Source organism: Delphinus delphis, chromosome 17 (genome assembly GCF_949987515.2).
Source record: "Delphinus delphis chromosome 17, mDelDel1.2, whole genome shotgun sequence".
Lineage (NCBI taxonomy): Eukaryota > Metazoa > Chordata > Mammalia > Artiodactyla > Delphinidae > Delphinus > Delphinus delphis.
In genome coordinates, this window is record NC_082699.1 from 6,170,809 (window position 1) to 6,240,718 (window position 69,910).

The 69,910-nt window shown below is 41.7% G+C and overlaps 1 protein-coding gene across 5 annotated transcripts; it reads left to right on the forward strand.

Annotated features, from left to right (window-relative positions):
• The first annotated feature begins 14,729 nt into the window (after positions 1-14,729).
• Positions 14,730-57,574, forward strand: UBXN2B (UBX domain protein 2B). 5 transcript variants are annotated; one of them, XR_009522581.1, is made up of 9 exons: positions 14,730-14,854; positions 20,310-20,413; positions 25,621-25,771; positions 28,829-28,912; positions 30,520-30,629; positions 33,820-33,957; positions 39,711-39,872; positions 40,821-41,943; positions 57,274-57,574. XR_009522581.1 is itself a non-coding variant. In XM_060035405.1 (9 exons), the coding sequence occupies exons 1-8, from the start codon at positions 14,768-14,770 to the stop codon at positions 40,981-40,983; spliced, it is 999 nt and encodes a 332-aa protein (XP_059891388.1). In that variant the 5' UTR covers positions 14,730-14,767; the 3' UTR covers positions 40,984-41,018; positions 57,274-57,566. The 5 variants fall into 5 exon arrangements, 4 of the variants coding, with proteins under 4 accessions (XP_059891388.1, XP_059891387.1, XP_059891389.1 ...); XM_060035405.1 differs by having other exon boundaries at positions 40,821-41,018; positions 57,274-57,566; XM_060035404.1 differs by lacking the exon at positions 57,274-57,574 and having other exon boundaries at positions 40,821-45,757.
• The last annotated feature ends 12,336 nt before the right edge of the window (positions 57,575-69,910 follow it).

The following is a 69,910-nucleotide window of genomic DNA, read 5'->3' on the forward strand; positions in this document are numbered from 1 at the left end:
GTAAATTGATACGGCCAGTATGGAGAACAGTATGGAGGTTCCTTAAAAAACTAAACATAGAATTACCATATGATCCAGCAATCCCACTACTGGGCATATACCCAGAGAAAACCATAATTCAAAAAGAGACATGCACCCCCATGTTCACTGCAGCACTATTTACAATAGCCAGGACATGGAAGTAACCTAAATGCCCATCGACAGACCAATGGATAAAGAAGATGTGGTACAGGGCTTCCCTGGTGGCGCAGTGGTTGAGAGTCCGCCTGCTGATGCTGGTTCGTGCCCCAGTCCGGGAAGATCCCACATGCTGCGGAGCGGCTGGGCCCATGAGCTATGGCCACTGAGCCTGCGTGTCTGGAGCCTGTGCTCCGCAGCAGGAGAGGCCACAACAGTGAGAGGCCCGCGTACCACAAAAAAAAAAATAAGAAGAAGAAGACGTGGTACATATATACAATGGAATATTACTCAGCCATAAAAAGGAACGCAGTTGGGTCACTTGTAGAGACGTGGATGCATCTAGAGACTGTCATACAGAGTGAAGTAAGTCAGAAAGAGAAAAACAAATATCGTATATTAACGCATATACGTGGAACATAGAAAATGGTACAGATGAACCGGTTTGCAGGGCAGAAATTGAGACACAGATGTAGAGAACAAACGTATGGACACCAAGGGGGTGGTAGTGGGATAAGTTGGGAGATTGGGATTGACATGTATACACTGACGTGTATAAAATGGATGACTAATAAGAACCTGCTGTATAAAAAATAAACTTAAAAAAAAGATAACTAAATTTTCTGTTTAAAGAAAAAGGGCCAGTTTTTGCATTATATGTGTTCTATCATTCCACTTGTGTAAACGTGTAGACTTTTATAAATGTTTACAATACAAAATATATTAACGTATGGTTTTACATAAATATAATTTTATAAATATATATGCTAAATGTATGTTATATATGTATACACATGAACAAATATATGCATTTGCTTATGCATAGAAAGTTCTCAAGCCGATGTGTTACATCTTTTTCAAGTTATGACTCACATAGCAAAAAAGTTGTCCTATGCTCTGAGACAAACTAAAGAGGATTTAGAAGCATCTATGTGGAAGTTGGTAAAAAAAAAAATCATGATGTCTTCTTTATAGTACAAAATTATTATAAAATCTATACAGTATTTGGAATGACATTAAATGCTAAATTTAAGCTTCCAAAAGTATTTTCAAATATTTAATGTACTTCTAAGTTTTTTCCTGCTAATACAATTTTTTAATACAGGACTTAATACTTGAAATGTCTATATGCAATCCCTGATCAAGACCTTTAAAAATGGTTGAAGCTAATTCTTGATGACCACCATTGATAAAAAACATATTTGCACTAATATACCAAATTTGTATTGCTTTACAACTATGCACAGATTTTAACATAAATGAAAGTCTGTTTTCAATTTTAATGTCTTTTTCTTTTCTTTCATTGATAAGTGTAATGATAAAATTTCTTTGGTGACATGAATGGATTTCCAACTTAAACATTTCCATAACAAGTATTTCACAATCTAAATAACCTCAAATTTGCAAAAAAGTGTGGGCCTGTTAGAGCAATCATCCTCGAAGTGGTTTAGATGCCTCTGAGAGGGCATGTCAGCCCCAGGTAGGCAGAATTATATATGTGGTGTACTGGGTTGAATAATGTCCCCCCAAAATTCATGTCTACCCTGAACCTCAGAATGTGACTTTATTTGGAATAAGGTCTTTGCAAATGTGAGGTTCAAGATAAGATCATCCTGGATTAGGTGGTCCCACAATCCAGTAAGAGTATCCTTAGAAGAGACAGAAAAGGAGAGGACACAGGGACACAGAGAAGAAGGTGATGTGAGTACAAAGGCAGGGACTGGAGTAATGCACCTACAAGGCAAGGGACAGAGAGGACGGAGGGCCACTGCCGGAGGCTGGGAGAGAGGCGGGGAGTGGATTCTCCCTCAGGGCCGCCAGAAGGAACAACCCTGGGGACACCTTGATTTCTGGGCTCCAGAACCATGAGAATACATTTCTGTGATCGTAAGCCACTCAATGTGCAGTAATTTGTCATGGCAGCCCTGCGGCACTGTTGTACACGGCTGCCCACTGAGTGCCCCCCACTGGGATGGGACGGCGCCTGGCCAGGCTGCTCCCCAGCTCTCTGTGCTCCGGGGAAGATGGGATGCTGAGAAAAGCAGCCTGGATGACTTAGAGCTGGACTCCCCCTCCAGGAGCTGGGGCTGTGGAGAAGGAAGCTCCCTTCCCTCGAGGTGAACCAAGATTGCAGTTTCAAGATGGAAAGCCCATGGGACTCAGCACCGCCCAGGCCTTAGCCGATTGATCTACGCCCCCAGCAGCAGTTCAGAAAGTGCCCTGTCACAGCACTGTAAATCAGCTCTACTCCAATTTTTTAAATAAATAAATAAGAAAAAAAGGGGAAAAAAGAAAGGAAGAAAACACCCTGCGAGTGAACCCTTGGAGGACCACCGAGGAAAACAAGGTCCTCCCTTCATACTCCTGTTACAGTGCAGTAAAACATCTTACACTCAAGAATGAAGAAAGCAATCAGACCTTTTCAGAGACACCAGCATCTTCAAGAGAGAAAGGTGTGTGAATTTCAAGAAAATGTTAAACACACAGTGAACGTGAAGAAAGGATATATTTGAAAAATACCTTCAAGAGTATCAGTGCATGGCAATCTCAGTCACTTGAAACTGGTCAGACCGTGGGCTCCAAAATGATTTTGTGTGAGAATCTTCCCAAACAAGGAGTAATTAATGAAGAAGAAGAGCAGCTGGTACCTCAGGTGTTGCAGTCAGGTATTCTGAGGAAACAAGAGACTCAGCCTTACTCACTTGATAGACCCCTGTGGGTTAGATGATAAATGCTACATTATAACTGAAAGGAAGATGAAGTTATAGGTGTTTAATTCATAATTGTTTCTCCAGAAGATCTTTGAGAATGACAGTTTAATTAAAAGGTACTTACACATTTTAAAGGGAAGATATAAACCCAGGGCTTAGAGAAGGGTATCAATTTAGGGCACTCTGTAATATAAGTATAAACTAAGTTCTAAAATGAAATTTTGGTATCTGGGGTAAATTTGCCCTCTCCCCAAATTGACAGTTAAAGAAATGCGGGGGAAATTATGTGTTTAAAAAATAATTTGCACAATTCTGGAAGTCAGTTTTAATACACTGCTTTGTTCTTGTGGTAAAATGTTTTATGTTAAATGTTAAAAAATAGTCCAGGGGCTTCCCTGGTGGCGCAGTGGTTGAGAGTCCGCCTGTCGATGCAGGGGACACGGGTTCGTGTCCCGGTCCGGGAGGACCCCACATGCCGCGGAGCGGCTGGGTCCGCGAGCCATGTCCGCTGAGCCTGCGCGTACGGAGCCTGTGCTCCGCAACGGGAGAGGCCACAACAGTGAGAGGCCCGCGTACCAAAAAAATAAAAAATAAATTTAAAAAAATAAGAAAAAAAAAAAATAGTCCAATCTGGTGAATGTCTAAACCTAAACTGGTCCACAAGTGTCTGCCTTGCTTCTAAGTTTACGACCCTTGTTTCCATTCCTTCACCGCATTTTTCCATCTGGATGGTCTAGCAGGTAATTAAACTCCTCTGCCCAAAACTGTAGTAGTAGTAGTAGCAGTAATAATGATATACATGGAGACAAAATTGGGGCCACAGCATGAGCCAATAGCCTTCGCCTGCCCACGCACCGCTGCTCTGCGCATCCTGCATCAGGCCCTTTGGAAACAACTGCTGCAAATTTCACATCAGCAATTCTCTCTCTTTCTTTTACTAAACTCAACTTTATGTTCTACATAAAAAATAACCACAGTAATGTACTTAACCTTCTCTTAATGTATACCTTATGTAACACCTGTATCCCTGAGAATTCCACCTTCTTTTGTCCGACAAAGATTGAGAGGAAGCTGGAGCCGGAATCTCAAGTTACAGCTCAAGTCTGTGGGCTGGTGCGCCCTCTGATGGACATTTTTCACGTTACACGTGCTTTTTTGTTTTGGGGTGTTTTTTGCGCTGTTGTGTTTTTTAAGGAAGGAGCACTTCATTTGCAGGCCAAGAAACATCTCGTAAAGCCAAGAACAATCAGGAAGTCATCTCAAATGATCCCTGAATGATCCAAAACACACGAATCTTATTTAGCTGACTGGGTTCACCAGAGTTCTTGTCAGGGACCTTGTTTAACAGAGGTACAGAGGTGGCTTGATAATAACTTGGAATGGCAGATAAACTGCAAGGGACTGATCAGCAAGAATTGTTTTTTAAAATGTTTGTTCTGATTGATAAAGGATGGGGAGTTTGCATTTGGGAATTGGAGAGGGAGAAATTGCACCCTCACCCTGGGGACAGGGGAGCACGGTAGAACAGAGGCCACAGAAAATACATGCGAAATAAGGAGAGTTCGCTTTGAGAGATCTAAGATGCTGAGCCCCGACCCGGACCCTCCGAATCTTCAGCAAAGAAGATTGGTCGGCCTCTTGCGGAAAACGGTAAAGAAGCTGAATTCTGTGTCCTGGGTGATTTGGGGGGCTGAGGGGGGCAGGAGCCCGCGAGGCACAGACCCAGAGTCTGAAGGCACAGCTGAATGTAGAAACCCAGTGTTCCAGGAGAAGCACCGCGGTCCTTCACTGGAGGGCTGCATAAATTCATAAAACTCAAACATCTCTGAGTCAACACTATAGCAGTGGTTGAAAAGTGACAAAAGCAGAGCTATAGGTCAGTGTTTCCCAGCAAGGTAAGCACAGCAAGTAGTGACATGTGCGTAGCTGGCTGACAGAGGTGCAGGGCCTCTGGCCACCCCAGAGCTTGTGCTGTTGCCCAAGAGTTCAGAGGTGTCAGTACCTCAAACCTGTGTGGCCTCCCGAGGGCCCACGGAGGAGGTTCTGCTGTAGGTAGGCTGCATGTGGGCTGACGCAGTGCCCAAGACTGGTCAACAGGAGCGACGACCACCCCTAGACAAGGCCAAGGTCTCAGGCCTGCACCTCGTCCTCCTGGATGTGTCGTCAGGTCGTACTGGAATCTAGTCCTTTGCTGAGCGCTCCCCGGCTAGCCTCCGCAGAGCTGCTAACTTCCGTGCATTTACTCCACTGCGCTATTTTTAGGCACAGGTGAACAGCACTTCACTGCTGCAATTTCGGTGGCTGTTACTCTCTGGTTTTATCCTTGCTCTACCTGGTGATGTTTCCCTGTCTAAATACTTCACTAACAAAGGCAGTAACGTATCACAGAGCTGAGAACCGGGAAGGAAGCATGAAGGGGGAGATGCCTGTGAAGAGCAGAGCCTGTGCATGAGTGATGCTCTGTTCACATAATTCTGAAGCCACTATCTGAGAACAGGTCTAAGTTCTCTCACTGCGATGACAGAGGGAAGACCTCGGTGGCTTTAGACATAAAAAGAACAGCTTTCGGGGAATCGTGTAGTGATTATTACACCACTGCATTTTCTTAGTCACACTTACTAGTCCACTGTACTGTATCTCTGTTACAATTTCAGAATGAGATGAAAGGGACTGTTTACTCCCAGGACCAGTACTTTAGAACAGTGCAGGAAAGCCTTGGGTGCTCCCCTGCTCTTAACTTGTGAATCACACTGAAATAGTCATTCGTGTGATCACAGCTCCAGCTCTCCTGCATCCCCCAAGTCCTGGACAGTCAGGCAGGGCCTCCGGATTCGCTCTGGCCAAGGACACATGAATGGGAGCATCACGTGCCAGGTCCAGTCAAAAGCTTTAAGACCTGAGCATGATTTTCCAAATGTCCTTCCCCCTGTGTGACAGCAGAGACTGTCCCAGAGGGTGGCGGTGGCATCAGTCTGGGTCTCTGAGCGAAGCTATCATGAGACAGAGACTGTCCCCATTGACTCATTGTCACCCCGTGGTCTGTAAGCATCACTGAGACGTGTGGACACTTTGTCACCCGAGCAGTGCCTTTCCTGACTGATGCGTACACATATGCTAATTGTACATATAGAAGAACCCCCGTATCGATGGGTATTTTATCTTACATATAGTCATAAGAACTTAGATTATCTAATACTCAAGATTATAATAAAATAAAAGGTTGTTACTTCTATAGGTAGATCTAATATTTGTCTGTAAAAGGAACAGCTGGGGGAAAAAAGAAACAGCTGGTAGATAAAGAGAATACAGCTGACCGTTGAACAACACAGCTTGAACTGCCCAGGACTGAACTTGGACGTGCATTTTTTTCAGCAAATATGTACTACAGTACTACACAATCTACGGTTGGTGCTCAGATTCAGAACCACAGATACAGAGAGCTGACTGTAAACTTCTGGCAGGTTTTCGACTATGCGGAGGGTCGGCGCCCCTAGCCCCCATGTTGTTCAAGCATCCATTATACATATAAACATAAAAAGCAGAGGAGAAGCAATGATATGATCGGGAGTTATTATCAGCAGGCCACCAGCCCCATCTACCACAGTCGTCTCCAAGGTGATCAGTGATGTCATCACGCTGCTCCTGGACCATCTGAACCCAAAATCTCCCATCAGCAAAACCCGTAGAGGTGACTTTACTTCTGGATTCTCTTAGGTCAACCACAAACATTTAGATTCCGGAACATATAAATGTCCAGTCATGCTTTTTGGAGATACTTTTTAGAAGATGCTCAACTCTGGGAACAGAAAAGAGAAGCAAATCGAACGACAGAAAAATAGAGGCCTTTACAATGAACCGAAGGAAACACAATGGACATACACTTAGAGCTTCGATGTGCACCTTCCTGACATTCTTGAGGAGAGCGGAGGGTGAGGTTAAGTCAAAGAGGCTGGCAGCATCTGCTTTGCATAAAGTCATTGTGGCGTTTAGAAAAAATCTTTTTATGTTTCTACAGAGTTGAAGGCTTCCTGAATACATTTAGTTGAAAAGATTGGATTCTGGACTAAGAGTAAGTCCAGGAAGTGAATTCACAACTCTGTAGATGGTGAGAGATCCAGAGAGACAAGTCCGGAGGATCTCATGGTACCTGTCTACAGAGGAAGGGAAACTGAGGTCCAGGACTGGGAAGACAGCTCTGTGATCCGTAATTTGAAAACTTTCCATAAAGAAAAGTCTAACCCCAAATGCCTTAACTAATAAGTTCTACTCAAATTTAGAGAAGAAAAAACCACCAACGTAAGAGAAACTCCTCCATGGAATTAAAAAAAAGTGGGAATACTTCTCCATACACTCAGTGAGGTCAGAATAAATTTGATCCCCAAACTTAACAAGGACGTTACAAGAAAGAAAAATTATAGGCTAATATCATTCATGAACATAAATGCAAACTTCCAAACAATATTAGCAAACTGAGGTTCCATTTCCAGCAGTGACAGAATAGGTTGTATCAGACTGATCTCCTCCTAATAATAGTTAGAATTTCTGGACACAAGCATGACCAAAGACAGGCAGATGTCACAGGCGATCTCAGCCTTAAAAGAGGGGAAGCAGGCTGGGTTGATCTAAATTTACTGACTTCTCACCTAACGGCTCCACTAACTGTGCTGCACACAGGAAATGGAGCTCAAGTAGAAAGGGACAGGTTCATCCGGCCAAGGATTCAGAGGTCAGAGTTCGGGGCTGGGAATTAAGAGGAGGAATCCTAGCAACGAGGCAGCCAAAGGAAGGCGTCCCCAAATCTGTGCAAAACTCCTCTCAAATCCTTGACTAGCTCCTTAACTGTGCAGACCTAAGCTGAGAGTCCAAGCAACAGAGCAGAAAGCAGCAGAAGGTAGAGCCTAAACGACCTGGGCAGAGATTTCAGCATCTTTCTCTTCTTGAGAGGCAGCGTTTGGAGTTCAAGTCATGCCAAATGAGAGGGAACTGGTAAATACTTCGGGTTTTCCATTGAGTACCAGAAGAGTCACCATACAATAAAGGGCCACATTTAAAACTAATGGCTATGTCTTAGGACTTACTGCCTACAACAAAAAAACAACACTTTTCAGAGAAAGATGAAAGAATTCAGAGCTCCTATAATGTAGCCTTTACAATACTCAATATACAAATAAAAAATATTAGCTATGCAAAGAAGCAAGAAAATGTGACCCGCAATCTCTAAAAAGTTAAAAAGCAGTTATTATAAACAGGCCCTGCAATGACCAGATGTTAGAATCAGCAGTCAGGGATTCTTAAATAAATAAAAGAAATATGCTAAAGAATCTATAGGAAAAGAGGGATCTGATGGGTGAAGAGGTGAGGAATTTCAGAGAGAAAGGGAAATTCTACAAGTAAACCGACGGAGAGTTCCGGTCCAAGACGGCAACATAGGAGATTCCTGAATTCACCTCCTCCCATGGACACCTCTAATCTGCAGCTCCACACAGAACAATTCCCTCTGAAAGAAATGCAAAAACTAGCTGGACAACTCCTCCACATCAGGCAAATGAGAAAAAAATCCACATCAAAACGGGTAGGAAAGGTTGAAACTTTCATCAGAAACCCCACCTCCGGTGCAGTGACATACAGTCAGGAGGGAACTCACAACTCCCAGCTTCTCCCTGGGGAGCAAGGGGTTTCGACCCAACATCTAGTGCCCTAGCTTTTAAAACGTCCACCTAAGGGATGGGCCCCCAAAACACCTAGCTCTAAAAGCCAACAGGGCTTATGGTACAAAGGTAACGCAAAGAAAGAAAGAGTTGTTAATGGGTTTGTGAGGACACCTCATGGCTGCCCCCCAGTGCTAAGTGCGGAAGCAGCAGACAGAAATGCCCACCTCCTCGTTTTTACCTAAAAGAGGTCTCTTTGCATTCCTTAAAATCTGCAGCCTGAGGGTCAGGCCCCTAATTTAGCACATGCCTAGGGGCCACCTGCTGCCCCCCATGGAGACTGGGGAGTCTGGTAGGGGCATCTCCACCAACTCCCTAGGTCTGCCTCCAAGTCACAGTTTTCTCCCTGGAAGGAGCCTGTACGCACATCTGACGCCTGGCTTTTGCAGATGCAACCCAGGAGATGCACCCCTTGATTGTCTGGCTCTGGGGACCAGTGGGGCTTGCATTTGTAGGACCTATCAGACCGTAGCAAACAAAGGAACAGCTCCTAACTGGCTGTCACCACAGGGCTCAGTGCAGAGGGAGCATACAGAAATGCCCATCTCCCAGTCTTTTCCCGGAAAGAGGTCTACTTGCAGACTTTCAATTATAAGATAAGGTCTGAGGAGCTAATGTAAAATATGATGACTGTAGTTGACTGTGTTGCATAATTGAAATTTGAGACTTGAAGTTCTACTCTAAGAGAGTAGAAGTTAACTGTTCTCACCAGAATAAAAGGAAATATGTGAGGTGATGGGTATGTTAAGTAACCAGATGGGGGGAATCCTTTCACAAGATTTACATGTATCAAATCATCACACTGTACACTTTAAATCTATTACAATTTTATTTCAATTAAAAGAAAAAGAATTTGTACCATGTCAGTCCAATGAGGGTGAAGAAGAGATATTTTGGAGGAGAAATCAAAAGATTTGGTAAACAATAAACTGTGAGGTTAAAGGAAAAAGAGGAATTAAAAATGACTCTGGGGACTTCCCTGGCGGCACAGCGGTTAAGAATCCACCTGCCAATGCAGGGGACACGGGTTCGAGCGCTGGTCCGGGAAGATCCCACAAGCCACGGAGCAACTAAGCCCGTGCGCCACAACTACTGAGCCTGCGCTCTAGAGCCCGTGAGTCACAACTACTGAGCCCACGTGCCGCAACTACTGAAGCCTGTACTTCTAGAGCCCGTGCTCCACAGCAAGAGAAGCCACCGCACAGAGAAGCCCGCGCACCGCAATGAAGAGTAGCCCCCGCTCGCTGCAACTAGAGAAAGCCCGCACGCGGCAACAAAGACCCAACGCAGCCAAAAATAAATAAATCAATAAATAAAAAAGACTGATTTGTAGCTTACGGTAAACGGTAAGAAACTTTAGAATGAATAAGTTCCATGATTCTCAAACCCCCTCAATCACTTTGAGAATATAAAATAGTAAGAAATGGAGGGGAAGTGAGGTACTTGTGATCATTTCTTTGGAGAAGAATGGGAAGAGGTACTATAGCTTCCATCACAAGCTAAAAAGAGAGGGACTGCCTGTCATGAATGTCACCAATGTCGGTTGATACCTTCATTCAAGTTAAGATGTGAGTGAAACAACACAATATACATAGTAACTCAATGACATGACACGAGCAGCTACTTCCTTCCTGTATCAGTCAGTCATTTTCAAATACTGAAAGAATGCCCCTTTTTTACCCCTTTTGCTATTCCCAGTATAGCAGCTACAGACACAGAACACTTTTAAGTCTTAACTGCCTTGTAAACATTTTCTCCACCACATTCTTAAATTCAGAGTAGACAACGAACAAAATAATAAATCAAGGTCTTAAGTGTGGCATTTGCCAATTTCTGAGTTGTGAATACTCCCACCATGGTGAATTCCAAGCTACCAACATGTTGTCACTGAATGTGGAGTTGGGAAGAGGTGTACCATAGCGTGCCATTACATGGTATTTCCACCATGTAGATACAATAGCTGTATAGATAATAATAAAATATATTTAGAATAGGTAATAGATAATAAAATGTATGGCATAGATAATTATAAAATGTATTTAAATAATTTGGAATTGATTTTTAGTATTTATTACATTGGTTTTTAATATGACTTCATTGTAAGTTTATGTAACTTAATTTTTTTCTTTACTTTTTTATTGAAGTATAGTGGATTTACAATATTGGGTTAGTTTCAGGTGTACAGCAAAGTGATTCGGTCATACATATACATATGTAGATAGCTATATCCTTTTTTTTTAAATTCTTTTCCATTGTAGGTTATTACAAGACAGTGAATATAGTTCCCTATGCTATACAGTAAATTCCTGTTGTTTATCTATGTATATGGTAGTGTGTATCTGTTAATCGCATACTCCTAATTTATCCTTCCCCCCTTCCCCTCCACTTTTAATAATGGCTGTGTTTAACATCTACCTGTAAAATTCCTGAAAATGTAACCACAGGCTCTCCCGAGCCAGGATGAGCCACGTCCTGCACACCTCTGACTTTAAGTACATCGAAAACACAGCTTTACTGTCCTAGCTGTCATTCTCAAACTGCTAAAATGTGGATTTTCCTCTCTATGAAATTCATAGTAAACTTGGTACAGCAGTCTCTGCTCTTAATCCAGTGGACACATTCCAGTCCTAATTTTTTTTTTTTTTTGCCATACGCGAGGCTTGTGGGATCTTAGTTCCCCGACCAGGGATTGAACCCAGGCCCACGGCAGTGAAAACGCTGAGTCCTAACCACTAGCCCACCAGAAAATCCTAATCTTGATTATCCATAGGAAACGACAGCATTGGTCTCCTGCTTGAAACCGCCATGTCGCTGGTTTGTCCAGTCTCTTGCCTTCACCCTCCCTCTCTGACTATTCCCTTAGGTCTAGTCTGAATGTTCTCCTTTCCCCACTGAGCCCTTCAGTGCTGGTTTTTCTAAGTATTCTTGGTGCTCACATCTTATCACATCTCACACTGTCCCAGGAAGCCTCATCTACCCTGCTATCGCTCATGGGCAGTCATCACCAAACCTATATCTCCAAACCAAGATTCTCTTACTTCCTAATATCTAGACCCACATTTGCAATTGCTCTGTGATGTATTTTCCCTCTAGTGTCCCACATAAATTTTGAATTCAAAATGTCATAACACTCTCTTCCCTTGTGATTTGATGACAATGTTTAGTGTTGTGTTTGGAGTCCTTTCTCTTTGTGTGTGTGTGCGTTTATCTATTGCAGAGTGTTGGTTCCCATGAGGTTTACATACAGCAACCTATAAATATACAGGATCATTTTAAGTTGATGATCCCCTAAATGATCTCTTTTATATTTTGTATCTATACCATTCGATGGATGTTCACTAAACCTACCTGGGTAAACATTTCATGATGTATGTAAGTCAAATCATTATGCTGTACCCCTTAAACTTACATAGTGCTGTATGTCAGTTACAGCTCAATAAAACTGGAAGGAAATAAAGCAAAACGAAACCACAAAATGTCCACAGCAAACTCGTTTCTGTCTTTTCAGGTCTGCTTCTCCCTTTCAACTCAATAATTTATAGGAGGCACCATTTGCCAAACCACCTAACGAAAACCCTCAACGTCATCCTGTATTCCTCCTCCTTTCACATATTCCCCATGTAAGACTTCAGCGCCAATTGGCTCTGGTCCTAATATCTCTACCAATTACTGCTTCTCTCTTTACCCACTGTCACTGGTAAAACTTTATTCCTGGGAATTCCCTGGCGGTCCACTGGTTAGGGCCTCGTACTTTCACTGCCACAGGCCTAGGTTCAATCCCTGGCTGGGGAACTAAGATTCCGCAAGCTGCACAGCGAAGGCGGAAAAAAAAAAAAACCAAAAAAACCTTAATCCTAATCACCCCACATAACCTTCTAATTTTGTAACTCTGATTCATCTTACACACTGATGCCTCTGTTATCTTTCTAAATCACAAATCACTTAATGCCTCCCGATTGCCTTAGACCAGCGGTTCTCCACCTTGGCTGCACAACAGAATTACCTGGGGAGGTTTTTTTCAACTAATTGTATAAATGTGTGATTTACATATAATAAAGTACACCCATTTTAAGTATATAGCTCAATGTGTTTTTAACACATACATGCACACACACAAAGTGTGTAATTATCACATCAATAACAATATAAAACATTTTCATCACTTCAAAAAGTTCCCACATATCCTTTTTCAAATTCCCCAAGCTTATCCTTCCCACAAAGAGTTGACCCTAGGCAACCCCTGTCAGGAAAGATAAGTTTGGCCTGCTCTAGAATCTCGTATAAACTGAATCGGACAATATTTACTCTTTGACATCTGGCTTCTTTTACCCAAGATAATGTCTTTGAGATTCAGCCATGGTGTGTGAATCAGTAATTTCTTCCTTTTTACTGTTGAGTAGTATTCTGTGGTATGAATTTCTCGAAATGTTATCCATTCATTTGTTGATGGACATTTGGATTGTTTCCAGTTTGGGGCTATCATGAATAAAGCTTCTATGAACATTTGGGTACAAATATTTTTGTAAACATATGTTTTCATTCCTCTTGGGTCAGTATTTAGGAGTGTTATTGCTGGATCTTATGATAACTGAATATTTAACTTTAGAAGAAACTGTCTATTTTCCAAAGTAGCTATACCATTCTCCATTCCCACCAGCATTGTAGGAGAGTTCCAGGCAGAAAGCCAGGACAAACATAGCTCATTTTGCTTGTTTCCCTTCTCTGGCATAGCACAGATCTGTACTGCCTGTAGTTCAATGTCTGAAAATAATCGTTTCATATATTTTGTCTAGTTTTTTCATTGTTGGGAGTGGAAGGGCAAATCCAGTACCAGGTACACTGTCATAGCCAGAAGCAAAGTCCACTTGGGGAGCGGCTTATAAAAACATGATGCTTGAGTGCAGCCCCATACTAATTAAATCTGAGTTCCTGCAGTGAAAGGATGGCAGGGGAGTTCTAATGGGCATCAGCCTTAAGAATCGCTGGCCCGGAGCGTAATATTCAATCTCTTCACTAAGGCAAGACCGTTCAGCATCTGCCCTAAGCATACATCTCCAGTCTAGATCCAAACCCACACTCTCCAACCCCCAACCATCTTTTGTCATTTCTCCTAAGGTTCAGCCATGCAGTACTTTATCAGGATAAACATGGTATTTCAAACCCATGCCTCTCCCGGTGGTCTCTTTTGGTCCAAAGTTTACCAGGGGTACTTATCCTTCAAGATTCGACCAAATGCCTTTGGCTTTATGGGTTATAAAGAAAAGCCCGGGATTTCTAGGGCAGAACGTTGTACTCAAAAGAATATCTGGACAACCAACAAATGCGAGGCTTAGGATCTGGTACCACCATTTACAACAGGGTGAGTTTAGTCGTTATTTGTCATCTGCTTTCCTCAGGTATAACACGGTAATAACAATACTCACCTGGCAGAGGAACAGACGAGATTACACATACAATCGAACGCACCTAGCATGGTGCACATACCAGGTGCCAACAGAATACTCCCCTTCACACCCCACATGCCACTCATAACGTTTCCTGCAAAGCTCTACTGCAAATGGCACTTCATTATCTGTTTATACCTCTCCCTCTCCCAACAGATTGTGAGTTTTATAACGACCAGGACTACTTCTTTTTACCTTTGCATCCGGGGGTATAAAAGTGCTTGGGATAAGACAGGAGTTTGAATAAATCTCAGATGAATTTAGAAGTCTCTAGTTCTGATCGCAAAGAAAGTTTACAGGGTTCTTCCTCCTCAACGTCAATTCACGCTTTGGGGGCGACGTACCACCCAGTCCTTGGCAAGGAAATGAGAGAATGTGACCGAGACTGGAAAAGGACGGTGGCACTTTTCATCAGATGAAACATCCAGGGGACGTTTTCACTGTGGGGTTAAAAGAACACGAAAGTCCGTGCTGCCCTCCAGGGCAGCGCCCAGCAGCCTCCGGGTTTACGCAAAGGCTTCTTGGCGGGGAAATTCTGAGCCAACTTCCTTTAAGGAAAGAAGCGGGACCGCACAGGTGGGCGGGCGCCGGAAGAAGCGCGCACGGGGGCCGGGGGAGGCGGGGACGCGCAGGGACCGCCCCGCCCCGCGGTTGCCAGGCAACTGGCCCCGGAAGTCGCGGGAGACGCTTCGGCGGCGGCGGCGGCGGTGCCGGGAGCGAGTGAAAGATGGCGGAGGGCGGCGGCGGCGGCGAGGCGGGCGAGGAGGGGCCGAGGGCGGTGGGGCCGCGGCCCCCGAGCGCGCGGGACTTGCAGGTGCGGCGAACGGCGGGGTGGGGGCGCGGCGTCGGGGACGGCGCGGCCGGGGCGTGTGGAACCGCCCTGGCCGCGGCCGAGCTTCCCCAGACCGGCTCGGGGACCGAACTGTGATTCCGGCGCCGCGGGTCCGCCCCAGGCGGCGCGCCGGGCAGCGGCGTCGGTGAAAACAAGTGTCCGAGCCCGGCTGTCAGTGGTGCCCCTGCCTCGTTTCCCCTCCACCCCACTTGCAGTTTAAGAAGCAGCTGCTCATGGCGTTTGGGGGGTTAGGGGTCAGTTGAGTGCTTCACCGGTTGATGCTCCGGTCAGACTCACTGCAGAAGAAAGCTCTGCTGTGGCCGTGGGGAAATCGAGTCACAGCGTGGGCTGGTTTGATCTTGTTTGTCTTGGATGCTGTTTGTGGCTCGATTACTTACGTGTAAAAGGGTTCCTTTTTATCAGATAGCTTTTCCCTTTTAAAGGGGTGAACTAAAAAGTATTTCATCCTACGGCTGCGCAGCCTAGTTGTAACAGATTACAGTCTAGAAAACATTGCACATAAGAAACAGAGAAATAAAACTGCGTAATGTTACAGGACATTGACATTAGTTAGCTAAACACCAGCGCACCAAATCTTGCTCCGCCAGATGCATCACTCTACTCATTTTAGAGGTTTTTTTTTTTAACTGTCTCTTTGTAAGATCATTGATAAAATTCAAAAAGTAAACATCTGTAGGGGGCTATAATTAAAAATAAATAACATTCAATCCACAAGCCTTGGTAGAAAAGTTCTATTACTTCATTGTTACACCTTCATTCTATTTCTTTGAACAAACATATCATGACCACCTGCCATGTAACATACTGCTAAGCTCGGGAATGCAGAGATAAATAGGACCTCAAATCCACAGTTGGTGCTGGGACACTGTTGAAGGGCATAGAAGTATAAAAGACATTTCTACCTATTTTTTGCAGAAATAAGATACACATATATTTAACAGAACATTTTGAGATGGAGTATGAATTAGTGCCAAAATAAGTAGGGCATAAAATGACAAATTTGGAGAATGGAGAGATTGGTGTCAGGTTAGGAGATGAACTCAATGTAGAGTTCCAGTGTTCATAGTCAGTTCAGATGCAGTAAACAGAATCAAGGGGCAGGAAGGTCTCATCCACCTCGTATTTTCTGCTGAAGACCGGTATCACTAAGAGGCAGCACGGACTGTCAGGGAAAAAGTGGAGTTTCTGGTCAGAACAACTTCGGTTTGCATCTCGACCCTGACACTTAATAGTTATGTGAATATCGGAAAAATGTCTTAACCTCTCTGATCCTCAGTGTCTTTATCTGTAAACTAGAGGTGATGGTGGTGTCAAGGATGAAATAAAGAAATGTCTATAAAGTGTCTGTTCAATCCCATGTTATCCTGGATCAGACTTGCTTAGTAAATATTTGGTTCTTTTTCCCTTAAAGGAGAAAAATACTATAACTTTCACTGGTTAGTCCATGCTAATGCTATTAAACTTAAAACTATGTGACTTAATATCCTTTCTCTAATTTAAATCTATTTTGTCTTTTTATGTGAAAAATGAGAACAGCTTGGTTAATGATCACCTGATACTTGACAAATTTATACTTCATCCACTGGATTAAGATATGATAAATTGTTGGAGACATTGTGGTAGATGTCACCAATTGTGAAAATTCCTTCCTTTCCACCATCAATTAGAAAATAGGGTTTTTTGGGGTTTTTTTAATTCCATCCCCTGTCTACTTCCCGGTAGGTAGTTTCAAGCAGATAACTGATTTTTTATGAATGTGGTTTGGAATATCAAATACACTAAGTATTCATAGTGTTTCCCTTAGAATTTAATAAGAATGTGAAGAATTTGCAAAGAAACCTGAAAACAACCAGGTGATGGCATGTGAAGAAATAGAGTATCAAAGATTTAAAAGAATTGGATAATGTTGTCTCCCCAGCTGGTTTCTTGGATATTGATTATTTGGGGATTATTTTATTGTTTAATCTAGCCATGTTTATTTGAAGACTTACCCACTTGGTTCAGTTTTCAGTAGATCCTCCTTAACTTTCCTGACAACTCGCTCTGAGAGTCTTTCACAGTATAATTGGAAATAGCAAAAGTACCACTAAGTACCTGTTTCTTAGCTGCCATGCGGCGTAGGGTTTGTCGGTGTCTACATTAGGAGCGATTTCCTCATTCACCTCAAGAGGAAAGACGATCATCATCTCCCAAAAAGCCTCCCAGCACCGTGAGCCTCTGACTCACAAATTCAGAAATGTCCCATGGATCTCAAACTGAGAGTAGATCTTAGGTCCTTTCCTCCTCCAAAATTGGGAACATTCAGTGGGAAAGTTTGGTATAGGATTGTTAGTGACAGTACTCACCCCCAAAACCTCAGTGTCCATTAGTGTTTGTGAACATTTTCAGAGCCCTTTGTCTCTTCTCATGCCCCTCAGTCCATCCACACAACGGGGTTAACAGTTAAGGTATTTGATCGTATGCTTCTGCCCCAGGTTTCCTCCAGAATGATATCAAAAGAAAAAGATTTCTGTTTTCATTTCTTTGTTTCCATATAGGTTGGAGTTGAGGAGAATTGGGGCTAATAACTTCGGTACTTCCTAGGGTTCGGAGTGGGCTTTGGATGGGGCAAAGAGGGGAGTTCTATCAGTAAGAAAAGTGTACAGATGTCTGGCACTGTGTTGCACTTGTCACAAGTACCCTCGTCCTGTTGATGTCAGCATCCCATATCGTTGGTTCTCAATTTTAACATACATCAGAGTCACCTGGAAGGCTTGTTTAAGCACGGACAGCAGACCCCACCCCTGATTTTCTAAATCACTTGGTCTAGGTTGGGGTTTGAGCATCTGCAGTTTTCAAGGGTCCCCAGGTGATGCTGATGTTGCTTTTCTAGATTGAAACATCTGTGTTATACCTTCTGGCAGTTGTCCCTCTAAGACTGGGAATTCCAGTACGTTTAATCTTTTGCTATATATTTGATGTTCTCACCCACAATTTCAGGTTCTTTTCTCACATTCTTCACATTTCAAATTCTAGAGAAAAGATTATCAGGGCTTACATACTTTATTCTCTCTGTGTAATTGAAATATCTTCATAATCTAGTTGTTTAGCTCATGGAAGTCTGTCCTGATAATTCACAGTGCACACATTTTTATCTCTTTATTTGACTGAGATTTTGTTGTTGTTTTCTACTGGTTTTAACCAGTGCATCAGTTAATTTCCTCTTCTGATGTGGTGTCATTTGCTATGTCAAATAATATAGATTAACTTTATTTAAAATATTTGCTTATGAACTTATGCCATATGATGCTTCAGGTACATCATGGATCCTGGCATTAATTCCCTCTAAATATCATTCATTTTCCTCTAAGTTAATGATGTACTGGTGATAACTTGGCCCTTTCAGCTAGGTGGACTCCCTGCTGTAATGTAATTTTCTCCATATTCCTATTTTGTTAATATATATTCCGCATTCCATGGAGTCAAAAGGCATTGTTTGCATTATTCATCTATTTTATAGAAGAAGATTATTTGATTTACAGGGTTTATTCAAATCATCTTAAAGCAAAAAACAAGGTCCAAAAGTATAGCAAATATAATCTCAGTTTTTAAATCTATAACATTATCTGTGTCTCTTTATGATTCATGTTGAGTTGTAGTCTACATAATTCAACAAGAATTTGTTGGGTGCCTGTCATGTGCTATGTTAAAAACAATTTGGGAAACCTAAATTATAGTAGGGGGGATGAAATAGTAAGAAAAGTACACAAGTGATGACAATGTAATGTTCAATGTAAATGTGCTATGAGGATTTGGAAAAGAAATACCACTTTAGTTAAGAAAATTAGAAAAGGCTTCTTGAAGGATGGCTGAAATGGCCCTTTGACATACAGATAACATTTTCATTGATGGGAATAGGAATAGCATAAAAGTAATTCATAGAGCAATATTATCAGCTCATGAGGAAATCCATAAAGGAATACGGTTTTGAAGAAATTTCAGGGAGGTAAAAATTTCTGAAAACTTTGGGCCGAAGTAGTCAGAGTGTCTGTCTGTCTCTGCCTCTGTCTCTTCTCATTTGTTTTGTGGTGGGTTTTTTATTTTGTTTTGTTTTCTCCTTTTGGAGAGGATAAGTAGGAAAAGACCATAGGAGATATATAGATAACACTGCAGGAAGAAAAGAAACCTTGGGGAAAATGAAACACTGACACAATCATTGCTGAGCATTTTTTAATAATATCTTCTCGGAGCACTTGCCTTGTGCTTCACATACATTACGTAATACCTCTAAGGTATTGTTTTAACAGGCATTAAAAGATGAGGGAACTAAGGCTCAGAGAAGTTAAATAATTTGCCCAAGCTCACACAGTAAGAGCCTAAGTTAGGATTTTAATGAGTCCTTTTAGGCTACATAGCACTTTTATAATTAGGATTTCCTGCAAAATTGCCATGTTAGAAATATGAAAGTTGACATATGTGTATGGGGTGGAGGTAAAAAATTAGGTGGGAAAAATAAAGACTCATTTTTGTTTTCTTGTGTGCATATTTTTCTTTTCCTACTGAGGAAAGAATCCCTGGAGATAGTTTTTATATTTCTCATGTTTCAATAAGGAGCACTTCATCTGGGTTTTGGGGGGATTGGGGGATTTTTTTTGTCTTTTTTTTTTTTAATTTTCCAAAGATTATGGTCATGCCAATTATAATTAAATAGCCACAAGGGGCATAAAGGAAAGTTTTTGAGTTGTCCAAGAAAGTCAGAAGTGGGAACAAAATAACTTATATGATAATGAAATATTTTGATAATTTCTTAAAATTCCAGTTTCAAAAACCATGCTTTGTTTATTTCATTTTGAAGATATCCAGCCATATATCTATAAAGCATAATTTGGTAATATTGCTTTCTAAAAGTTATGTAAACTGTATATATCATTAATTGAAATGAAGCTCATTTTCCTAAACTTGATGGAATTTATATGTCTGGTAAACTTTTAAGTAGAATAATTTTGGAATTGTTTCATGTACTCAGATTTTGAAAACTTGAACAGCTAAGTGAAATATTTTTATGGGATCTGATGAGAGCAAACTGACATTAGTGTGAAACATCTTCAAGTATTTTTAAAAGAATTGTAGGTCCAACTTTGAAAATGATCTGTTACCAAATAGTTTTTGAAACTGTTGAATAGTTCATTGAAAGTAATTAAACAATTATTGTAACTTTAATTTATTCTATATGTGGCATTTTTGGTTCATTTTGTAAATGAGAAATGCAGCAGTTTTATTTTGGAAGGGAGTCATCTTCTGAAATGGCAGCCTTCATTTTTAATTAGACATCTTTACTACTCAGTTACAAGTTAATTGTCTACTCATAACTTGTCATTGTGTAGAAGGGTTTATTTCTAGTGTTTTTATACTTTATGACAAATCTGTTATTCTATAGTTGGCCTTGGCAGAATTATATGAAGATGAAGTGAAATGCAAAGCTTCCAAATCTGATAGACCTCACGCTACAGCCTTTAAAAGCCCACGAACAACACCTCAAAGGTAAGTTTTGTTTTGGTTTTTAAACTTGTATCCCTTTTTAGTTCACTAATCCCACATTATTTTAAATGGTCCTGGGAATTTATTTTTAACTATAACTTCTTAAAATAAATGTTTTTTAGATACTATTTCTGAAACTTTAATAGTCAGAAAGCCAGAAGAAACTTATGGGAAAATTATCTTAAATACTTAATATTTTGATAGACATTACATAGCATAATATACTGAATAGTATTTTTCTTGGGCACCGTGGTTCTTTTTTGAGTCATTGGACTCATTGAGGATCTGATGAAAGTCATACCCCCTCTCCCCCAGAGCAAGACTTATGTACAATTTTGTCAGTCGCTTTTAAGGGTTTGTGTGATTCTTAAAACCCATCCATGGAGTCCTTCATTTAAGAATCTATAACTTCAGGAATCTGTCTTTCCTTCTGTTGGGTGATGACCCATCTAATAGTGATCTTCTAGATAGTATTTACTATTGTTAAAATCCCTGAACTATAAAAACAACCAACAGTGAAGTCTTAAGAGATGAGAACCAGGTATATTTTATTGTCATGAGTTTTCTTGTTTCCAGGAATGTTTTCCTCAATGTCCCTTTAGTACTGCAAATCTCATTACTGGGGAGAAACTTGAATTTTCCCATTATATCTCATTTTCAGAAAGTCTGTTCTTTTATCAAAAGTTGAAAAATTCACTGGAAGTTATTCTTTCTTTTTTGTTTGTCACTAGTCTACCTTCTTTCTTTCTGTAGGGGAGGTAAAATGACATCCCTTTCTGGACCTGGATGGAAAGAAAGAATAATATTTATAATTTTCACCCCACCTTTTTATTTTACAAATTTTAAAATCCATAGATAATCAAAGATAAAGACAATGAATATATGCCGTGTCTGCTCCGATATTCACCAGTTGTTAACATGTTGTATACAGCAGTACATTGGTGCACACGCTGTCTTTTGCTCAACCATCTGGAAGTAAATTACAGCCATCATAGCATTTCATCCCGAGAGGCTTCAGCCTGCACCCCCTAAGAAGAAGCCCACACTCCTTTATAACCTTGATAACATATCACACCTTAGAAAATGAGCACTAGTTGCGTAAGTCATTTAATCCGTAGTCTATAGTCAGGTACTCTTAGAGCCTTTTGGGTTTAGGATCCAGCCAAGGGCCATGCATTCCACTCATGATGCCTGTTTGGTATCTGAATCCAGAGCACTTTTCCCAACCTTTCTGTTGTCTGCATTTAGCTCATCTATATAATCTAAAGCTTATTACGTGGACTTTGAAGAGCCGGGGCCAGATGTCTTTTAAAATGTGCCACATTCAGGGTCATTGTTTCCTCACGATTAGATTCTTGTTAAATGTATTTGTTAAGAACACTAGTTAGTGATGTTTTCTGCTATGTATTATATCACATCAGGAGCCATATGGTTTCAGGTTTTCCCACTATTGGTGCTATGTTCACTTGGTTAAGGTGCTGACCACCACCCCACTCCATCGGAAGATACAGTTTTTCCTTTATAATCTGCAGGTTGGTATCTTGGCACTGTTTGAATATCCTTCCCTTTCATTTAATTCTTATTTAATATGTATGTTTGTGTATGTGTGTATGCCTATACACACATACATAGACATATATGTATATAATATTGTGTATTTTAACTGCTTCCTTAATCTATACACTCTCTGAAATTTTGAAAGAGCTCAAAATATTAATGTACCAAAGTTTTACTCATTAACTATTTGGCCACTGTTCCCCAGTTTGAACAGATTTTGAATGACTTAATTTGTTGGTATAACAAATCAAAATATTTGACTTCTTAAAATAAGATTAGTGTATTAATATTTTCCTTGCTCTTCGAATATAATCCTTGAGATATTTCAATGAGTGGTTTTTTCTCTTTTATTTTATGCTATCTGAAACAGTGTTGCCATTAACAGTTATAATTTGATAATGAAATTTTTAAGGACTTTGTGCCTCAGATTTGACTTCTAGAATTATTTACATATCCAAAAAGAGGCGCTGCCTTAAATATATTGGTTGATGCTTATACTATGTTTAATCTGCTTAAAATACAATGTGAAGCAGATTATTGGCAATGTTTTCTTCTTGCGAAGCGTGATATTTTCGAATGCTAAGTATGCAGTTCCCTTGACTTCACATTCAGCATTGACATCTGCCGGGTTTCATTGCATGTCTACCGCTCTATCTGGTACAGAAAACAGTCTTAATTAATGGTCCACCTTCTTGGACAACATTAGATATCAAAACATTCATCTGTTCATTGTCATTTTAAGTCACTGTGTACATAATGTGAAACTTAAGTACTCTAGACGTAGTGTGACCTATTTTTAATTTACAAGAGGAGGGGCAGGATCTACAGAAAAACTCACAGAAGTTAGCCTGACAGCTGCTTTTACATATTCATCCACAGAAGCTTCTCTGTCACAAATAGAACTTTAAAAATGTGAGTCTTCTTGTCCAAAAATGTAAGAACTTAAAAAAAAATGTCCCCTACAAGTCATGAGACACTAGTATGGTTTTGAGAATTCAGTAAGTCTATCAGATGTCTAGCACAGTGTCGGTACCTAGCTGGGGCTTAAAAGGTTATTAGGATGTGGGTAGGCACAGAAGACAAGGAACAAAATAGGCCCAGAAGAAAAAATAATAAAAATGCCAAGAGCGAGCCAGAAAGGAGTAGCAGAACTTGAGTAGCCTCGCGGCAGGTGAGGCTGGGTGGGCGGGGTGCCGCCGTGTGTGCTTCGTGCACGTGGAGCCCCAGCCTTCGCCCAGAGCCCCTCTCCGGGAAGGGCCGCGAGCTTGCTTTAAGGCTGTGTATTACTGTCTTGAAATTCTCAATGCACTTTGAGCAAGGAGACTCCTACCTTCATTTTGCCGCCGGCCCACACATTATGCATCCAGTCCTGCATGCAGCCACATCACGGCCAGCCTTGACAGCCAAGGAGAGCTACTCTTGTGCGCAAGGCGGGGGAAAGCCAGTGTATGTTTTTCACTGTAGCTTTTACCATAAAAACTATAGTAGAGCGGTAGAGCTTTGATTCTAGACATAGACACACCTCAGTTTTCTATCTTTTTTTCTCTCTGTTCTGATAAGGTTTTGCCTGTGGACAAGTGTTTTTAATTCCCTAAGCTTCAGTTTTCTTATTTGGAAAGTGGGAATAATGCCATTGTTATGAGGATTAAATGAGCAGTTGATAAATGTTGGTTATTATTATTATACTTCTGGTAAAGTAGGTCTGGCAGTACCGTATAAGATAAATAGCAATGGGAAGAACAAACTAAGGAGACAAATCAAGAAGAAGACAGCTGCAGTAATCCAGAGAATGTGGGCATGAAATTTGAGGTTAGGATGGTGTCAGTGGAATGGAGCAGAAAGGGGTGAAACTGGTGTGGGATACTTTCAAGGAATTGATTGTAGAAACGTGATGACGTGGAATATAGAGAGTAAGTGAACGGGAAAGAGGGAAGACTGAAAGCTTCTTAATCTGGTATCCAGGGAAAATGTGATCATTAATGGGAAGAGATGAACTGGATTCAAGTAGGTGCTTTTCAGTTCAGCACCAGGCCGTAAGTAAGAAGGTCTAAAGACATACATTTGAGAGTCCTCTGTATAGAGAAGGTTGCTATCTATGGGAGTGGACAGACGTTGATGATCAGATGAATTTAAATAGAGAAGGAGAGTCAAGTATATAGGCATACTTATGAAAGAGGAGAAGGATGGATTGTGGAAAACAATAAAACTTCTAGAAGAAAATAGACCCTGAGGTAGGCAAAGATTTCTTATACCGGTAATAAAAAATCAGTGACCATAAAGAAGTTAGTAAATCTTTTCCTACGTCAGGTTTTGCCTGTAAGGTCTTTCTCACCAAGGCTGAGAAAAAGGAACTCTATCGTTGTACTTTGCCAGATCAGGGACAGGAGACAGGAGGGAAGGGGCTCCAACAGGAGGAGCTGCAGCAGGAAGCTTTGCTTCCCCTCCCCTCCCCTCCCCTCCCCTCCCCTTCCCTTCCCTTCCTTTCTCAGTGCTGCCATTTAAGGCATCTGCTATCAAGCGCCTTCTAACGCTGACCCCTGTCGTAAGAGCCAGCCATGGCAGTGTTCGGCCTTGCTTGTCTGTACTGGGCCCTCTGAGTATCCGCTGGGCAGGAAGGCTTCCAGACGCTCCTGCTCTGGGTGAACTTAGTCCTCAGTGTACTTGACCAGAGCGCTAGCAGCTGGATCCATCCCACCCCACCCTCAGTAGTTGTGAGCTGGCCTGTTAGTGGGGTTCTGCTGGTGTCCATTGTTCTCCGTGTAGATCTTTCTTCCACTTACAGTGAATTGAGAGCTTAGCTGCCCTTCCCTTTCCTGTTTAGTTTTGCATATACTAATTTTGGGAAAGTCTTGAAGGTGACTTCTGTTCCTAGTCTCCAGTGCTGATATAATTTTCCCCCTTTGTTTTGTGAGTCAGTTCAGTGCAAATTAGGAACTGAATTGGAGGGTATCGGTAGTCAAGGATATGAGCTTTGATTGTCACCTTATTCTGGAAGTCTCCATGTTGATATTTCATTGGTTATATTTTCTGATATTCTTGATTGTAAAAAATCTTGAAAGATAAAATAGGTTACTAGTTTATGTGAAGGAAATGTTTATATTTCCTAGGACCATTATGAAATAGAAAAGAATAGAGAAATGATTCACTGCATAGTTAACACTGAGAAAATTGTTTGTGGTCTAAGTTATTTACCTTTAACACAGGGAGGTTATAATTTTTCAATCAGAACTCTCTGAGGAGTAAACTCTATGTGTAGCCCTATGGTCTAGATTTAGATATTTACAGCATCTAAATATAGAAGTCTCTTCACTGACCAGGCCCTACTGAATGTGGATTCCTCGGGGGGAGAGGCTTAGCTTCTGGTTGTCAGCTGTCAAAGAGATCCATGTGATAGATGAGCAGTTACAGAGGGTAAGTGAGGAAGAAACAAACTAGTCAGTTCTCAGGTGGGATGCTGAATTTGCTACCAAATCTCTGCAAACTGTTGATACTACTTAATTCCTTAATCCCGTTTTTAAAATTAAATATTTCCACAAAGGCCTTAGAAATGGCTCTCTTTAAATAAAAGTCATTTCCTAAGACTGTGTAGCTTTTTGCCTTAAAGTAGTTTATGTTTGTATTCTGTCTTTATTCATGAACTGTAATGTTTAAAGGTTCTATTCAAGTGAACATGAATGCAGTGGATTACATATAGTTCGACCTTCAACTGGGAAAATTGTGAATGAACTTTTCAAAGAGGCAAGGGAACATGGGGCTGTCCCTCTGAATGAAGCCACAAGAGCTTCGAGTGATGACAAATCTAAGGTAAGGGCTGAATTTTTTAAACTAAATATGCTATTGGGACTTCCCTGGTGGTCCAGTGGTTGACTCCAAGCTTCCACTGCAGGCGGCATGGTCAGGGAACTAAGTTCCCACATGCCGCCCAGCGTGGCCAAGGAATAAAATAAATAAATAAAATATAAAATATAAAAGCAATATAACATTAAAGTTTAAAAAAAAACTAAATTTGCTGTTTATATATTTGATCTCCTAAAGATTTTTATATTAGTTGCAAACGTTGTTTTTCTAACTGTATATTTGTTTCAAATATTTGTTTTATTTTTCTAAGTCTATATAATCTTTCTACTAATGGTCGAAAGTTGAGGCAGTTTCTTAACATTTCTATAAAACTTCTCTGTTTACCTTTTTATCTTGAAATAATTATAGAGTCACAGTAATTTGCCAAAGAATGAAGAGAGGTCTTATGCACCTTTCACCCAGTTTCCCCCAGCGGTTGTTACATAATTATAGTTCAGTCCCAAAGGTAGGAATTTAACCTCGGTGCAGGGTTTGTGTGTAGGTCTGTGTCATTTTATCACAGGTGTAGGTTTGTGTAGTGACCTCCTCGAGCTGGATGCTCTCCATCATCACGACAGTCTCCTCTTGGTGGCCCCCTTTAGAGTCACTGCCACCGACCCCGCCCTCAATAGACCTCCGGCCACCACTAATCTGTTCTCCATCTCTGTAATTTTGTAATATCGAGAATGTTATACAAATAGAATCGTACAGTATGTGACCTTTTAGGAGTAGCTTTTTTCCCACTCTGCTTAAGCCCTTGAGATCCATCAGTTATTGAGTGTATCAGTAGATTCTTCTTTCTTATTCCTGAGTAGCGCTCATGGCGTGGATGTACCACCGTTTGTTAACTCTTCACTTATTGAGGGAAATTTTAGGTGTTTCTAGTTTTTGGCCATTAGAAATATAGCTACTGGGACTTCCCTGGTGGCGCATTGGTTAGGACTCCGTGCTCCCAATGCAGGGGGCCCGGGTTCAATCCCTGGCTAGGAACTAGATCCCACATGCATGCCACAACTAAGAGATCGCATGCCTCAACTAAGGAGCTGGCACGCCGCAACTAAGGAGGCCACCTGCCATAACTAAGACCCGGCACAACTAACGAAATGGATAGAAAGAGAGAGAGAGAGAAAAGGAAGGAAGGAAGGAAGGAAGGCAGACATATAGCTGCTGTGAGCACTCTTGTTTTGTATGTAAATTAGTTTTTATTTCTTTGGGATAAATGCCTAGAAGTGCAGCTGCCTGGTCGAAGGGTACGTATATGTTTATACATATACATACTGCCAAAGCGTTTTCCACCGTGTGGGAGGGATCTGGTTTCTCCACATCCTTGCCAGCATTTGGTAATGTCACTGTTATAATTTTAGCCATTTTGATAGGTGTGTAGTGATAACGCACTGTGGTTTTGATTTGCATTTTCTTAATGGCTAATCATGTTCATTTGCATTTTCCTAATGGCTAGTGATATTGAACATCTTTCCGTGTGTTTATTTGCCATTATCTTTATTATCCTCTTCAGTAAACGGACTTTTGCCCATTTTCTAGTTGGATTGTTTGTTTCGTTACTGTTGAGTTTTGAGAGTTCTGTATATATTTTAATAGGTATGAGTCCTTGGTCAGATATATGGTCTGCAGATAGTTTCTCCTGGACTGTAGCTTGTCTTTTCATCCTCTTACCAGGATTTGTTACGGAGCAAAAGTTTTCAATTTGATAAAGTCCAGTTTATCCTTTTTTTTTTCTTTTATGTATTTGGTATCTTGTCCAAGAACTCATCATCTAACTATAGGTCCGGAAGATTTTCTTTCATGTTATCTAGAACATTTTTTATCGTTTTTCTTTTTACATTTAAACTTACGATTCATTTTGAGTTAACTTTCTATAAGGTTTACATCGAGGTTCATTATTCTCCTTATGGAGGTCCAGTTGCTTCACCATTGTGTGTTGAAAGGCTCTCCTTTCTCGATTGAGTTGTTTTTGTGCCTTAAATTCCTATAAAACTTTTATACAGCTTCTATAACTATGTCAGCTGGCAGAGTACTGGTATATCAAAGAAGACTTTAAGTATATTTTTGTGTATAATTGTCATATATTCTTATAATCATCATTTCGCAACCTGAGTTCCCTCATCAAAATCATTTGGGAGATTTTCTAAACCACCATGTGGCCCCAGGGATTATGACTCAGTAGGTGTCCAGTGTGCCTAGGGGGCCTGTCTGGTAATTGTGAGGGTCATCCACTGCTCAGAACCGCTTTTGTTAAATGAAACTTAAATTTTAGTTTTCATTTCGTTCTTTACCCACAGTTTGAAATTCTCTTTCAGTTAGGTCTCAGGTAATTTTGGTTCTTGCAAGTTCTCCAATTCTGTAAGAAAAATATAGGATTGATATAATTTAGTCTGTAGAGAGGAAAGCAATGTGATGATTAATAGCTCATTTATGATATGAATGGTGATTAAAAGAAACAGCAGTTTTACCTCATAAGCTATATTACCTGAAAAATAGAAGACGTTGTAATTAGTATAACAAAACAAAAATTACAGTCTAGTTGATTTGTCACAGTTGAATCAAAGCAGCTTATAAGTATGGAGCTTTTCTTCAGGGTAATTTATACTCATTTATAAAATTCTTCCTTTCTCTATGAAACTCTTATTTACTTTGTGAAATATGATTCAAGAATTATAATTATTATAAGACGTCATAAAATATTAAAGGTGGGTTTTTAAAGTCTGTTTCTACTTGAAAACATTATTTCAGCGTATAAATGCATTTCTTAGTTTAAGATTGGCCTAAGTTATTTCAGCTTCTGAGTCACTAATGTTTTTGTGGGAAGAAACATAATTTCTTACTAGAGTATACCTCTCTGTAATATAAGACCTTTATTTTAATATAAAAATTTCCTGCAAAGTATAAACCAGTTTGGCTATTATAATTGATACAGTTTTAAAATATATTATCACACATTGTCATACCACTTTGCTTGATAAGCCTCAGTGGATTTTCAGCTCATTTGCTATGTGTGTGTTTTAGTCTTTTACAGGTGGAGGATACAGATTGGGTAATTCCTTTTGTAAGCGGTCTGAATACATCTATGGAGAAAATCAGTTGCAAGATGTACGTACAGAAAGAAAATGAAAAATTGTAGATTTTTGCCTCTAGTTACTACTGTTTGTTATAAAATTAAAAATTAATAATATAATCTCTTTTTGTTCTGTTATTTTTTGAAGCATGGATTAAAAGGACTTACAATTATGTGTAAGTTTTCATACTTAAATTTTGTATTTTATATCTCAGTTGTGCCTTGCACTTAGAGATACATAACTATTTGTTGAAAGAATGTATGACTCACTGTCAAAATGAGCTTACATATATGTTATAATAATTATTATAAATGACATACCATCATGATGTAGAATTAGCTGAGTTATAAACATAGAAATGCCTAAAGTCATTCTTTGTTTTTGCCTTTTGAAATTTCGGAGTTGTGTTTCATTTTAAACATGTATAGTTTAGCCTTGGAGGGTCTCTGGAGGTTCTGTCTGCCCCCCTGGCATAAATAGTTAAGCTCTGTAGCAGGAAAGAAGACGGGTAGACCAGCAATCCCACTACTGGGCATATACCCTGAGAAAACCATAATTCAAAAAGAGTCGTGTACCACAATGTTCATTGCAGCTCTATTAACAATAGCCAGGACATGGAAGCAACCTAAGTGTCCATCGACAGATGAATGGATAAAGAAGATGTGGCACATATATACAATGGAATATTACTCAGCCATAAAAAGGAACAAAATTGAGTTATTTGTAGTGAGGTGGATGGACCTAGAGTCTGTCATACAGAGTGAAGTAAGTCAGAAAGAGAAAAACAAATACCATATGCTAACACATATACATGGAATCTAAAACAAAACCAAAAAAAAAGGTTCTGAAGAACCTAGGGTCGTCAGGGCAGGAATAAAGACGCAGATGTAGAGAATGGACTTGAGGACACGGGGAGGGGAAAGGGTAAGCTGGGACGAAGTGAGAGAGTGGCATGGACATATATACACTACCAAATGTAAAATAGCTAGCTAGTGGGAAGCAGCCACATATGTATATGTATAGCTGATTCACTTTGTTACAAAGCAGAAACTAATACACCATTGTAAAGCAATTACACTCCAATAAAGATGTTAAAAAAGAAAGAAGACAGAGATGATGGAGAAGGGTGGGTGTGGCGTGGCAGCTGGATGCTCTCAGGACTTTGGTCTTCTCAGTGAACTGGAAATAATTGTACTTCAAGGCCAGGGTCCAGCGATGGGACCTTTGCTATTTCAGCCATTGTCAGTTCATTAAGCTAAATATAGATCTCACACGTGGCTTCGTTTATACCTTTATTTCAGCTGAATAAAGAATGGTACAGGGCTTCCCTGGTGGCGCAATGGTTGAGAGTCTGCCTGCTGATGCAGGGGACACAGGTTCATGCCCCGGTCCGGGAAGATCCCACATGCCGCAGAGCGGCTGGGCCCATGAGCCATGGCCGCTGAGCCTGCGCGTCCAAAGCCTGTGCTCCGCAACGGGAGAGGCCACAACAGTGAGAGGCCCGCGTACAGCAAAAAAAACAAAAGAATAGTACAAATAACTCTATATTTTAAATAAAGTAAATCATAAATATCACATTTGAAAATTAAAATTGTTTAATGCAGACGCGTTCTTGTATTTCTTTTTTCCTACGCTCAAAAGGTTCAGATTTTGCTTAAACTGTGGAGCAATGGTTTCAGCTTAGACGATGGAGAATTGAGACCTTACAGTGACCCAACAAATGCTCAGTTTCTGGAGTCCGTTAAGAGAGGGTAAGCTGTGTTACTTGGGTTCTATTTGTTACTGAGGGTGGAACTTCTTTTTCTTTTAAACAGAACGCCGTTCAGTAGTGCTCTACTGGTTTTTAAGAGTGAGATACTGGAATATATTCTGTAAGTGGTTGCTGGGGGGAAGGATATTTTTAAGTATATAAAGGACATGTTGCTATCTGTATGTCAGTGGTTCTTAACTTGCTGGGGGGGAGCAGTGGTCATTGGTCCCTTTTAAAATCCAGTGAAGCTATGGTCCCAATTCTGAGCAGAGGTATTGTAATAAATTAGTGAATTGATTAGCAGCTGGCTGCTCATCCACTAAGCCACTGTCCTGCTCACTACTGACAAGGGTGATTCATTGCATGTATGCCTGAATTTCAGCAACTTATGTTAGAAAGCTTTTAAAGTGGCATTACTGCTGGCAGAAGATTTCAAAAGGTTAGTTTGAAGTTATACTTTGTGAAAGTAAACCAGATTCACAGGGCTCCGACCCATCTAAAGAACATCATAACTCACCAGGCCTTCTGGCTAGAGGACGAGGAATCAAGTGATTTTGCTACGATTATAAAAGCTTTTCTGCATTGTGCTTTCACTAGCTGACAGTGTGATCATCCCTAAGTAGAAATACAACTGAAGAAAGGTGTCAGGCTGGCCATGAACTGGGAGATGTAAGTAGCAGTGAAGGGGCTGGAGCAGGAGGTTACACTCCATCCAGGAATTGAAGGTGGGGCTTTTCCAAGTGAGGAAATCTGTCCAAGGAGAGTGGCTGAAGTGGAGTGGAGATGGGAACTCATCGGAGTTGAGGTGGGCAAGGAACTCGAAAGGAAAGGCATTTTAGAACTAAGTAGCATGGATTTTGTATTTGAATTCTACAAAAGTAATGTCAGAATACCAAAGAAAAGCAAGAAATGCTGTAAGCGGGAGGGAGGTCATTGAGAAAGGTGGGAAGCTGACCCGGGAAGCAGTGTATGCTGGTGGCAAATAGAAGGGTAAGAGTTGAAGTCAGTGCTGTGGACTTGGAAACCTGCAGAGTCACTGGGCAGAGCTTGGGAGCCACTGGGTGGGGGAAGTGCTCATCTTCTGAGTAAAGGTCAACATGACTGCTGAAATGACGCTTACTTCCAGATGGAAGAAGAAAAGAACATGATGATGAATGTGCTATAATATAGATCAAAACTAATTTATTATTAAATGAAAATACTCGACGGATGTTGTAGGCTAGTGGTCAGTCATGGTATACTAAGAGAATTTTTTCATTTGAGCTACACCGTATCCTCAAGTACAAATTATGATCAAGAACGATTTTAGAAACGACTCCTTGAAAAAAATGATCGTCAGATAGTGGTTGTCAGCTGTATAATCATTGTTCCTTCTTTATAACAAATATTTTGTAATACTATCTTCACTATCCTCAAAGAAGAATTTATAGGTAACATAATCAATCTGTTCATATTATTTCTAAAAACATTCACATAATTTATCTTAAATATGGTGAAGAAGTAAAGGAAGGTAATTTATCATAAAACTAAACATATTTCAACATCTAATGCCTAGGTATGATTACACCAGAAGACATAACAAAGTAGACGGATAGACTGACCTAGACTGCACCTGTGTGCAGTCTAGCACTTTTCATGTAGATGCGACACACAAAAAACAGAATAATGAGGTGTGTGACTTTGGCATCTTAATTACTATAAGTGGCATTGCAGTCAGGCGCTTGGTACAGTTCCAAACAAGACAAAGTGCAATGTTCCTTCTGTTTATATGGCAGATGAGTTCCTGAAAAGTTCAAAGCATATTTATACAATACCATAAAAAAAAAAAATTTTTTTTTTGCTTATATGTAAGATAGAGCCTAAGCCTTAGGTTTTAGGCTCAGGCGTTATAAACAGCCTTGTCATCCATGTGACCCCCTGGTGGGACCCTCAGTGGTTCTGTGGAACCCCCGACAAGTCTTCATGGTGTAAGTTGAGACCCTGAGACAGAGCATCTCCTGCCCTGATGCTGACCCTAAGGGAGGGCAGCATGCGTGAATCACATGACAATCAAAATCACCCCTGTCAAATTTCCACACTTCTCCAGGGTGTTTAGAAATGAATATTCACATTAACTGTTATGTCCTCATCGGGATTTTCTAATGCCGACTTAGGTGTAAATTGCTTCCCTACAGTTTGGCCTTCTGTCAGAAGCACTCCAGCCTCCCTGTGACGACAAAATCCCTATGTTGAGAATCACTAAGGAATAATATGAGGCACCTTTAAGGAAGAAAGATCTACGAGAAGTAGTCAATCATCATGGAAATTTTTAAATTATAAATTAAGCAAAAATTGCTGTTTTCAAGTTCACAGCTTAACTATCACAATCGCAACAGTGTAGACTCATTTTTCAAAAAGTTTACTGAAACCTTTTTCCTTTTTTTTAATTTTTATTTTATTTTTATATAATTTTTAGAGGTTACCTTCCATTCACAGTTACTCCAAAATATTGGCTATATTCCCTGGGTTGTACAATACATCCCTGTAGCCTGTCTTACATCTAATAGTTTGTACCTCCCACTCCCCTAGCTCAATATTCCCCCCAACCCCACTGGTAACTACTAGTTTGTTCTCTATATCTGTGAGTCTGCTGCTTTTTTTGTTGTTATATTCACTAGATTGTTGTATTTTTTTAGATTACACATGTAAGTGACATCATACAGTATTTGTCTTTCTCTGACTTATTTGATTTAGCACAATGCCCTCTAAGTCCATGCGTATTGCTGCAAATGGCAAAATTTTATCCTTTTTTATGGCTAAGTAGTATTCCATTGTATATATGTACCACATCTTCTTTATCCATTCTTCTGTTGATGGACACTTAGGTTGCTTCCATATCTTGGCAATTGTAAATAATGCTGCTATGAACCTTGGGGTGGATGCATCTTTTGGAATTAGTGCTTTTGTGTTTTTTTGGATATACACTCAAGAGCGGAATTGCTGGGTCATTTGGTAGTTCTATTTTTAGTTTTTTGAGAAACCTCCATACTGTTTTCCACAGTGGCGGCACCAATTTACATTCCCACCAACAGTGCACAAGAGTTCTCTTTTCTTCACATCCTCGCCAACATTGGTTAATTTGTGTTCCTTTTGATTAATGCCATTCTGACAGGTGTGAGGTGGTATCTCACTGTGGTTTTTCTTTTTTTAAGAGAGATTCCCCTGGAGCTTCAGCGGCTGGTTCACAGAGGCCACGTGAATCTGGATATGGAGGATCATCACGATGAAGAATACATAAAACCTAGACTGAGGTTCAAGGCTTTCAGTGGAGAAGGACAAAAACTTGGGAGGTAAAGCCCTAAAATGAGGAAAATGCTTGTCTTTGTTCAACATGAATTTGCTTTGAGATCAAGAAAAGCAAAGTAACCTGGGAAGTAAAAACTAAACTATAAACCGTGAAGACCTTGCTGATGGAATTAGATGTGCCAATCTGGTGATAATATTAATAGATGATACTTAGATAGCAGTTACCACATTCCTGGCCCTCAGAGCACGTTTTTCCCCCCTTTTTTTTTTTGTTTTTGCGGTACGCGGGCCTCTCACCATTGCGGCCTCTCCCGTTGTGGAGCACAGGCTCCGGACGCGCAGGCTCAGCGGCCATGGCTCACAGGCCCAGCCGTGCCGCGGCATGTGGGATCTTCCCGGACCGGGGCACAAACCCGTGTCCCCTGCATCGGCAGGCGGACTCTCAACCACTGCGCCACCAGGGAAGCCCTCCTCAGAGCACTTTTACAGCCATTACCTCATTTCATCTTTACAGCAGCTCCTTGGCATAGACCCTGTTATCACTCCATTTGCAGATGCAGCAGTTTGCCCAGGGTGACTGAGCGAGGAAGTGGTTAGTGTGTGAGCTTCAAACTGGGCACTCTGGCCCCCAAGTCTGTGCTTTTTACCACTGTGCCATCCTGCCTCTTTCTGATTACGATTACGTGGGTTCACAGGGGGAATTGTTGATTAGATAAAACAGTAGGTATCTTAGATCACAGCTGTAAGCATCCCTGTCTGCCGTAGGTAATTGTTAAGCTCTTGAAGCCAAAGCAGTGGGCTTAAGTTGGTTATTTTCGATATATCTTAAGGAGCCAAACTCTTTCTTCAAGTTATGGGAACACATAGAGAACTCCTCTTATTGCAGGAAGAGGGAATTGCCTCAGACATTTCCAAAGAACCCTAGGACTTTGCCAAGCACAACTTAGAAACCAGTGTGCGTGGTGTAATGTACGAGTGGACACCTTTATAATGGCCACGGCTTGCCTCTTCATAAAGCTTGTTACATGCGCTGGTAAACATGACCCTCCATTTGTGCACAGGTGACTGCAGGTGGCATGCTGAAGTGCGGCCTTGGCCATGTTTCCAACATACCCTTTTGTGCACCCTTTGTTCCTTTTCATGTGATTCCTTCCCTTCTGAGTTCTTTTCAGTTGCCTTGTGCACACCGGTTCTCTCTTCCCCTCTCATTTCTCAACATAGGAAAGAATTCAGTATCAGCTCTCTGCACCTGTCTTTCATTTCTCAAGTCTCCCTTTCTGCATCCTTTTCTCCCATTAGAGGCTTATTTCTGAGATATGTAGAGAATACAGGAACATGTGTTGACCTTGCTCTTTTAAGGACAGGTCTACTTGGAAATTCTCCCTCATCTCTCTTTACTTTCAACACAGTCAGGCTTCTCCTGAATTGTCCTATTTCTTCCTGCCTTTTTTTTTATAACTACAACCCCGAGATAGTTTTTTAATATTTTCTAGCACTTCTCATTTTTTACTTAATATTTATTGAGATTATGATTTTTAATTATAACACAGGTTAAATGCCCAGTCATCTCTTTGTTTCATATGCTTTCTTTTTCTATTATTTAAGTGTATGACCAAGAATTAAAGTTAGAATGCATATCTTTGTTAGTAGAAGTACAGTTGACCCTTGAACAACACGGGGGTTTGGGGCGCCGACCCTCCAAGCAGTCGAAACTCCTCTTATAATTGGCTCTCTGTATCCACGACTCCCCATTCTCGGATCGTGTAGTACTCTATATTATAGATCCTGTAATAGTGTTTGCTGTTGAAAATCCATGCGTAAGTGGACCTGCCCAGTTCAAACCCGTGTTTTTCAAGGGTCAGTTGTAGAGTAAACTTAGAACTGAAATTGAAGAAGGTTGCCTAAAGGGAAGATAGCTAAGAAGCCCCAGTGATTATAATTGGCAGTTTGAACTCATGAAAATAATGATTTATTATCTGATTGATCATAGTATCTTACAAAGGCCAGCCTTTTTACTTATAAGGGAAATAACTAGAGAAAATGACAATAAAAAAGGAGAAAATGATGAAGGAAGAATGGCAAAGATAAGTGGTGATAATGCTGTGTTAATCATTAGCCATATTGGTCAGGGTTTTTGATTATGGAAAACAGAATCCATTTGCTAGATTAAATAGTAAGGGTTTTCTTACAGAGCCTTGAATAATTTATAGAATTTCTGGAAGAGATAGCAAACCAAGCTTTCCTTAGACAGGAGAAACAAACAGAACTTTCTAGAGAAAACACCTCCTGTGCCCCATCAGTTGCTCAGAGCCTGTGGAGCTGGGGCCCAGAGCTAGAACACCCCATCATGACTGCACTGGGAGAGTCAGATGCCTCCAGGACCTTGGGGACCAGAAGAGCTGCATCATCTCCACGCCATGGTCTTAACTTTCACCGTACAAGTATGTATTTATTTGCTTGATGGAAGGGTGGAATCCTACAAAATCCTAGCTGCAAGGGAGTCTGAGAAATGTAGTCTTTAGAGTTTCCAGCTTCTGACGCACAGAAAATTTACACAGAAGATGAGCGTGGTGGTGTGAGCCTGTGTGATGTACATGGGTCCAGATGCAGAATAGTTGGCTGTGTATGTTCTAACAAGGTGAAGGATTGCACAGAGCGTTAGAGGGCTTCACGTTAAGAAACATATTAAAACATAAAAGTTCTAACAGTCAGCCTTTTTCTATTCAGAAAGTAACTTTCTAAAATGGCTTGTTTCTCAAGAGCTCCAGACAACTATCTACTGAACAGAGAAGTAATTAAAAAGAAGCAAACAAAACAGAATGAGAAATGATTCCATTGTCTTCCATAGTTGGCAGTCTAATTGCAAAGAAAACTTTACATAGGTGTAAATTGACTTATTTGTAGACCACAATAAAACGGTGTAAACCTAAATGCGATAGAAATATTACCCAGTACCTTCACGTAATATTATAGGAGCAAGCAAACCGTAGGTGTAAAACTACAAATTTTTGATAGTAGAGCAGTACAGTTATTTACTGAAAGTGAGCTGGTGAGCCAGGTAGAGCTAGAAAACCTCAGCAGCGTTTCTGACGGCAGGGCTGGCACTTCTGACACACGCTCACGGTAGGCTTCTGAGCTGGCGTGTGTGATGATACGGATCGTGAAATGAAGTAAATCTGTCTCTGCTTCAGCACAGTCACTGCCTGTCTGGCACACTGTGCATCCACAAGCTGCCGTTTGCCCCGAGTCCGGACACTACGCCTGAGGTGTGCCTGCGCCTTGGTCCCTGGGCCCTGGAGGGCCCTCTTCTCTAAGGTCTCACAGCCCCTTCCTTCCTGCCTCTGCTTCATTCTCTGACCAGCGGTTCTGCAGCCCCTTGCCTGACTGCACAGCCACTGGATCTGTCTGTCCTGTGCAGTCGGTGCTTCTGGGGACGCCCGCGCGCCCGTGCTGGGCAGGCGGGCTGCCCCTCTCCTGCCCCCGGACGGCTGAGCCCGGACGTGCCCGGCTTTCCCACAGCGCCCGTTCTACCCCTGGCCCTCACTCGCAGCAGCTCTGCTGGCAAAACAGAGCCTGACAAGAATTAGCTTTCTTAATACATTCCTCTTAGCCTCTGAGTTTATCACATCCATCCCCACCACCCTCTTTTAAGTCTGAAGAAGATGGGTCTGAGGGAATCACTCCCCTTACAAGCTACATCCTTTCCTCCAGTTTGCCTAGAAAGCTTGTTTTATCAATTAACTTTCTTCTTTTCCTTTTTAAAAAATTTTTCTTTTTAATATTAATTCTTGAAACATAATACAGTATATGAAAAATGTCACTATGGCTTGAATGATGAGGAGAAAGTTTGAAATAACACACAGCCATGACTTTGAGAGCTAAATGTTAAAGTTAATATGACTTCTTGTTTTCATTATTCCAAATTTTTTTTATTTCAAATTCATTGAAAGAAATAAAATTATATTTTAAAAAATGGAGTGATCTCACAAACTGAGGAGAGCCAGGGACAAAAAGAACAGGTTGAGTACTTTTTCCTGAGAGGCAGATCTAACAGCTATAGAATGGTCTTTCTTCCTTCCTAGCTTTTGTCAACACACTAACCAGCTTGTTCACTGCCTGTCTCTCTGACTCTGAGGGTATCTTTCAATCTCTGTGACTCAGTTTTCCTTTCCTATAAAATGATGTGGTTGGCCTTAATTATCTCGAAAGGCCATTCCAGCCCTTGAGCACAAAGAGGTTAAGTGACTTGCCCAGAGTCACACGTCTAATAAGTGGCAGAGTCAATCCCAGAGTCGGGCCCCTGCATCCGTGCTGTTGCCCACTAAGCAACAGTGCCTCCCTCACTCCAGGATCTAAATGAAATAGCAAATGCTGCAGAGGCTGTGCTGGTGGTGGTGATGACAGTGTGTAGACCTGGTTATAAAGATGCAAAGGGAGAGGGAAGAGGCCCTTTATGCTCACTGACTCCCGTCCCCTCTTTGGGTTTCGTCCCCCTCCCTGTGTAAGGGACACTGGACTGTTGCAGAGTAACCCACCTTGGCGGTGCAGCTGTTTCAGTCCTCAATTCCAAACTTGAAAGGAAATTCCTTAATACTACATTCTGAAATTAGTTCTAAAATACGTGTCAGGAAGTAGCTAAGGAAAGGCGAAGTGTTAGCAGTAAGTACCAGTTAATTTTACCACTTTGCCAGACATGCTGAGAACGTTTTTGGGTGGGAGTTGGAGTCATGATGAGCTAGGTTTACACTAGACTAAAGCACAGATGCTCATAGGACTTTTTACTGATAAATATATATTTATTTTATTTTTTTCAAAAGACAGTCATTTATAGGGAGCCATCAAAGTCCCAGTATTTGAGAGAATCAGCATCAAGGCCATCAAAGAATCCCGCAGGATGACTGAAAGAGGATTAAGATTTGATGTCTATGAAGAATTTCTAAATTTCTTTTAATTTGTTTTAATTGCTTAATCAAAAGAGCACTCTATTTTTGAGATTCGCTTTCGGCTTACAATGATGGGTCATCCTGCTAGCGTTAGAAGGCACTATGGTCCCTAGTAACCAAGGTCCAGTGGTAAGAGATTGTATCACACAAGGTTCATTATAAATTCATCGCCATATATTAAATTTCATTTCTCACTCACACTTAGGAACTACTCTCTTGTAAAGCAGTAACTACTTAAAGCAGATTTTTAAAGTAATATCAACTAAGTTTAAGTTGATAGCTTAGTGCTGATGATATGTACAAATATAGCTGATACCTCTTGAAACACTATTCCAAGCACTATATGAAGGACTTACTATAACAGACCTACATGACATATTATTATTCCCCCCCCCATTTTATAAATGATAGAACTGGGATTCAGAGAGATTAATTTAGGTACTGGAGTTCACACAATTGACAAAGCTGGGATCTGAAACCAAGTCTGTCTGTGCTCATGGTCAGTCTTGGATGTTAACTCCAAGTTGCTCCTCAGGTTTCTGACTGAAGACCATTGTGCTGAACAGTCTCATGAAATTTCAAAGGGATTGGGGAGGAAGGAATACAGAGTTAGGCTTTCAAAAGAGGCTGGATAAACTAAATCAGAATCATAGGACCCAAGGTAATTTTAATGTCATGAAAGAAGGTAGAAGAATAGGAGACCCCAAGGAAGCCGTGTCCCCACTGGGGCAGAAGCCACGGCGGGATGACTGGAGGTCAGGTGCAGGTCTAAGTGGTTGTTCTGCTGTCTTCAGGGTGTTGTGCATCTTATGTGTTCAGATTCACATTCTGATTCTTCAGTTCTTCTTTCTTAGCCTCACACCTGAAATAGTCAGTACGCCTTCCTCCCCAGAAGAAGAGGAGAAGTCACTACTTAATGCAGTTGTTCTTATTGATGATTCCGTGCCCACGACCAAAATTCAGATCAGGTTAGCAGACGGGAGCCGTTTGATACAAAGATTCAATAGCACACACAGGTAAGCTTGGGGCGACTTATCTTTGTAAAACTGGATGCAGCTTGAGTAATGAAGAATACGAAATTCTTTACATTTACTTTTGAAGTAAGTTTTTGACAGAAAACAAAAATTTTAAGAGAGCAATAGCTGTGTGTGAGAAGTGAAGCACTTAGTACTTAAACATCCTCTGTAAACTGTCCAAATACGGGTGCAAATGCAGATACCACTCAAAAGTAAAGAGAATTGTTAAAAGCTATAGTTCTGCACCATTGCTAAAACCATGAGAAGTTGAATCAGATTTGCTTTGCTTTAGTAAAACCTGATTTGGACTTTACTCCTTTAAAAATTTATGATAACCCTGATTAGGATTAACTTTCTACATAGCAAATTCTTTATAACATGAATTTATAGTGTAAATAAAGTTTAATTGTACTCTTACCAAGTACTTCAAATAAACAGTTTTAAATGCCATTTTAACATTCATTGTACATTTGTTGTGCTAATAACACATTTGTTCATTGTATCCCACTAAGAGATACATTTATGATCTTAGTTGAGCTACTGTATATATGTGAGAGTACTTACACTTTTCATAGTTATAGACTCACACTGACACAGGCTCATCTGAGGTACCTTTTTCTGGGTCATGTGCTGCTAAGATATTTTATACTCTGAAAAAATAGGCCCTGTAGTGTAATAACATTGTTGACATTTCTCTGATGCATAACTCACCTAAGGATTGTGTCTGTTTACAGTGAGAGTAAATGTCAGGTGCGCTCCAAAGTTAATGCTCACATTTTACCGTAAAGCCAAGGTAAATCCATCCATTGAAATTAAATTAAAGAAGGTTACAACACATTTAAGTAAGGAGAAGAATTGTGTGATTTTTTTTATTATCTAGTTTTAGCTAAAAGCTTAACTGACAATAAAACTTTTGTATCACAAATCATTTTTATCTTATTTCTTCAGGATCCTGGATGTTCGGGACTTTATTGTACAGTCCCGTCCTGAATTTGCAGCTCTTGACTTTATTCTCGTGACTTCATTTCCAAACAAAGAGCTAACAGATGAAAGCCTGACACTACAAGAAGCAGATATTCTTAACACTGTGATACTCCAGCAACTAAAATGATGTTGCTCCTACCCATGCAGTAGCATGTAGGAACGGTAATGTGCCATGTTAGTGAGGAAAACACTTAGAGCGTAAAAAGTTATTTTTATTATTTATACAGATAAATTTTGGTTTTATTCTTATTCTGTCTTCCAGCTTTAGTCTAGACAAATTTGGAGTAGGAATAGATCTTGAGAAGTATGTTTGAGGTTTTAGTTGCAAGGGCTGGCTTCTGTTGATAGCTTTTAAATATTCAGGCAAACCAATTTGATACATGATCAGAGTTAATGCAACAACATTTGTTTCCAGAGAAAATGAACAAAACCCCATTTTGATAAATGCATTTGGTAAAATCTGCACTAAAGTTTCTCGATGCTGCATTGATCAACGGCCATTAAGAAATCTTCTGATCAAATACTTTGAAAATTTTTCTGTAATGTGTACCGAAAAGTATCTGTATCTGATTTTGAAATACTTTGATCATACGATAATTATTTCTCCTATTAAGATTTTACACATCCTTTTTCCTTGCTGATTTAGCTGTTTACTCATGTCAGAAAATACAGTTTAGCCTTGTATTTTATAGGACTCTGACCGTCCTAAACTAGAAACAAAGACAAAGGTCAGCAGTTCCTGAGGAGATGTGTCCACCAGCACTTTAGAGTAACTCCAGTCCCTCGCAGAGCCTGTCGTGACCACATTCACTTATTCATTCAGCACGTTGTTCTAGAGGACCCATTACATATACTAAACACTGTTCTAAGTGTTCGACCCAGAATGTAGTCTATTGCAAGACAAAATGAGTGTAGAAATACAGGAATGTAAATTCTGTCAGCCAGACTGGATCTGAAGAGTTACCAGCGTAAATGTCTGCGTTTCTGCTGACGCCACGTATTTCCTGTGTGACGGAGGCTACAGCAGGATGAGAGAAAAGCTTTTCCTTCTTCCCAGACACCATGTCATCTTTGGTCACCCCTCCTGGTTAGTCTTTTATTGTAGTCTTTTATTGCTGCTGTAACAAATTACTACAAATTTAGTGGCTTAAAATAGCCTAGGTTTCTTCTATAGGTGAGATGTCTCACGTGGGTCTCACTGGGCTAAAGTCGGGTGTCCACAGGGCAGCATTCCTCTGGGGAGGCTCTAGGGGAGAAATGTTTCCTTGCCTTTCCAGCTTGGAGAGGCCACCTGCATTCCTGGGCCTGTGGCCCTTTTCCATCTTCACGACCAGCAATACTGTATGTCTCTGGCTCCAGGGTCATCACATCTCTTTGAGGACAGCCGGGAAAGAGTCTCTGCTTCTGAGGACTCATGTGATTAGATGGGTCTGCCAGATACTCCAGGATGACCTCCCATCACAAGGTCCACAGAAACCTTAACCGAATCCTTGAAATCCCTTTTGTCGTGTAAGGTGACCTGTCACAGGTCCCTTCTGCAGGCACCAGGGGTGGTCTCTTCGTCGCCTCATCCAACTTGTAGAGGCGGGTGGCATCCCTTCCCTTGCGGCCGTATCCCTCCACGTCTCCGCTTCTGTCCTGACATCATTTACTTCCGACTTTGATTCTCCTGCTGTCTTCTTACAAGCACCCTAGTGCTTACATTAGGTTCACACAGATAATCCGGGATAATCTCCTCATCTGAAGTATGAGTGAGCATCTGGGTGTGCGTCCTGGGACACAGTTTCTCTCCATCTGTGAACCTAGAGACCCAGGTATCTGCTCCCAAATATAAGGGTTAGACAGGCATAGAATAATCGTTACAAACCTTCCTGTTCAAAAAAATAGAGACTGGAAGGGAAGAAGGAGGCAGCAGTGCCAAGCGATTTAGAAGTTCAGCCAGGCACAGTCCGTTAGGTTTCGGGGCCTGCGAATATCTTCTGTGGCTCCCAGCAGCATCCCACAGACGTGTGGCTTTCCCTCAGGGTCTTTCCTTATACATGAAAGGTAGCAGGTGTCTGCAGCTGAGTACTTTGGTCAGCTTGTTTCTTGCCTGTGGAATCGTGGGAGGTCCAGCCATCTCTTTTCGTTTCATGCTGTCTCTGTCCCTTTTAGTTTAAGACGCAGTGTCTGTGGGTCTTCTGTGCCTGTTACAGAAGTTGCTGCATTAGACCAGAGGCTCCTCCCCAGAGCTTTCCTAGATAATCCAGCTCTCTTTCTGGCCTTTTCTGAGATGGCTGAGGGGCTCTGTGAGTCACACTCTTAATCTCTTTAAAGAGCCTTTGATGTGACCTTTTTTTTTTTATCTTTCTCAGGTATTAGCAAAAAGTTATAGGCCACAATCTCATCTCTTTCCTTAGAGCCGTCTTTCCTGACAGTGAATCTCTTAATGTCTTTGCCGTTCGGGTAAACTAAGAATTTCCAAGTCATCAAGTCCCGTTTCCTTCTTTTTTAACAGTCCTTCCCTCAATTGATCTGCTTCCTCTCACGTTTTACCATAATCAGTAGGGAGAAAGCAGGCTGCGCCTTCCCCGCCTTGCTTGGAAGTCTTTTCAGCTCGGTGTCCCGAGTCTCTCCCTCACGCCTCTGGCTGTCCCCGCGGCGGCACTGCGGCCAAGCCTCCTGCCGCTGTGTCGCTGGCATCTCTTTACCTTCCGCTTCCCGCAGCACGTTCCGCATTCCCCCCTGAGCCCTCACTGGCCGCGCCTTTCAGGTCCTTGTCGCTAGTAGGCGTGTCCTCCCAGCAGCCACGAGCGCCCCTTGCCTTCTCGGAGCCCGGGCTGGCTGCCGTCCGCAGGGCTCAAGGCGGCCTCGGCTGTCTCCTCCCGCTGCCCGGGCGCAAGGCCACCTCTGCATTGTAGGTCTTTGTTACAGCAGCGCTCGCTGCAGGGTGTCTGGCAAAGCCCACTGTGCCTCCTCGCTGCCGCCTGACTGGAATGTGCCAGGAGGAGCTTTGGACGTGACCTTTCTCCGGGGCTGCCCTCGCTTCCAGGAGCTGAACTTACCCGTGTGAGGGGCGGCTACCGCGGAAGTGTTGGTCTCAGCCCCGCAGAGAAAGCTTGTTCTCGGTGTCGTAATCCAGAGTAAGAATCGTAGTCCTGAGTCTTCTCAGAATGGGAAGCTCTGTTCCTTTCCGCTAATTGAAAATAACCTGGAGAATATAGAAATGACCGTTCAAAAAGTCAGCCTCTGTTCAGAAAGGTTACCAGGGATAAACTGCATTTTCAAGGGGCAAAGCCGTATTCCTGCAGAAAGAATCTATTGAAACAAGTTAATATCTTAAATAGAAGGGCATTGCCCTGTTTTGGATTAACAAAATGGAGAAAACAATTAACCAAACCCTGTAAAATTATTTGAAACGTTATTCTTGTAGTTCCTTTTTAGTCCGTTAGATGGCGTGCCTGTAGACGCACATACAAAAACGACTGCCATTTCTGTATATAATGGTTCCAAGATAGATTCCCACCGGGAGGGAGGATCAAACATCCAGAGGGGTGAACAGTACTTTCGTGTGTTCTACAAAGTGTTTTGCTTCGTTTAGAGTTTTCCTGAATTCTTTGTACTGTTGCAGTCGCTGTAACTTTTAAAATTTATAATCCTCTCAGAAGAGATTGTGTGACGTCAATTGTTTTGCATGACGTGTGTAAGGACGTTTTCACGCACCAATAAAGAATGTTTTCACTGAAAGTGATTGAAAATCCTTTTCAGAATTCCCTTTGATTTGCAGCTTTTTTTGAGTGGCCTAGTGGAGCATTGTAAGGGTAACATTTCCCGTGGTACGTCTTTTTGATGGGCAGAAGGATCTGAGCTGTAGCGATGTTATCTGTTTCCCATTACTGATTCTGTTTTTATTCCACCAAAATAAAGGTGCAGATTTTTCTTCACTTTGGCCACACTGGATCTCTTGAAAACCTTGTCACGACATGTGTTGTTGATACGGTGCCTCATGTTCTCCACTTAAGAGTTTTTGTCCCTCATCAGCGATGCACACAAATACATATGTGTCCAGTGTTGTCATAAAGGCTAAGAAACACTTTCTATAATCCTCTATCTAATTTTAAAGTATCTTTTAATTCCGAGTAAATGTTTTGTAAAAGGAGCCCCATTGCATATGTATAACAGTGTGCGTGGTGTTTGTACGGCACATATAAATCACTCATGTGGCCCAGAACTAACACCTAGCTGTAGTCTACTTAGCTTAATACTTAACAATTTGGCCTCTTTAGAATTTGGAGCTATGACCTAAGTCTCTGAAAAAATAGGAGGACGGGGAGCTTTTTTTAGAAAGTTTGAACTTGATGATTTATTTTCTTTTAGATAAATGTTTCTATATTGTTAAAAACAAGACTGTAGCCCAAAACGGGGCCCCTAAATGCCAAGGCCCACGTCACCAAGCCCTGACTTAGACTTAATTACAGCGTGGGCTCTCCCGGAAGTGGAATCTTAAGCCAGTCAATCGACAATCTGATCAGCACTAATTAGGTCATCTGTCTGATAAACCCTTGCCACCCCCTAAAGGAAAGTGACCTTTGCCGTAACCACCCTGCTTTTCTGCCAGTGTATCTTCCTGTTCCCACCCTCTTCTGCCTAAAAAAGTCTCAGCTTGACCAGCTACTGGGAGCTCGTTTCTATTTGCTAGATTGGCTGCTGCCCATTCGTGAATTGTTCAATAAATTCAGCAAGACGTTTAAAATTTATTCATTTGAATTTTTTTTTTTTTCACACTATGAAGCAAGAGACTTTCAGAATCATTCTGGGGAGCTGCAACCTTACAACTTCCTGAGTCCTGACTAGGTGATCTCAGATGGCTTCTTGGGCTGCTCAGAGGAAATCTACAGTAGGAAAGGTGGAAATAATTCCATTCTATTGAGTATATCACAACATTTCTTGCTTTCTTTGGAAATAATTACCAACTTATTAGCATGGACTTAGAGACGTCATACAATCAGCAATACAATAGTTTTTCAATTGGCTCCTGTCCACTGAAAAAAAAAAAAAGCACAACATGGGAGTTATGAGTTAAGTTTTATTTGGGGCAAAATGAGAACTGTAGCCCTGGAGACAGCGTCTCGGATAGCTCTGAGGACCTGCTCCAAGGAGATGGGGGAAGGTCAGTGCTCTATAGGATCCTAGTGAAGGGCGGACGTGCAGTCAGGCACACACGTGGAGCAGATGTCACCGTTTGTGATTTTAGTGCTCTTCTAGATACGAGGAGATGCAAGAATTTGAGTTCATAAAATCTTCTCTTGAAAATATCTAACTATCTGAAGGCCTGTTCTGCCAGTTTTTCCCAGAGCACAGATGCCTCGCTCCTGATCTCCACCCCACGCTCCTTTCAGGGGACGTTGAAGGTCAGCGGCTGCGCTGGCTACCGACTTCATCCTTGTCGAGCCAGGTGGCGAGCGACAGGTTTAGTTGGCACTCCTTTTGAATGAAGTTATATGTGTTAATTAGGCACCAATAAAAGAGGTCCATGAGATTAAAGGCAGCTGCCTTTTCTCCTCCGAAAATTCTCTCCTGCCCTTTACTCTCTTGAATGTAAACTCTCTTAGCGCTGCTGTTTATTCGTGTAGGTGTCAACACAGACGTATGTACAACAGTGACTTTCCTTGTCTAACCCTGGGGATAGAAGAGTGCTTAAAAGGAGTGGATGTCCTTTGATTTTATGCCTCTGTGTCTGCTTTTTGGTTTGTATTTTCCTTGTCTGCATGGGGCACCTTTCAGTGTCCTTTTTAGAACATTGTTAATTATAAAAGGTCCGACGTGGTAGTTTCTGTAGTTAACATTTTTCCCGCTTTGTTTTTCATTTTTGTCCCTGTGGGAAAGGCTTGTTTCTTCTGTTGTCAACAGATTTTATCATTTTTAATCGTAGGATCAAGAATGGTAGATAGTATAAGTTTTAGTTTTCTGTCAGAATCTATGTTGACTAGGAAGTAGCAACAATAAATACTACAAATACTCAGAACATCAGTAGGCTTGGCAGTGAAAGCACGGACATAGCTGATACAAGTGGGCGGTCCTGCCCCCAGCCTGGGATTTTTAACTGGGTCTGGGCTTTTGAGCACAGGAGGGCATAGGACGAAGTAACATCTTCGAGAAAGAAATGTTCATCCTTCCTACAAATCAATGTCAGATTTAACGTTCCCTGAGCTGAAGAGGTCACTCTTATTAATGTAGTGAACTTATATGCAAATGAAAGTTTCATATATGCATGTTATAAATACATGATAATAACACCAAGGCTGAGAGGTGGGGTGTTTTTTTTCCCTTGAAAACCTATTATAAATGTTTGTAATGGGAGTAAATGTTACTGTTTTGGGGGGGGGTGTTTATTTACTTATTTATTTTTGGCTGTGTTGGGTCTTTGCCGCATGCGGGCTTTCTCTAGTTGCAGCGAGCGGGGGCTACTCTTCGTTGCAGCACGTCGGCTTCTCATTGCGGTGGCTTCTCTTGTTGCGGAGCATGGGCTCTAGGCGCGCCGGCTTCAGTAGTTGTGACACGTGGGCTCAGTAGCTGTGGCTCACGGGCTCTAGAGCGCAGGCTCACTAGTTGTGGCGCACGGGCTTAGTTGCTCCACGGCATGCGGGATCTTCCCGGACCAGAGCTCGAACCCGTGTCCCCTGCATTGACAGGCGGAGTCTTAACCACTGTGCCACCAGGGAGGTCCCAAATGTTACTGTTTGAAACAGTGTGTACAAAGGTGTTCGATGGCTATTCAAACTAATCTGACTTTCCATTCTTTAACACGAAGCATGTGTGTGATTCATTTGTGATAAACATGCATATGTTGGGGATCGGTGCTGGGGTTCAGCGTTTATTGAGGGCTCACTCAGAGCAGACTCCTGTATCTGGCGGGCAGCATGTCACTTGCGGTCAGTGTCACCCTGACCCCAGCCTGGATGTGATTTCTCCGGAGAGCCCCCCACTCCCCAGCCCCACTCATGCTTTGGTCTAAAATCCTCCCTTGTCCACAACTCTCAGTCCCACTACCCTGTTTACTATAGCATTCGCAATACCAACATTTCCTTGTCCATTTATTTGATTTTATCCCTACTTCCTAACATTCGGGCGCTCTTTCCTGTTCCCCCTGACAATTATAAAACTAAAACGATTTGGTGATGAGTTTGATGTCCTTTGTCCAAGAGAAAACAATCCATGGATTGGGGAGTACAGAGCCCCACAAGCAGTGAGGGAGGTTTGGGGTCAAGAGTGAGTTCACAGAGCTCAGAAGAGGCAACTGGAAACAGGGCCTGACTAACTAGGAGGCGGGGGGTTTCCTTACGAGGCTGGCAGGGCCCATTTTCTAGGGTGAGGTGAGCTCACTAAAGCTGAATTGGAGGATTGTGATTGGTGGGTGTTAAGATTCCTTGTCAGGTGTTTCCCAGAAATCAAGCTGGTTGAGGTTTAGATCTGTGGCATGGGCAAGCCCTTAGGACGGCCTCCATTATTACATGGGTCTCCCTAAACGAATTAACTTTATCACCCCAGATTCTCAGAATGTGAGTCTGTGAGAGCAGGGGTTGTTTTTAACCTACTGCTGTGTCCTTAGAGCCTAAAACAATAACCTGGACATAGGAGTCACTCAGTAAGTGGTCCATAAGTACCAAATCAGTGAATTAAGATTGGGACCTTCTGAACGTTGGAAGAATATATGCATTCATGTTTTAAAAAGGAGATTCCGAATAGCGCCAATAGAGTCGATACTGGTGACAGAAAACATCTGTATATTTTGTTTGGGTTTAAAGGAAGGAGGAGGAGAAAAGTGATCTAGAAGTGGTGGCCTCGACTCATCCCAAGGGTGGGAGCATCTGTATCTGTGAGCGGGTGGTGCGGCCGTTTCCCCAGGTAGGATTGGGGCGGAGAGGGCTGAAGAATGTGCTCCTGAGAAGCCTGCGGAGGTGAGATGCCTGGGATTGTCTGAAAGCCAGTAGCAGGGGCTGGGATTCTAGTTTAGAGATAAGGAAGAACAACGCTCTATAAAGACCTGGTAGAAACCCCTCAGAGGGCACAGTTCTTTTCTTTTTTTTTTTTTTTGATGGTTACTTCTTTAATACGATAAAATGTGTTTCAACCCAAAAGCCAGCATTTTTTAATGACATATACTAGAAAGATGTCCACTATCACCACGATATTTTTAATCAATTCATATTTATATTTTAATAATTAGCAATGAAAGGACTTACACTTTGGCATTCCGAGTTACAAAGGAATGGAGAAAATAACCCCCCTTAAAATGAAATTGACTAAGGTTAAAGACGTTTTGCAACTTTTTCAGGAAGGAGAATATAAATATAAACAATCCTCTTAAATGTTCTTGAAGGTGAGTTTTTCCTAGAAAAAAATAACATGGGACCATGGGAGGCCACTGCTGGCTGTTACTCGGGGCAAGTCAAAGGAGCAAAGATGGCCTTGTGGCCACACCACCAATTTTTTTTTTTTTGAATTTTATTCTATTTATTTTTTTATACAGCAGGTTCTTATTAGTTATCCATTTCATATATATTTGTGTATATATGTCAATCCCAATCTCAGTGGGCTCTGTTCTATTTGCTTACTCTAAGTACAGCTGTTCTTATAGATTCGATCTTCATGTCAGAGTTAAAATATTGCTAGTCTTATAATAGCTATTTAATTTATGAATATCACATAATTTATTTAAAATGTTTAGCCCTTGATATTTTATTTTTGAATGTAATACCCCATCCTCATTTGTTACTTTAATACTGATACCCCAAAATGTGAAAGTTGATTTAATGACATTTAATCACAATAGGTTGGGAGTGTGGTAAAATATATGGCAACACTCTTGCTAACTGAAAAGCTGCAGAAACTCAGATGACGCTAAAGGCCGTAACCACACATCGTGCCTTTGAAATCAAACTAGTTTGTGGAGCTGTTGACTTTGGCTACGCTCTCACTTTGGCTGAACTTATAAAGAAAACTCACGAGTCATTATATATTGTTCTTGTTCTCCAAGTTAACCCCATTACCCAATCTTCCACGCAAGCAAAGAAGGCAGAAATGACCTGGAGTTACAGATTTCCAAATAACCTTTATAAACAGAAAAGGATGATCTCTGCAAACACGTATGAGTTTCAATGTTCTTCTTGAAATTATTTCTCAGGAAGAATGATGTTATAAAATTCTCTTAATTTTGATATTCCTGAACAGCAGCACACTTTTATGTAGGTTAAAATACTCAACCAGTACTTATTTAATTTGCATGTTTCTCTTTTTTAACATAAGTACAAAATCTTAAGTATTTATATTTGACATGAGAAACGGCACTAAAGCTTATAATGATAAGTGAAGTAGGTTCTCTATGTGCAGTCCTGGAAATAAGAAATGACTTTTAAGAAGGAATGGTATCCATAGGCATCTTAAACCTTTGGTTTTAGATGTAATGAAAAGAAGGCTAGATTTGATTCCAAGTCACACCTGTGCCTCGGTGAGTGCGTGGCACACAGTTCATCTGCTCTCATCTCCCCAGGTGCAAAGGACCACGGGGCGATTCACAAACTGTATTTTTTCTTCCTCTAAATTATTTTTTAAGATAAGAGGATCTCCCTTAATCTATTAATGAAAATAAAATTGTAAGAGATGTTTGCCTTTCTAGAGGCTTTTATATTTTACGACAAGTTTTTGTTTTATACCTACAAGTAGGTCCCCTAACTCCACTTTTAAATGGATGGTTGTCCAATTGAGGCTAAGATTTTACCTAAATAATCGCATTTAAGTGTATGCAAAAGTGTGAGTATTCAGCACTTTAATTTTCAGCATATGAAGTAATACTCTAAAGGATATTCAGCTAATATGGTAACTCTTAGTTTCACCACCAGAGACATCCTCAGGTGAGATGTTAATTTATGATGATTTGGTAATTTTGGTTGCATTTAACTCTTGCGTGGAGTACTCTAATGCACTTCAATGTTTTGTTATATTTTTCCTCAGTGTGTTTGCCGTCTTCCTAGCAATTTTATTACGTCAAGACTGATGTAACAGAAAAAGCAAACTATTTGAAAGGGTCTGACACTTTCTAAAAGAATATTATGTCTTTATTTTAAAGTGGAGATAGAAATATCAAATTCTTTTTTGCATTGATCTAGTGCAAGAATCTAGTATTCTTATACAACTATAAGCCAGAATATCTTGAAAGAAAGCCAAAAAGATTAATAAACTTAGAACTCTGAAAAGTTCTTAATGCATCCCTTCAAAAATTTAATGTATTAAAACATGGGGGAGTGGGGGCAGAGAGACAACATTTGCTACAGCAGGTATCATTGCCTGGCAGCATTTAACGATATCAAAAATGCTGTTGTTGATTACAATTTAACTTCTTTCACGAGGTGACTCCAATCTTAAAATTAACAGCCCAGGATGTCAGAGGAGAAAGAACTGCATTTCTTCCCACCAATACATATGTATGGAGAGGACCCACATGGGGTCGAGTGAAGAAAAAAAATTTTTCATATGTCATCATCTGGCAATAAATGTCTAAGGCCAAAGGCCCTGTTAACCTTTACAAAGATCAAGGTGTTGCTGATAGTAAAACAAAACCCTTTAGTTGCCTTTGAGAAGGTAACATTAGGACATCCGTGTGCGAGATGTTGGCTACTTATTCCTCCAGCAGACGGCGTGCGGGCCCTGTAAAAGAATCTCATCATTATCTCTCCCTCAGCTGGTTGGGCTGTTGGTTTATTTACTGATGTATAGTTGCCTTAAAATATTATATTAGTTTCAGGTGTACAACATAGTGATTTGATATTTTAATAAAATAGAGGATGAAAGTTCGTTGTTAAAAACTAGGAATTACGCCAACATCAATATCATTTAGCACTGCTTTTTTCTGACCTTTTGCAGTATAGATAAGGAATACTTGGCTAAATATAATTAGCATCTTTAGAAATGTAACAAGGTTGAATCGTAAAAATATTGCTATTGTCAATGTATTGGGCCTTGGGTTTTTCAGTGCAATATTGCCCGTTACACATGGCCCAGATGTCCATCACTGGTGTCTCACCCACTGACCGTTCTCCCTGGAAAGCATTTAAAATGCCCCACTAAGGTCTCAACTCTTGATAAGACATTCTCTGTATGTAATGCACTGCCATAAACTGACTTCTTAACTCTTTTCCTGTGTTGGTTTTTCTTTTTGGTTTTTGGGGGGTTTTTTTGTTTTGTTTTTTCTACCCACGCCATATCCCCTCCTGTTTTCTATAGCTAAATTCTGATGACTCTGATTTCAGTTCTTCCTTCTGTTTTATCTGCAGTCACCAGCTCTCACCACGGTAAATTCTGTTTTGACCTTTGCCTTTCCCTCTTACAAACCTGTGCGTGCACGTTTGCAATCCTCAGGGCCGCTGGCAGAGACACGAGTAGCAGAATTGTAAATGGAAATGGAGAGAATTGGCATAGAGGTGGACGTCCCGAATTCCTCATCACGCCTCCACCACCAACTCTGTGAGTCCCAATTTTCTCATCTCCAGAACCAGGAGATCAGAACACCGTCCTTCAGTTCTTAATTCTGATTCTTTTCCACAAAATTAAGCACTGACCAACATAACATGCCTACAGATGTTAGCACGGAAGTAAAGATGGACAAATGATGCCCCAAACGGAAACCAACAAGTAAATCCAGAGAAAATATAACGTGTTGTTTATTCTCTTCCTTTTGGATTGCTTTTCTGGGACTGTCTACTGGTAAGAGAATTTGAGAATTCTTATTAAAAACATTTTTGTCTAATAATATCTGTGGAATAAGGATAGCATTAAGCAACAGGTTAAAGACAGGTGAAAATTTTGCAGGCCAATACAATTTTCCTGGGCCTAATGCTTAATAGCCTTTAAAAAAAAATTATGTTAGAATCTAACGGCACAGACCTATTCAACAAAAATTATGGTTCCTTCATAGGACACTATTCAGTCTGTGGAAAAAATGTCTAGTAAAATAATGATGTGAAAAAATTTACGGTAAGTATAAAGCTGTTAGAAAAGATTTGCCATGGGATTCCAGTGTAGCTGAGGGGTGGAGGGGGGCACTGCTTACCATTTCTAGCCCAAATTTTGGTCTCTCATATCATTCCCAACTGAAAATAGCCAGAGCCCTTTGAAGAAACGGTTGACTCCAGGTTAGGGAAAGGGAAACACAAGGTGAGCCCAGGTTATCTGGGGACTAAAAGTAAAGAAGCTTTCAAAGACCAATGGGGTCATGTCAAAAGGGCACAAAAGCCAGGTTGATGTAGTTCTCACCGGCCTAATTTGACACCATTTGAGCCCAATTACCAAGATCGTAGTTAACTGAAATTCACTGGGTCCATGAAAATCCATAAGTCATTCGTGATTATCAAATGAGTCACCAAAACCACTTTGTCACCAGTGGAGGTAGCCATTAAACCAACCCCTTACTTTGAAAACTTTATGCCTTTATTCTGCCTTTCCAGGAAGACCATTATTTCTCGAAACCAGTAGCCCTCGTTGATAAGGGAAAGCTGACTTAAAGAAGAATACCAGCTAGTAGAGGTAGATGGTGACAAACAGAAATGTAAAATCATCATTTTGCAGTCCCCAGTGAAATCACTGACTCAGACAAGAATTCTCAGTTGGTATTAAAATTATTAGATGAGGGATGGATGGGGAAGTGAATTTTGTACGTGCTTTGCCCAAATAACATCAAAAAAGATCACACTCATGACAAGGATGAGATCTTAACTGTACGACAGAGGAGGAGGGAAGCTAAAATTGTACAATATGAAGAATAACGTCATCTTCACACTAATTCAGCGACCAAACTTGGCAGCTCTAATGGTGGAACAGCCAGGTACTGTGCGTCCCCAAGTGGACTGCCTACGTGTCTACACATCACCAGGGATGTATTCTCAACTAAAGCATTTAAGTTGAATCTGTCAAGCCTTCAGGTGTAACTTTCAGTTTACAAGAAAGTACGTAGAAGAATAAGTTAAAAGCTGCCACAGAGAAGTCATCAGACAAACCCAGATGATGAAACATTTTACAGGACAGATCGGTGTCATGAAAGAAAAGACTCTTCTAGATTAAAGGAGAGGTAAGGAATACAACTAGGCTGCTGTAACTGGGACTGGATCCTGATTTGGACAGACCAGACCATCATATTTTGAGGACAACTTGTAAAATGTGCACTACGTATATTGAAAATTGTAATTAATTTTGTGAAATGAGATAACGTTTTTAACCATATAGGAGGAAATATTTAATGTGTGCTAAAGTAAAATCTTCCAAAACTGTTCATGCTCGTTAACACACACACACACAAAAAAGCAATCGTGGTGAAGTGTTGGCTTGGAGATAGGCCTGGCTTTGACCCCTGACTTCATTTATCAGCTGGTCAAGGCATTTAAACTGTGTGCCTTAGTTACGTCTTACGCTATACCTACCTTTGATAGGTAACGGGAACTATATGAGATATGCACAGTTTAACAACTAACTACTGTACTTTTCCCATTAACCTCCTGCTGCTTGACCTGTTTGTCTTCTCCTACATTTTTAAAACTCTCTTCTTTGCTCCTCGCTGTTTTAAGCTTTCGCTGGATTTCATTATTTCCACTGATGATTCTTTCCATCTGTGTACTAGGAGCATTCAGTGTGAAATTATCCCTTGTTATCTCTGTGCTGTTGAGTACTTTGATTACATAATTATCCACTTCTCTTAGGTCTTTTGTCACTAAAAAATTCAACAATCTGTGCCACGTTGTCACTTTGTGAATCAGTCTTCACTTAGGACAGTATCTGTTTTTCTTATTGACTCTTCATAATCTGCTTCAGTGTTTATTTCCTAAAAAATAACACTCCCTCCCTCCCTCCCTTCCTTCCTTCCCTCCTACTCTCTCCTTCATTAGAGACAAAAGGGAGATCACCTTTTCTCCCTGCATGTTCCTGCACTTTGCATGTCTCCACGTCTCCTGTATCTCACTCTTCGGTGGAGTCCGAGCCAAGTTTGCCCCTGACGTGCTCTGCTGACCCCTGGGCTGCTTCCGTGTCCACCCTCCAATTCTCCAATTCCCGCTCTGACCTCTGCCACCCTCCCTTGTCAGAAACAGCTGTGCTGAGGTCTTCCTTAACCTCCTCTTTCTAAACTGAATCCAAAATCCTCGCTGTGATTGTTAACACTCACATTTTTCAGCTGCTTGTGATTAGCATCTGATCTCGCCTGTAACCATTTATATTTAACTGGCTTTCTTACTTTTCCAGTAATTTATTGAACTCTCACATTTAATTGCAGCCTACTTATCCCTTATTTGCACATAATGAATTCTTCCCCACGTTTTCATCATATGTACTTTCCAATTCCTACAATTTCTGTAAAAAAGAACAGAAGCATTCTATTTTCTGGAGCAAATTCACCCAAGAAGACTGACTCTGTTGAAGAACCAATGTTGAAAGATAAAATGAAAATGACAATAGGGCAAAGATCATTTGTTCCTTTTAAATCTCCTACCTATCTCCTGTGGGATCTGAATATATAGATCAATAAAGGGAGTCACTAATATACAGACAAGAGCTTTTCAGAGCAGAAGTCAGCAGAGGTCCTCCCCCCGCACAGGGTAAGTATGCTTCCCAGCAGTTCCAGGGGTCCTTGTCACCTTCGTGTAGCCTGGTGGCATCAACATGGCCCTGGAGCCAGATCTCAGTTTAATCCCTGAGTGGCCCTGGAAAAGTGACTCAGAGCTCTCATGTCTTCATCTATAAAATTAAATACACGGTTTCACCTTAACATCTCCCAAAGGTGAGAAAATTAAAAGTTGTGTCAAGATATGTATTTGTTAACTACCCGCTTCCCAAAGAGAGAGAAATACAGGCAAAAAAGTACTTCTCCCAGTAGCAGCTATGGTTTCCCTTCCTTCTGGGTTCTGGAGGAAATTGGCTCTGACTTCCATTCCATGTCCATGAAGTCAGAACCCCTTGCCCCAAGCTCCTTGCTTCCATTTAACTAGTTGGATTTATGAACAGTCACCCCACTGCCCCTCACGTGAGGTTCCTGTCCTGTACTACGTTGACACCGATGTCAAATTAGACGGTGGTTTCCTTGCCCACCCAAACCTCCCAAAAAGCAAAGCTCAGCAAAAACCAAACTCCCCACACAAGGCCTGCTTGCTTCGGCAGCTGACGCTGATAAAAGGAGATTGCAGGGAAAGGAGAATGAACTAGTACAGCAACACAAACAAGTTCAGTCGAACGCTCAACAATTCTGTCTTCGAAACTCCTTTCCCCGTCATCCCTAGGGGTTTTTTCTTTGGCCACCTTGTTCCATGCTGCACCCCAGGCTTAGGCCATCAGGCCAGCTACATGCTCCCTGTTTGGAGGTCAGTGCTCCCTGGAACTCGAAATTCTCTCTCTAGTTAGTGGAGCCAGTTACCTCTTCTCTGTCTCTCATCCTAAGCTTAGCCCCTCAGCTGAACCTGTGGAGGTCCTCTGCAGAAAACGGTGGGCAGGTCATTCAGTGGGATTTGACTTCCTTAGAAGTTGTGAAGAGCATGCTCCCTATCATTACATAATGGTTTGGGTTCTCATGAAAGTGCGGCTATAGTATCTCAGTTTATTTATTTTTTAATGCCATTTACCTAGAGTTCATAGAGCTAAGAATAGGGAGCTACCTCAGCGTAAACGTAAGAAGTAGAGTGCACAAATGGTCAAGGCTACGTGCAAGTGCAGTTTGGGTTCGGTGTTCTCAGAGAGCTGTAGTGCTTAAAAAAAAGGCCTTAGTAAATACTGTTCAAGGTCTCCTGTTATCAGTAAATGGCCTTGATCTTGGCTGTTGGGTTCAGAGTTGAGCAGTCTCCGTCTATAACCTCCCGACTCCTGTTGATTTTGGAGGTTTTACAGTTCAGGGCCAATGCTTGCCCTCTCTGAGCTTTCTAACCTACACACAAATGCACGCTCCAGCTCTACTGTGATTTCTCTGTCCTTCACAGATACAGGTGTGAGTTTACCTCTTTGTGTCAACCTATTATTTATAAGCTTTGAAAAGTGTGCCATGTCAAGGTGAACCAAAACAAAGAGAAGAAAATAATCCTAAATTAATGAACACATCTCAATAGAACCAACTTTGCATCCTCCTGCTTTATTTGAGATAGGTATTTTTAAACACTTGTCGCACCTAGCCTGTGGCCCATATAAGATGAGCCCGATGTGAACCGGAGGCTGGCGCATGGAGAAAGTTCTTTCTTTCTTTGCCCTTCGGTTAAGCAGCCAACAAAAACAGCATCTCCCCTGATTTCATTCAGCTGCTTGAACCAGCTTTCCAATTAAGCTTTCATAGATTAACATCATGGCAATGGACTCACCGGATTACGTGTTTGAATTTGTGTATTTCTCAAATGCCTGTGTCTCCTACGTGTTTCCACAGGAGCTGGGTGGTGTACAGAGGCAGCATGGCTCAGAGGAGAGAAAGTGACTATAACCTGAACCCTAGCCTTTATTCCCCACTTACCATCAGTGAGACCTTGGACGAATCACTTCCCTCCTGCAAAATGTTATACAACATAATAAATTTATGTTGCATCTACCATCTTTTGATTTAAGGCTTCCTTGCTTTGCTCATTACTACCTGTAAAGTAGGGATTATACCTTTTAGTTGTTCTAACATTTGTTTATGTCATAAGGGCTCTGTGCTTTTTAAATAATCTGGAATTTGATGAAAAATAAAGTCACTCTCTTGGTAGCTGTTATGATCTTATTGTCATCCCCAAAGTCCTCTCAACATATGATCATAATAATCACAAGATGACTCAGAAGCCTGCATATTTCTCCCAAAACAGGAAATCAGTGTTGATCAGTTCTTGGAAGATTCTTTCAACTTTCAAACGCTTTCAAGATTTCTTGAGGATTGTGGCCATAATGGAAAGAGATAAAATATAGATGTAACGTATTATTCATTTATGCCCTTAGTTAAGTATTATTTGAACTTTCTTTGGATGAATTAACTTACATTTATCTTAGGTTAACTCCATCCATGCTTTTCTCCCCATTTTGCTAGCTTTGTCAGAAAAGTCTGAATGTTTCTTTTCCTGTTTTAGTTTTGAACTCTAGACAAAATTCTCCAGAAGTCAGTTTGGTTTATGCATATCCAAGCTCACAGATGGACTTAACCGGTTGTATGCAGAAAGCAGGATTTCTATGAGAGCAAAACTTCTTCTAACCCAGCATTTTTTAATGAGCATCGCTTCTAATCAGACAAATCCCAGAACCCACCCCAAGCAAACGGAGGGAAAATCAACCCTACTTCGCAAAGACTGGAATATCACTTTTAGTCTGCCATATTTCATTTTCCAGAAACATCCATCTCAAATATTTTTACCTAAAGTGTCATTTCAAAAGGCCAAGATGGATTCTAAGAGTGACAGAGGCAATATCTGACCTAAGATACAGAGAACTTTTTCTTTGTTTGTTTTGGAAATAAGTACACCCACATGTAATGTAATATGTAATGATATAGCACAATTCCAATGACCTATTTCGGGGATTTATTGATATTCTCCTTGTTATATGGCTTCAGAAAATACCCACTCCAGGCTAGGATAAGTTATTTCAATAGAATTTGTGGCTGGTTGGATAGGGAGAAGATATCATTCTTCCAAAAGCAGTTAATATTCATATTCGTATTCAAAAGTAATACTGAACCCTGAAAATAATGTCTCAGGGTCTGGCAGTTGTGCTTTATCTACCTTAATAAACAAGTAACACTTGTTCTTATTTTCAATCCAGTATCTCAATTAACATCTGAGGACCAGCTAATAGCAGCTAATAGCTACCAGTGAGTATACATGGCCTGTGGTATTCAAGGCTTTGCAGATAAAATCAGCTACAAAACAACCACCTGAGCAAAACTGCTCCACCTTTTCAGACTATAGGTTACGCCACTTGCTTTGTCAGCTTTGGAATCAAGCCACTGACTGAGGTCACGATATCACATGAACAGACCCAGTGGATGGGAGCTTCCCAGCAGGTGTGCGTGAACAGATGCCAGGAGGGCAGAGAGGGCCAACGCCTGGTGAGTTGGTTGGGTCCTGGGACCCTTGGAATCCCTAGACCAATGACCCCCAGCTTCAAGCAGGCCCTCCAGTTACCCCATGTGCCAAAATAGAATGATTTTCCATGTGTCCATGATGGGAGAAAAATAATGGATAATAAATACAAATTTTTAAGTATTTGTGGTGGAAGGTCATCTAGTCTAACATCTAGACTAATTTATCTGACAACAGCAAGGTTTCACAGCATTGATTTTACCAGCTGATTTTTTTCTTGTGGTGGTAAGTACACATAAAATTACCATCCTAACCATTTTGAAGTGCACAGTTCAGTAGTGTTAAGGACATTCACACTGCTGTGCAGCCGATCTCCGGAACTCTTTTCATGTGACAAAACTGAAATTCTGTACCCCTTAAACAACAGCAATCTCCCAATCCCCCTGGCAACCACCGTTCTCCTTTCCACCTCTACAAATTAGACTACTCTAAGTACCTCACGTAAGTGGAATCATACAGCATTTGTCTTTTTGTGACTGGTTTATTCACTTAGCTTAAAGTCCTCAAGGTGCATGTGTGTTGTAGCAGGTGTCAGAGTTTCCTTCCTTTTCAAGACTGAATAAGATCCCATTGGGTGCAGCTACCACATTTTGTTTAACCCACTGATGGTTCTGGATGTTCTTATCATCTACACAAACTTACTTGACCTTCTGGAACAAAATCAGGGTATCTAGAAGGCATTCATTATGATCCACTTTCATTTACTATCCCTACTAATTAAATGCATCTGCTCATAAATCAGCCACAACATTTGATCTATTTGCCTTGAATGTTATATAAGCAAAATGGGGCAAAAATGATTAGAACTCTAGTCTGGGCCAAAGCACTTGTGTGTGACACTGAATGGAATACCTTTGATGCTTGGATTCATCACACGACTGTATGAGTGAGGGCTCTTGGTTGCCAGGACTCAGCCGGAATCTAAAGAGAATCTAAGGCGTAGGAAGGTCTGAAGCTGCTGCTCTTCGGGTTCTGAGAATCTTGTCTTCCAGGACTTTTCACGGTGAGATGTTGGCTTTTCCGTCCAGTCCAGCACTGCCTTTCATCTGAGGCCCTTCCCATGAGAGGCGGAGTCTGTGCTCTGCCATTCTTGATGTTGAACCATCTTATTTTTCCTTCAGTACCATCTCTCTGTGGATAATGCACTTAAATATATTGCCTACTATGTAAACTAGTACAGAAAGTTCTCATTTTTATCCCCAGAACACTCTGAAACCAAGGGCATTAAGCAAACCCTTGTAATAATAACTAAAACTTCTGGAAGGCTTCCTTTGTGCTGTGCAGTGTTTTAGACACTCATTTGCTCCTCATAGCGGCTCTGTAAGGTTGGCGCTTTATTATCACCTTTTTAAAGATAAGGAAATTGAGGCACAGAGAGATCAAGATTATAAGGCAAGTAAGTAGAAGAGCGGAGAAGTGAATGCGGCATCCCGGTTCCAGAATCCAGGCTCCTGGCAGCTGTGGTAGGCAGCCTCTAAGATGGGCCCAATGAGCCCTGCCTTCTGGTATTCATGTCCTTGTGTGTGGGCTGAAATTTTTTTTTAATTCAGATATAGGTGATGTACAACATTATATAAGTTACGTGTGTACAACATAGTGATTCCCAATTTTTAAAGGTTATACCCGATTTATAGTTACTCTAAAATATTGGCTATATTCCCTGTGCTGTAAAACACATCCTTGTAGCGTATTTATTTTACGCATAATAGTTTGTATCTCTTAATTCTCTACCCCTATCTTGCCCCTCCCCCTTTCCCTCTCCCCACTGGTAGCCACTAGTTTGTTCTCTGTATCTGTGAGTCTGTTTCCTTTTTGTTATATTCACTAGTTTGTTGTATTATTTAGATTCCACATATAAGTGATTTCATAGAGCTCTTTCTATCTGACTTATTTCACTTAGCATAATACCCTCCAAGTCTATCTATGTTGCTGCAAATGGCAAAGTTTTCATTCTTTTTTAATGGCTGAGTAGTACTCCATTGTGTGTGTGTGTGTGTGTGTGTGTATGCTACATCTTCTTTATCCATTCATCTGTTGACAGACACTTAGGTTGCTTCCATACCTTGGCAATTGTAAACAATGCTGCTATGAACATTGGGGTGCATGTATCATTTTGAATTAGTGTTTTGGGGGGTTTTATGGATATATACTCAGGAGTGGAATTGCTGGGTCATATGGTAGTTTTATTTTTACTTTTTTGAGAAACCTCCACAGTGTTTTCCACAGTGGCTGCATCAATTTACATTCCCACCAACAGTGCAAGAGGGTTCCCTTTTCTCCACACCCTCTCCAGCATTTGTTATCTGTGGTCTTTCTGATAATGGCCATTATAACAGGTGTGAGATGATAGCTCATTGTGGTTTTAATTTGCATTTCTCTGATGATTAACGATGTTGAGCATCTTTTCATGTGCCTGTTGGCCATCTGTATGTCTTCTTTGGAAAAATGCCTATTGAAGTCTTCTGCCCATCTTTTAATTGGGTTGTTTGGTTGTTGATGTTGAGTTGTATGGGCTGTTTATATATTTTGGATATTAACCTCTTATCAGTCATATCATTAGTAAATGTTTTCTCCCATTCGGTAGGTTGTCTTTTCGCTTTGTTGATGGTTTCCTTTGCTATGCAAGAGCTTTAAGTCTAATTAGGTCTCATTTGTTTATTTTTGCTTTTATTTCCTTTGCTTTAGGAGAAAGATCCAAAAAATATTGCTACAATTCATGTCAAATAGTGTTCTGCCTATGTTTTCTTCTAGGAGTTTTATGGTTTCTGGTCTTACCTTTAGGTATTTAACCCATTTTGAGTTTACTTTTGTATATGGTATGAGAAAATGTTCTAATTTCATTGTTTTACATGTAGCTTTCCAGTTTTCCCAGCACCACTTATTGAAGAGACTCTTTTCCATTTTATATTCTTGCCTCCTTTGTCATAGATTCTCCCTTCCTCCCTTCCTCCCTTCCTTTCTTCTTCATCTGTGTGTGAGTGTGTCTATGTGTGCCCACATATAGAAAACCCACTTGCAATCTTCTCATCTGGCACAAATACACACTCTGACCAGAAACTTTTTTCCTAGATTCCCACAAAATTATAAAATTATTTTTATCCGGGTTCAGTATTTTTTTCCAATATTTTTCAGTTTAGCTTAGAAATACTGAGGAACTACACCCACCTTGTATATTTTATGAATAAATTTGAGCATAAGAACCTCTTTAACAAATTGGTCAATAAAAATAGAGGCCAAGCATGTATTTGATCTGTGAGTCAGCACCCTTTCTTCCTCAGGCCTTTGCCCTGTCATCAGGAGAGGGTTCCTTAGACTCCTCCTTTGAGGAGCCATCACGGTTTGGGACATTCAGGAAGGTCCAGATCATTTACTAATTTGTGGGTTTTGACATCTGATATCTGTGCACAGGATTGAGACACTCACCTCGCGAGCAGACACCTGATCATCATCCCAACATCAGCATCTTAACTCCATTCTTGGTGGCAGGCATATTTTGTGGAGGAGTTATATGTTACGGTGGTATTTGTAAATTTAGATGGTCTTAAAAATACATCTCTAGGTGCTGAGGGGCCACTTAATCTGTTTGTTTTTATTTTGTTTCCTCTCAGAGCTCCTTGGCTTGCATCATTTTTAGTTTGCCATCTGGTTTCGAGTTACTTCACGATTTCATGATTTCAAAATACTTTTTCCCTGCCCTTATTTTATATAAATGCAAAGTATTACTTAACTGTGTGTGTGTGTGTGTGTGTGTGTGTGTGTGTGCGCGTGCGTGTGGGCATGCACACGCGCATTTTAACCAGGCCATATTTGGGCAAGAGTTCAGTTTTCTACGCTTACCAATCAGCCTTGCCACTGCCCTTAAACGACTTTAGATTCAAAGGCTACCTGACTTACCAAAGATACAGCGATGTTTACGTCATTTCACCAGAGGTAACCAAGGTGAATACTTTGCAAAGAGCTATTGACCATAGGTCCCCTGCCAAAGTTTCAAAGACCATGAGACAGCATTGGAAGAGACCCAATGAGAGTTTTCAGCTTGGAGCACTGAGCCCCAAGGTTGTTTTGCAAGATTTATAATAGCACACAAGGGTTGATAAGGGCAAAAGAACTTCGATGAATAAAGCAAACAGCTTCCCAGAAACCAAGCCCTTAGTGTTTTGTAAGTGAACAGTCAGATAGAAGAGGCAACCATATTGTCCCTGAAACAGGGCCAGTGCCAAAGAGCGTTGTCTCCAGGCCTGACAGCATGATTTGGGGAAGACATCTTCACCCTTCTGGGACAGTGGCCACCCATCTGCCACTTCATCCTCTAACATAGGCTGGAGTCTGTTCCTTCTGCAGGTAGAGGTGACACTTTAAATACCTCCACCCCCCCCCCCAAAAAAAGTACCATGTTATTTTAAATCCACCCTTAGGTGTGTGTGGTGTTCGAATTAGATCCATCAGGGCTTCTGACATGACTGGACTAGAGTCCGAACTCCTTGCGGGCAGGAACTGAGTCTTCTCATCTCTGTAAATCACCATTCCTGATGCCATGGGGGGCGCAGCCGGAGCCCAGCAGCCCTTAACTCTTTCATGCATATGAAAGATGGATACTGTGAGATGAGGAAGGGGCCACCAAAGATACACCTCACTTCCTAATTTTGCTTTGCCTTGTTTTCAAGTGCTGCACTCGCATAATGTTGGGTTAGTCCAGCAGTTCAAGAGGGGTCATTCTGGTTGCATGAACGCTACAGGCTCTGGGTAGTTACAATATTTGTTATCTGTTAGCACCTAAGGGACCCACCGCCTGCATGTAAATACAAGGTACCAGGGGAGGCTGAGGCTTGGTCTGTGGTCCCTTTAGTCCTGAAATCACGTGCTTACCCAGTGGAAATGGGAGTGGGGAGGGGCCTACGTGTATATAGAGGCTTATGCTCTGTTTCTAAGTCTCGGGTTGGAGTGAATGAAGGGGTAAGTTGACCACACAGCAACAAGGATGAGGTTGAGACCGAACCCACGTTCTCACAGGAGAGCTAAGCTCCAAGGGCGAGAAAGGACTGTTAGCAGTGGTTCTCAGCCTCTTCATTCTCATCCCAAGCAGATCAGCTGGGTCTCAGGGCTGTAAGCTTCTTTCCTTAGAAAGCAGTTCAGCCGTTTCTGGAATGTGCCCCTCCTCATACCTGCATCACGAACAGCTCGTCACAGCATTCCTGAGAGAAGTTTTGGTAAATACAACTTTCTTCCCTCAATTGCATTGCAACCCCCAAGGGTTGGCTCCCGGGGCAGAGCTCAGCCAAGCCACCCCTGGCCTGACCTTGATTCTGACGCAGCTGCACACAACACGGGAGAGCAGGCTGAGGTCTAGGAAGCAAAACCTCGGATCGGCTGCTTGAGAAGTTGTCCAGGCTCTTGAAGAGCAAGCTGCGCAGGGGGCTGTGAGGGGTGAGTTAGCACGCGGGACAGGCTGGAATTTCAAATGCAGAATCTTTATGAAAGTAAATATCAAGGAAGATCTGAAGAGAAGTAAACAAAGAGAGAAAAATAAAAATAGTGAGGCAATGTCCGCGTTAGAAAGGCTGGGATGCGCCAGCGTTTCAGCGACTTAGCATGATGCCAATTTCTTTCTCATGGATGCAACCTCTAGGTGGCTTTTCTCCGTCATGTGCTTATCTCTGACACACCACCTGAGGTCACCATGGCAAGAGGAAAGAGCACCGCGGATTCTGAAGAAGGTTTTTAAAGGCCAGGCTGGGAGTGTCCTACAGCACTGTGGCCTTGTCCTGTTGGCCAGAACCCAGACGTGCGACCCCAACCTAACTGCAAGAGAAGCAGGACTGATAGGAAGAGGATGATGAGATGGAATTGGATGAACCCATATCATTGTCTCTGCAACAATCCGCCCTTCTGATCACCTCAGAACAATTCCCTTCTTCTCCTCCATAGAACATATTCAGCCCCTTCCTGAAGGATTCCCCCCCACTCGACAGAGCCATCAGTCTGGGGTCTTTGGCAGAGACCCCATCAAGTCAGAGGTGCTTCCTCTTGATCTAGAGACCCATGAACTGAAGAGCCATGCACTTGGCTGAGGCACCGGGGCGGGGAAGGGGCAGGGCAAGTGCAAGGAAAACGCTCCCGTTCAGCATGGGGAAGGGTGGTGGGACACAGCGGTCACTGCTCTGGGGACATTGGGAAACTCCCCCGTGAGACGCAGTGAAGACCTTCCAGCACAGGGTGAGGGGGTCCTTGGCTCGTCCTGGGTCGCGCTGTTCAAGGGGGATCCCTCGGCCATGGGTCTCCGCTCACCGTGCCTGAAATGGGCGCAGAGAGGGGAGTCCTCCTGGGGGGCTGCACAGCCATCTCAGCCAGCGTCCTGTTCAAGACCTTGAAGATGGGATGAAAGTGCCCTTGATGGAACCTGTGTGTGATGGTGTTGGCATTTAGCGCCCCGAAGGCAATAGTAAAATTCATGGGGATGAGAATCGAGGCCCCTAAGTCACCCCCTAATCCACACACACACACACACGCACACGCACACACACACACACACAAGGAAGGGTGGTTGAGGCTGACCCAGGAGCCCTGCCCCCCTCCCCCCCCCCCGGGTGAAAGCCCCCAGCTCCGTCCATCGCAGCCAGGGCTCCGTGGGCCCCCCCGGTCCATCTGGCCATGGGCAGCACTACGGCCTCCCTAACTTTCTTCTTGCTTCTTCTCCTTTCTCTGCTTGTCTGAGCTGAACCGCATCCTCCCAAAATTCACACATGGAAGCCCTAACCCCCAGTACCTCAGATTGTGACTGCATTTGGAAATGGAGATTTTAAAGAGGTGATTAGGGTTAAATGAGGTCATGGGGGGGTAACCTAATCCAGTATGACTGGCTCCTTATAGGCACAGGATGTGACCGCACAGAGGAAAGGCCACATGAGGACACAGAGAAGACGGCCGTCTGCAGGCCAAGGAGAGGCCTGAGGGGAAACCAGGGCTGCCCACACCTGGACCTCGGACGTCCAGCCTCCAAGACGTTAAGCCGCCCAATCCATATTATTTTGTTGCGGCAGCTCTAGAAAATGAATACCCTGGTCTGTCCCATTTCTCAAATTCTTCTTTACGTCCCGTCAGCCTTCTCCCCTCCCCTCCCCACCATTAGTGACACAGCTAAACGGAAAGAAAAGAAAATGGACAAGCTTTGAGGTAAAATTAGAAATACCCTCCTGCCTCTTGTTTTCCTCAGCTACAAGCTGAGTGAGTATGCATAACTCGGAGACGCCGTGATTCTGCACCACCTCCTGTAAAACGCCTCCTTCGAAAGCACTGAGATGACCCCCTCTGAATCGTCGTGTTCCATCTCCTATCCTCTTTTGAGACATCTGTTTTCAAGGTAAATTAATACCATTGCTTAGTTGATTTGAAATATTCATCTTTCAACAGCATTTCCCCCTCTTTTCTCTAGCATTGAAAAATTATGCGAAGCAGAATGACTCATGTGATGTGATGGATTAAATTAGCTTTCGTGCATTTCTCTGGGAATTTAAGTCCCACTTCTAACATATTTTCTTCAATAAAATATGTTCAGAGTTCCAAACATTCTATTCACAAGTGAATATTTGGAACATACTCCTTATAAACTGGGACTGTCTAAACATAGTTGAATGAAAGCAGTCATAAATCTTGACAGGTTTTTTTGGCAATAAGCTTTTATCATTATGAGACAAGCAGCTTGACCTAATTATGATAAGAGTAGAAATCTAAGAGGTGGCTGGCATTACAGCTTCACCCTCCCGCCTAGAAAAGTGTACAATGTGTGGGTTACCTCACCAGGCCACGAGCAAAGGCCTGATTATAACTCAAAATAGGCCTAGCCCCTCAGCAGGCTGAACACCTCTGAAACTTCACTGAATAAAAAAATAGAGTATTAATATGGCACATTCAGTAAATTAACGACTGAATCGGAAGACGAAAAGTTCTGTCCGATTCCCACCTGGCCTCTGCTCCACTTCTGTCTCTGATGCTGCTGGCTGGGCCCCCCTGCCCCTCCACTGGATTTTAGCAAAAAGCAAACTGCCTTATCACACAGCGTGGGCCTGAGCACAGGCCAAATGTGTTCTCAGTTCTGTGTGTAACTCTTTCCCAATATTTTAATAGACGGGAGATCAATAGAGAGAAGCAGAAAGGTCTGCTCTCAAAGCAGCAACACAAAGCATTTGCAACTTGTTGGTGCCTGGGCTCAGAAAAACAGAGACACTGGAGTACACACCACCTCCGCACAAATCATTCCTTCCCTTCGTCACCATCTTCAAACGTGTGTGCTCCTACTATGCTTGAGACGCTGGCTAGGAGCTTCTGTGAGCTGTACAGTTCAGCAAAATAGAACTACTCTCCATGTTGGGCTGGCATTCCCTGGAATCACTCCCAAAAAGTGATGAAGCAAAGGTACTTATGGCCAAATTTCTGAGAAACTGACTGCTGACTCTGCTTGATGGTCAGGTTTCCATGGCCAAAGCACTCCCAGGAGCACCTGCCCTCTCTCGTCAGCAACATACCCAGGTCCCTCACTCCCAGGGACAGCCCTTGATGACAGGCTGTGTTACCTGGAACACTGGATACTCGAGGGGATGCTGTCACCAAGCTCTCTGGACCTCCTCCCTAATCACATTCTCAGTGATGCTCTAAGACAAACTGAAGAAAAATAGTTTCCCGTACCTATTTCCCTACATGTATATATATTTTTTAAACGATGGAAACCATTTATTAGAAAACAATGGTAAAGTGATAATTGAGTGTTATGTGAGTTTATTTTCCAGGTTCACGTTTTGAGCTAATGACAGTCATCTTGAATTTGCCCAGTTTGGGGAAAGGAGAGACCAGATCTAGTCATGGCTCTGCCATCACTTAACAATCGATGTCAATGACCTTGGGAGTGTCAGAGCCTCTAGAACTGCTGTTGGTCTGTAAGGCAAAAGGATGAAGTTAAGTTGTTGCCATGGTCCTTCCTAATTTTTTTTACTAATTATGGAGGGAATGAGCTAAAGAAGCAGTCAGAAATAATGGTGAGATTGCCAACATGGACATCAGTTAGGTCACTTTGGAGCACTGGGCTCTGTGTGAAGCTGGGGCAAGAATTTGACAAGCTGGCTGTACATTCAGTGAGATTAGATATTGGAGACCTGCTTAGTACAGAGTAAGGACTTAAGTATGAAATGCATCGGCTGAACTGACCCGCAGAAGTCTGACCCGCAGAAGTCACCAGAGACAGTCCGCTGTCTCTGGTTTGGATGGCGGGTTCCTTAATAGTAAATGTAAATGGGTTAATTTAGTGGATGCAGTATTTGCTGGGCCAACAGGAGGTTTCAGACCCAAGCCTGCCCTGTAACTTGCTGTGCAGCCTTCTTCACAAAATCACTTCTCCTTCACCAGATGTCAATTTCTAACTAAAATGAGAGCTTAAACTGGTGACTTTGAATCATCTACGGTGCTCTATGAAGCATCAGTGCCGCTGTTTTGATGTCACTTTCTAGGTTTGAGCCTCTGACTTGGTATCAACTAAGGTGGATGGAGAAGGGGCTGGTGAGTATGGTGTTGGCATTTCATCCTCTATTAATGAGACTAAGGCCTTAATCGCAACCGCCTTGAAAATGTCTCACACTGATCCTGAGAAGAACAACGTGAGATTCCACAGTTAACAAGTCCAAGATGTTGGTGAGTGGGAAGAAGACCTTCCTGTACAAAGGGGAGCAGAGTTGAACACTGCGATACTATACTGGATCGTGCTTAGAGTCTGTTGCAAGGTGTGTGTGTAGGGCGGTGGCATTCAGCATCCTGGCAACCCTGGACAAATTGAGCATGGCAGCAGCAGTGTCCTCACGCTCTGGCCAGATGATACTCCAACCCGTGGAGATTTTAGGACAGAAATGACATCGTTGTTCACATGACCTATCTTCAATGACCTGAGACAAGACAGTCTGCCACTGGGACTTGGGCAGCGTGGAGAACACCAGCTCGAGTGGGGACCAAACAGCCTTGTATTAGAAGAAGATGCCATCTAGGATTTTCAAGATGCCATAGGACTTTCAAATCCCAATACTCTGCTACTCTGACACTTGCCAGCCCTGTCACCCTGGGTCAGAACTTACCCTGCCTGGAGTTCCCTTTCTCCCCTGTAATATAGGAGCAAGAGTACCAAACACCTCACAGGACTCTTATGAGGATCAAGTGACACTTCATGTGTGAACTGTGTGAGGCTGGACCCAGAACACAGTGACCCTGAATAAATTTAGCCATTAATATTTCTTTTAGGCTTATTTGATCTTTTTATTTATTTATTTTTAACATCTTTATTGGAGTATAATTGCTTTACAATGGTGTGTTACTTCCTGCTTTATAACAAAGTGTATCAGCTATACATATACATACATCCCCATATCTCCTCCCTTTTTCGTCTCCCTCCCACCCTCCCTATCCCAACCCTCTAGGTGGTCACAAAGTACCAAGCTGATCTCCCTTGCTATGTGGCTGCTTCCCACTAGCTATCTATTTTATGTTTGGTAGTGTATATATGTCCATGCCACTCTCTCACTTTGTCCCAATTTACCCTTCCCCCTCCCTGTGTCCTCAAGTCCATTCTCTATGTCTGTGTCTTTATTCCTGTCCAGCCCCTTGGTTCTTCAGAACTTTTTTTTTTTTTTTTAGATTCCATATATATGTGTTAGCATATGGTATATATTTTTCACTTTCTCACTTGCTTCACTCTATATGACAGACTCTAGGTCCATCTACCACACTACAAATAACTCAATTTCGTTTCTTCTTATGGCTGAGTAATAATCCATTGTTGTGCCACATCTTCTTTATCCATTCATCTGTCAATGGACATTTACATTGCTTCCATGTCCTGGCTATTGTAAATAGAGCTGCAATGAATATTGTGGTACGTGACTCTTTTTGAATTATGATTTTCTCAGGGTATATGCCCAATAGTGGGAT

Coding starts and splice junctions, on each gene's coding strand:
- UBXN2B (XM_060035405.1), top strand. CDS start 14,768: ATGGCGGAGGGCGGCGGCGGCGGCGAGGCGGGCGAGGAGGGGCCGAGG. Junction 20,414..25,620: donor CCACGAACAACACCTCAAAG/GTAAGTTTTGTT, acceptor TAATGTTTAAAG/GTTCTATTCAAGTGAACATG. Junction 25,772..28,828: donor CGAGTGATGACAAATCTAAG/GTAAGGGCTGAA, acceptor TGTGTGTTTTAG/TCTTTTACAGGTGGAGGATA.